At 47.0% G+C, this 72,089-nt stretch overlaps 1 pseudogene; it reads left to right on the top strand.

The window, feature by feature from the left end:
* Positions 1-12,408: 12,408 nt before the first annotated feature.
* LOC146187802 (uncharacterized) lies at positions 12,409-41,612 on the top strand (annotated as a pseudogene).
* The last annotated feature ends 30,477 nt before the right edge of the window (positions 41,613-72,089 follow it).

Raw genomic sequence — 72,089 nt, forward strand, 5'->3', positions numbered from 1 at the left:
CAGGAGGGAGCAACCGTTGCTGCGGTGCTGAGATCTCCCGGTCGTTCGGGGTAGGAGCTTCTTCGACGCGTGCAAGGACCCAGGGACCCTCAGCGGTTGACGTTCAGAGGCAGCGACGATCGGAAGGGCCCCACAGCGAGGAGCGACGCGGCGAGAAAGGCGGAACCGTTGCTCAGGTGAGCGGGATTTCTTGCGTCCGTTGGTGTGCGTGGCTCAGGCATTAGAAGTAGGAGGTGCGCGGTGTTGACGTGTAGTTAGCTCGATTAGTAAACATGAATACCAGAAAGTCAGTGTTTTCCGGATGGACCAGTGTGTCCTTTAGAGTCCCCGTAGCTGCACTGAGACGGAAGAATTGCGTAACAAAGACTAACAGTAAGGACCTAGCGAAGCGCCGAGAGACCGAGGTGAAAGCAGAGATTGAATTAGAAATTATAAAGATGGAGATAGAAGCCGAGATGAGAAAGATAGCAGCTAAGTTGGAAATCGCAAAGATGGAGGCAGAATTGTGAAAGTACGAACTGGAAACTCAAAAAGCGATAGCTGAAGCGCGAAAGGTACCAGCAGAGGTGCAGTTATTAGAAATAAGACAAATGCCCCTCGGACGCCAAATCGAAACAGGTATTCAAGCAGCAGAAACTAAAAAGAACCCTTCGAAAGAGCGGCCCCGAACAGCGCTTGCAGACCTTGCAGAGGGTGTGTCAGGTAACGCTGAAGCTTCAGCGTCAGACATTAGAGAGTTTTAGTTTCACGTACGTGGGAGCTTCACGTACGTGAAGCACCTACGTATGACCAGTGCGCATGCGCAGAACGTAAAGAGTCCGCGGGAGTTTTACGGACGTACGTGAGGTTCGGATTTTCACGTTGGCGGCTTCACGTTGCTGGCGTACGTAGAGTTGACAACATGGCGACGCCCTGCCCGCCCACTTCACAGCGATAACAGCTTCGCCGCTAATTCCTCGGCACGATATCGTGTTCTAAACTGTTGTATTCGCTTTAAGCTTACCCAATCTTACCCTCGCGTAAAGTTTCAAGTGACAAATAGCCTTTTCTTTTTAGATAGAAGGACGATTTTTCAGCTGCTAAGCCTGACGCAGAAGCGTTTGTCGTCGTCATAGCAACGATCTCGCGAGGTCACGCCAGACCAGAGTTGAGCGAGAAGTGGCTAGAGTGCCAGATGCAAGCCGGCAGCCAACCAGAGCCAATCCGTTGTAGGGGGAAGGTTGTGAAGTTGTAAGCATGAGTTCTGTTGGTTCTGTTGCCCAGCGAATTCGCTTTTCCAAAAGCGACGATCTGGATATGCTTCGCGACGTGAGAGAATGCAATCCATTCGAAGACTGCATGCGACACGCTGTGCGGTGGACGCATATAGGTATGCGTCTTGCTAATTGTTCACTGTAGAGCAATGACGTTGAGAACAGCAATTTCCAATTCGACCGACTCTTGGCTACGGCCGCAGCGTGGCTCGGCTCAAGGCAGCTCGACTAAACAAAATTAGTTTGGTTCATCTGTACTAGATGGCGCGGCATAACACGTACGCACAGTTTTTCGAGGCTTGTGTGAAAGGTCCATACGTTTTGCTTCACGTACACCACGTACGTGAAACTAAAAGTAGTCCTGGCGAAATGCGCGCAGCGCACGTAGACTTCTCACGTTTGCGTACGTAACTCTGTACGCACGTGAAACTAAAACTGTCTACTACCGCCAGCATAGATCCGGCGAAGACGACCTTCGCCAAGGAGAGCAATTCAGTCGCCATGAATGGCGCGTCGCTGGCTAAGGAAGTAAACAACGCCAAAAAAACTGCGGAAGCCGTAGCGATAGAAGTGCCCACGTGCGCTCAGATTGCCGAAGGCGTCAGCGTTCAGCCAGGTGCACGGGAAGACGCGCGACAGCAGGAGACCGAACTCAAACCTGCTGTAGACGAGCTAATTGAAGAGCGCAAAGCTACCGCATGTGTACAAAACTAATCCTGACGCGTTAAATGCTGCTGATGCGAGTGAAACAGCGGCACCGGGCGTGAGCGCTTATCAAGAACAGGGCGCCACAGTTGATTCAGTGACAGCGGTCGCGAGCCATGCTATCGGCGACATCAGCGATCATGCGTTGACCGCAACAGATGCTGTTCGCAGGGCAGAAGTATCAGCAGCTGTCGCAGGCATCAAAGTCAGCACCACGATAGGCGCGGAATTAATAACCGCTAGCAACTGTGAACCAAAGACACTCCAGGATGTAGCGAGCACCCCGCGCGAGAATGAGCTTACAGGGGGTAGCGTAAGCGAAAATCCAAGAGAATCACAGGATACGTCCCACCCCTCTGGCTCTAAAGAACAGGGCATCATCGCTGGAGGTTTATCGACAGCAACACCGCAAGGCGAGACCGCCGCGATGAGCCACGACGCGCCGGCTACGAACACGCTGACCGCAGAAGATGCGGTATGTAGGAGAGCGATCTCATCAGCGGCCGTAAATATTAAGGTCAGTGCCATGACAGGCGCTGAATTGGCCATCGCTTTCACTAGTGAACCTGAGACGCTCAGTGAAGCGACGAGTCCGCCATTCGAAGGCAAGTGTTTAACATGCTGCATTTTTGCAGACCTGCACGAGCCGCATGATGCCGCGCCCCTCCCTAGCTCTAACGAGCGTCGAGATGAAATAAATTCTCCAATTGTGCCTGAGCAGCGTAGCTCCGGCGGGCGTGAGCGGTCCTGCTCGCCTGTGCATGAAAGTGTGTGCTGTGCGCCCGCGAGCATGGAGTGACAACAGTGACAAGCGAAGCGCGCAAAGAACACTTGCCGGACTTGACCACATGTGGTGCGGGCAGACCTCCAGATTCTGGGACTTGCCGTGAACGTTTTGCATGCTGTGCAGTGACTGTGCGCGAGAAAAGTGCTTTTAAACTTTGTGCTCGTGAACTTTGCGCTCATGAACTTTGTGCGCCAGGAACTGCGACTGGCTTTGAACGTCATACATGCCGCGAAGTGACTATGAACCGAAAGTGTACATGTAGACTGCGTGCCAGCGAATAAAGGGCCGCGGCCTTTAGTATGTATTCGGCTGGGATGGGCAAAAAAGCCCAGCAATCCTCTTATGGTGGGCCGTGTAAGGCCACGGTGGCCCTTTCTTTAATGTTTCGGCGCACGCGCCGCAGAAAACGGCGATGGAATTTTCTACAAGCTGCGAGAAGTCGACGCGGCCGATTACGTAATCTCGGCCACCGCGCTGCACCTCCTCGCCCTCGTCGTCATGGGCAGAGTCACGCGTGCATTCCCCCGTACGGTCCCCGGCCCTCCTCCTCGCTTCGCGCGGGAAGGCCGAGCCTGCTGACCATGTTCGAGTAAATTCAAGCCATCGACGGTTCTGGTTCTTGTGAAGGCTAGTCATCGACGAAGACAGTGTAGCAGGCAGGCCCCGAGTGAGAAGTCGTAAAAAAAGCTATGCGCTCGTTTTGCCGTTAGTTATTCGCTCAGTCTTGTTTGTAAAGTGTGTCGCCGCTCTACCTCGTGTAAATAAGTTTTCTGTATCTTGTGTTTGTGTCTTATAAAGTTGATTTTCGTTTTGTTACTGCAAGTTCGTCATCCCACGTCTCATTGTGTGTTTGCGTGTGAACTACACGTCGCCTGCCGAATCGAGGAGCCCTTGCAGAGGTGCGGAAGATTGGAAGAAAAGGAGAAGAACCGTGACGTTTACTGGCTCCAATATTACCCCGGAAGGAGACTGCAGCCATAAAATTAGGAGACGCCTGCTTCTGGGAAAGAGAGCCATGGCTAGCCTTGTCCGCCTAGTAAAGAGCAGAAAGATTAGACTGCCAACCAAGATCCGTATAACTAGTGCTATGGTATTTCCAGTTGTGATATATGGATGTGAGAGTTGGACTGTGAAGAAGGCTGACCGCCGAAGAATTGACGCGGTTGAATTGTGGTGCTGGCGGAAACTCTTGAGAGTTCCTTGGACTGCCAGAAGATCAAATCAGTTGATAATGTCGACCATAAACCCCGACTGCTCATTGGAGGGTCAAATTCTAAAGTTAAAGCTCAGCTAAAAATAACGGCTTGAGGGGCTAGTTGGTGCTGGATCATATTCAGATATGATCCAGCACCAACCCAGTGCTGGATCATAAACACCAGTCCCCGCAGGGGGCACCTGTTAAAGCAGGTGTTTGTGTGTTTTGTGCGACACCACGGACCCCGAGCACCCACGCTTAGCCGTGCGTGGCATCGCCGTGTCTGGGGAAAAGGGGATCCTGGTGGTTGAGCCGATGCCGAGTGTTTTGGACCTTTAAGGCCCCTCGGCGGAGGCAACACACCACTTTGGCCCACGCTTCCCACAGACGGCACCTCCGGGCTGACCCACCCGGGGGAAATCGGCAGTCGCCTTTTCCTGTCCTCCCCTCCATCTTTCACTTTCCTATCCCCTCTCTTACAACTTTCCTGTCTTCTCTTACCTTTCTTCGTTTCGTCCTACTTCCAGGCGGCGAGGGTTAACCTTGTGTGGCTAACCACCCTGAGTTACGCCATATTGGGTTAGAGTTACGGTGTACAGCTGGCGTGGGCAGGACTTGATTGCCAATTCCTGTCCCGTCCCCTCGTTGGGCTCCATGGTGGGTGGCTGGCACCGCAGTCGAACAATATACATTTTTTATGGCTTCCTCTTCTTCTTCAACTGATCGCCCTCCTTCGAAACGAGGGCGCACCGACCAAACTGCCCAGTTCTTTTTGAAAACAAAGAGCACCTTCCCACACTTTCATGTAGTTCATAGTGAGCACTCAGAAAAGACAGCAAGACAAGCCTCACCGTTCATTGTTGCAAAGACACTGACTGAAGCTATAGGCAAGGGTTACAAAATCAAGAAGCTTGCAAATGGAGACCTGCTGTTGGAACTTTTATATCATCATCAGTATGAGAAGCTCTCAGGAGTCAGCACTTTTGGTGACATTCCTGTTGTGATTAGCCCACATCGTTCTTTGAATACTGTTCGCGGTGTTCTTTCTGACCAAGATTTAAAGTACATGACAGAGGAGGAATTGCTGGAAGGGCTGAAAGAGCAACACGTGACAAATGTATACCGAATAAAAATAAGACGTGACAACAAAGAAATCGAGACTAAACACTTTGTCCTTACCTTTGCACTGAGCGTACTCCCCGAGTCTGTGGAGGTGGGGTACACAAAACTCAACCTGAGGCCATACATTCCGAACCCACGACGTTGCTTTAACTGCCAGAAGTACGGTCACGGTGCTCAGAGCTGCCGAGGCCGACTCACTTGTGCAAAGTGTGCTGCACATGAGCACCAAACCGATGACTGCCAAGCTCAACCCCATCTCTGTGCAAACTGTCAGGGCAACCATCCTGCTTATTCGCGTAGCTGTCCGGTGTGGAAGACTGAAAAGAATATAATCACTCAAAGGTAACAGAAAACATCACGTTCACCGAAGCACGCAAACGATATTCAATCCAACACCCTTCCTATTCCTCTGTGGCGCAGCAGGGCGCGGCACCACAGGAGTCTTCAGCACCTACCCAGGCCACGAAAAATGAGTCTGGGGTGGTGCCATCCGCGCCCCTGGTGGAAGTAGCTGGTGCTGCTCCACTACCCCCAAAACAGGCTGCGCTGACCCCCAGGTCAGCGGGCCCGAAGGCCTTGTCCCAAGGGGCAAGGCCTAAAACAAGTGCACCCGTGCCTTCTGCACGAATGTCCAACACATCTGAGGATGTGATGGACACATCTCCCTCCTCGCCGCCGCGTCAGCGGCGGCAAAGCTCTCTCGAGCGAAAACGAAGGGACAAAGTCCCAATAACAGGTCCAAAGGACCCAACTGCCTAGGTTTTTAAACCATCCTCAACTAATATTTTACTATGGCATTTTTAGTTCACTGGAACTGTCGTGGACTTTTAAACAATTACACTGACATAACAGATATATTGGGTTCTTTCTCCCCAGTCGCATTGTGTCTCCAGGAGACAAACCTTGGACCACAGAATAAAAACATCCTTAAAAAGCATCAAGTCTTTCTTTGCGATCGACAGAACCCAAGCAGACTCTCAGGTGTCACTGCTATTGTGGTCCAAGGTGGTTTTCCAACCCGAAAAATCGACCTTAAAACCACATACGAAGCAGTTGCAGTCACAGTGCTCCATTTTAAAGCCATAACAATATGCTCCATTTACATTTATCCTCATCTATCCGTTACACTTCATGACTTAGAAACTCTTTTAATACAACTACCAGAGCCATATCTTTTAGTTGGGGATTTTAATGCTCACTCCTATTTTTGGGGAAGCAGACAAACCGACGTCAGAGGTCAGGTTTTAGAAAGTTTTATTCTGTGCAACAATGTCTGTTTGTTAAATACGGGGAAACACACATACTGCTCTCCAAGCACTGGCAAATTCAGCTGCCTAGATTTGTCTTTTTGTTCACCAAGTGTTTTTACCGATTTTAAATGGGACGTCCTTGACAACCCCTATGGAAGCGATCATCTTCCAGTCATTATCAGCCTAGCGTCATCACCATCAATCAGCCTAACAAAACCACGGCGCTGGAAGCTAAATTTGGCCGACTGGGCGCTCTTCCGCGAGGAAGCTGCCCTAGAAGAAATCTTTTCGGACAGTTCTGATGTGGATAAATTAAATGAAACTTTCACAGCACGTATTATTGCCGCCGCTTACCTAGCCATTCCACGGACTTCCGGTGTGGTGAGACAAAATCGTAAAGCATGGTATACGCAAGAATGTCGAAAGGGAAAAAAGGAACAAAACAAAGCATGGGGAATTTTACGCCGCTACCCAACACATGAAAACCTGATAAATTTCAAGAAGGCAAAATCTAAAGCTCGGTATATCCGCCGCACAGCTGAAAAGCAATCATGGCAGAGGTATGTATCTTCTATCAACAGCTCAGTTACATCCAAGGACATGTGGGAAAAAGTACATAAACTAGATGGAAAGTACTCCCCCTTCACAGTTCCATTTTTCACAACCTCTGGTGCACAAACCAGTATAGAGGAACAAGCAGACATATTGGGAGAATATTTTGCTGCAGTTTCAAGCTCTACGCACTATACACAATCTTTTTTAAAGTATAAATCAACAGTTGAAAAACAAAAACTCCCAATGACTGGTAGCATAAATGAACCTTTTAATGCTTTAATTACACTAGAAGAAATACATAGAGTACTGTCAGCTGGCAAACACACTGCACCAGGACCTGATGATGTGCACTACGAAATGTTAGCCCATTTATCAGAAACCTCTGTAGAAGCATTGTTAAAACTGTTTAACAAAATCTGGATATCCGGAAAAATTCCTGAGTCCTGGAAGAAGGCCATTGTAGTGCCACTGTTGAAGCCTGGAAAGTCTCCAAATTCTCCAGGTAGTTACAGGCCAATAGCCCTGACGAGCTGTCTTGCAAAGTGCTTTGAAAGTATTCTAAATATAAGATTGATGTTTGTCCTCGAATCCCAAAAACTGCTTGACACTCACCAGTGTGGCTTCAGGAAAACATGTTCCACTACTGACCACCTTGTCCGCGTCGAAAATACAGTTCGAGAAGCGTTTCTACATAAGCAACACTGCCTTGCCGTCTTTTTTGACCTTGAAAAAGCCTACGACACCACATGGAGGTTTGGGATCCTGCGAGATTTGGGAGAGCTTGGAATTCGCGGCAGGATGCTAAAATGTCTAGCTGACTTTCTACATAATCGATCCTTCCAAGTACGTCTTGGTTCCGTACTTTCTAAAAACTTCACACAAGAAACTGGAGTGCCCCAAGGGTGCATTTTAAGTACCACGCTTTTCATAGTAAAAATGAACTCTATAGCTAAAGTAATACCGAAATCCATTATGTATTCAGTTTACGTAGACGATTTGCAAATTGCATGCACATCATCAAACGTAACTACATGTGAGAGGCAGATTCAGCTAACTGTAAATAAGCTGGCATCATGGGCAGATAAAAATGGTTTCAAGTTTTCCACGCAAAAGTCTGTGGCTGTTCTCTTTTCTCTTAGACGAGGACTGCACACTGACCCCACCATCTACCTAAATGAAATCACACTACCAGTAAAACACGAACACAAATTTCTAGGTCTAACATTTGATAGGAAGCTCTCTTTTCTTCCTCACATAAACGTCCTGAAAAAGAAAGCTTCCAAATCTCTGAATATACTCAAAGCCCTCTCACGCAAACACTGGGGGTCTGACCGGACGTGCCTTTTGCACATCTACCGCACAGTCATTCGCTCTTGCCTAGACTGTGGCTGCATTGTATACGGATCAGCAAGACCTTCATATTTGAAGCGCTTGGACCCTGTACATAATTCAGGCTTGCGTTTTTCTACTGGTGCTTATAGGACATCACCTATCGCAAGCCTTTATGTAGACACCAACGAACCATCCCTAGAACTTAGAAGGACCATGCTCACATTTTCATATATCCTGAAAATACGCTCCCTACCAAAACATATATGCTACCCCATTGTCACTAAATGTGCCTCCAGGATATTGTCCAAAAATAGGCCTCAGTCAATCAAACCCTTGTTACTTCGATTTGAGGATAAATGCAAAGAATTAGGAATACTAAACGCCCTCCCCAATATTGCATCAAGACAAAATTCACTGCCACCATGGTACAGCCTTCCTGTTGTGTGCGATTTCACACTAACTCAGTTTTCTAAACATACAACACCACCTGAACACATCCTGCAAGAATTTCTAGCTCTTAAAGGAAAGTATGACAATTGCACACAATTTTACACGGATGGATCCAAGACAACAAAACACGTAGGAAGTGCAATAGTGCATGGAAAATGGGAAAAAACTGTGAGATTACCTCAGTGTGCAAGTATTTTTACAGCTGAATGTTATGCTCTGGCAGTGGCTGTAAGCAAAATAGTAAACGAGAACATTACAAACAGTATTATATACACAAACTCCTTAAGTGTTCTCACAGCCCTTCACCACAAAAATGCAGTTGTACCACTGCTCGGGGAAATCATACACAACATATCAACAGCCTCTGCTCGAGGACATAAAATAACGTTTTGTTGGTTCCCGAGTCATGTCGGCATTGGAGGCAATGAGAGAGCAGACTTTTGCGCTGCCCAGGCCCATGGAGAGAGCAGACTTTTGCGCTGCCCAGGCCCATGGAAAACGAATAAAGAACATAGACATGCCATACAGAGACTGTATGATGCTGGTGCACAACAGACTAAAGGACGAATGACAGTCATCATGGAGTAAGGAGGTAAATAATAAACTGCAGTTGGTGAAGCCCACTTTAGGGAAATTGAAATCATGTCGCAATCAAGAACGTTTTATAGAAGTGATTTTATGCCGTCTCCGCATTGGCCACACGCATATGACGCACAATTTTTTGTTGAGAAAAGAAAACAAACCTCTGTGTGAAGAATGCGGACAGCAACTCACCATAAACCACGTTTTACTTTCATGCACAAGATTTGAAATGCTAAGGAAAAAGTATTTTACTCGATTTTACGATGAACACATTCCTTTCCATCCAGCTTTGATTTTAGGTGAAAGCAGACTTGTCGATCTATCATGCGTTTTTAGCTTTTTAAAGGAAGCAAATGTTTTACGGAAACTGTAGAATAAATAGTGTACGCCAATTACAACCTTGTGCTTGGCGCATGATAGCCTGAGCTGCTTATGCGCCATTAAACCCAACACAACAACAACGTAAACACCAGTGTTTAGTGTATGACTATGTGACAATGTGGTGATATTTGCTTGTCCAGCGTGGTATGAGTTACTGGGCAAAGCAGAGGTGTCGGTAACAAGACAGTGAGAATTTGTGACTGTCATGTTTGGAAGAGGTATATGGTCTGTGAGGAAGAAAGTGCCACTATCCCCCTGATAAAGAAGAGGAAGAAGAGAAGAAGAGGAAGATGAGATTGGGCAATACCATGTTTGGACGATGTTAAGGTCTGCGAGGAAGAGAGTGCCATTATCCCCTTGGCAAAGCAGAGGAAGATGAGAAGAGGAGGAAGATGAAATGTGCCTGAGTGTAGAGAAGGAGGCGTGGTGAAGAGGAAGTGTTTTCAAATTCTAATTACAGTTGGTAGTGTGCGCGTGTGTTGTGTATCTTCTCCTGTGTTTGTGTTTTTTGCGCCACATATCTGAATATGATAAAGCTCAGCTACTTTGGTCATCTGATGTGAAAAGAGGAGTCGCTGGAGAAAGATTTGATGTTGGGAAAGGTTGAGGGTCACCGGAGAAGGGGTAGGCAGCGAACGCGGTGGTTAGATGACATCCTCGAGGCTCTAAAATTGAAGTTATGCGATATTAGGAAGATAGTGAGAGACCGGAAAGCGTGGCGTGATATGGTCCATATGGTCACGAAGAGTCGGACACGAATGAACGACTGAACTGAACTGAGTCTTCAAAGCAGTCGGCATCAGAACCAGTAGTTGGGAGCGGCAAGCGCGAGAGGCAGTCACCGTCGGCGTGTTGACGGCCGCTCTTGTGCATCACAGTGAATGTGAACTCTTGTAGGCGCCAGGCCCATCGCGCTAGACACCCACAGGGATCACGAAGGCTTGCAAGAAAACACAGCGAATGGTGTTCGGTGACGATAGTAAAATCATTGCACAGCAAAAACAGCTACAAGGCACTCTTGTTCAGCCATTTTATAACTGAGTTTCGACTTGCTCAGCGAACGACTGCCATATCCTATTACATGCAGTGCGTCACCGTGGAGCTGTACGAGCAGTGCGCCAATGTCGACACCACTAGCGTCGGTGTGAACTTCGATTAAAGCAGAAGGGCAGAAGTGGCTCAGCACAGGGCCCGACGTCAGAAGAAATTTCAGATGGCGGAAGGCAGAGTCACAGTGAGCAGTCCAGTTGAATGCCGTATCCTTTGCAAAATGCATGCACAAGGATAGGCGATGTCAGCGAACCTGGGGATAAAACGTCGAAAATAAGAGCATAGTCCTAAATAGCTCTGAAGTTCCTTCACTGATTCGGTGCTGTAAAGCTGGTTACAGAGTCAGTCTTTCTGACTCTGAAACAAGTACCAAGTTTTCTGAAACAAGTACCACGGACCATACAGGAATTTCCGAAATGAAAGCTCCGCGCGGTTTCATTTCGGTTCAACCTGTATCAGTTAACCAGAAACCGGACGAACGGGTCATTTCTGGAACTGATGCCGGACAGAGTATTCCCGCTTCTGAACAGAAGCCGGGCCGATCTATGAAGCTCAACCAGAATGACCATGCCGGACACGCCAGCGCACTAAATAAGCATGATACCCCACATATCATACGACTATTCTGTATATAAAGAGCACGCTTAGTTTCACAAATTCCTCGAAAATACGAAGCCGCTGAAGTGTGTGCTAGGAAGCATATACGCGCGTCGCGCCGCTTTTGGGCGTACAACAGTCGCTGCAGCTCGTAAGATCTTGCGGTGCGTCTTCATATGTGCTGCTGAAGATCTGCCGCCTTCAACGCGAAATTGGAAGCACGAACGTATCGTTTCGCTAGCGATGACAAAAGCTGCTCGAGAAAAAATAAACAAACATCGCTGACCATCGAAAGATGCGCAGATAGCCGCACACCGGGCAACGCGTTCTCGAATGTTTACATATTGAGACCGCTCAGTCGGAAGTGTATTCATTGACGTCGCGGCTCCGCTGGTAGCACGTGAAGCTAAAACGCCCAGTATTAAAAGTATTAGTACACCTGATATCTCTGTATGTAGGAAAACTTACAAGCGTTTGTAGACGATGAAAAACACATCAGCACTAGTAAGTTATAATATTGTGAGGTTTGCTTGCAAAAGCGACGCAATATAAAAATACAGGACCCTCGTGATAGCCTGGAAAAGGATTCAGCGTTTTTAAAGTGCGATCGGTGAATTACGGCCACATATTTTACAGCCAAGGAAAATATACAAAGTACGAAAGAGGAAAATTAGCTACATATTCTGAATAATAACCACCGAAACCATAAGCCGTAGTGGAGTAGTGCATTCTACTTCCGGTCACCACCAAGTGCGAACGCAGGTAGAATGGGCTCCAGCGGAGCGGCGCAAGCGGTCCTTGCCTGCCGCGGAAACAGGCTTGAAGTTTGGGAAGATAAGAATTACCATATCATTTTGCCAACATTGCCCATCGGACGTGTTGTTTTACACACCGTGTTTCTTCATGGCGACGTGCGAGCGAGGCCTTTTTGAGTTGGAGATTTCCGGGACGCCCTGGACGATCGAGATTGGAACGCTCCCAGACGTGGTCGCGTTAGGGGCATACCAAATCAACCATGTCTGGGCGGTTACGCTGAGAACTTCCGAAGCAGCCAAGAAGCTTCATGCAGTCAAGGAACTATAAGTAAAAAAACGCTGATGTCTTATTAGAGATCCCGAAAACCAGCAGGTGAAGCTGAGGCGGCACTGGATGCTTCACGGCGTGGCCGACGAGGACATCCGGACCGCCTTCGCCGCCTTTGGAAAGGTTACGGAAGTGACCCGTGAGCGCTGGCGTGTTCAGGGTGTCAACGACAAGGGTTCCACAACAAGAACTGTCCTCCTGAAGCTGAAGCCCGGATTCAAAGTTGATGGTCTGCCCCACCAGATACGCGTTGCCGGAGAGTTAGTCCTGGTTGTAATGCCTGGACGACCCATGCAATGCCTGCGTTGCCATGGCACAGGTCATGTATGACGTGAATGCAAGGTACCCCGCCGTTCAAGGTGCAGACTCTATGGCCATCTGGACAGTGACTGCGTCCACACTTACGCATCGGCTACGGGTCATGGGTCGAGTGACGAGTCAGCTCAACTTCTAATGGACGGGGTGGAGGCGGAAGAAGCGGCGAAAAGTACCGAGGGGTTCGGGAAGACGACAGAGGAGACACCTGTAGTGAGCAAGGACACCAGCGGAGGGAGGGCACTTGAAGCGGCACTACCTCTCCAGACAGACGGTAGAAAGACTAGCGAGCAAACCAGATGGGAAGTGCGGCAGACTAATACCGGCGGCCACAACACCAGCGTGACGGCTCCGGCTAAGCGACCATACGCCCAGACCGACACCGAGGTCAACCGAGGGCCTGCAGTGTTGGAGAGCCGCCAACAAAAACGCCCCAGGCCCGGCACTCAATGTCCAAGCCGCGGCGTTCGGAAAGGCGGGCCGTCGACAAGGTCCTACGGCAGCAGGCTGAGGCCCTCCCATCGGATGACTCCGGTGTCACAGATGACGTCTAGCAGAACGCTAGGCGCGAGGGGTAAGCACCATGCTCTCGGCCTCCTTACACTTCGCGAAAATGGCTCCTGCCCCACCCCCCCCCCCTCCCCGTTGAAGGTGGCCACACTTAATGTCAGAGGTCTGGCAGGAAAGAAAAAGCAGAGCCAAGTGCACAGACTTTTAACGGAAGAGGAGATCGATCTCTTGGCTGTGCAGGAAACGAAAATTGAGGGTGAAGAAGAGACCGGGAGCAGGGTGCGGCGTTTCACGTCTAGATTTTATGCTGTAGTGTGTCACGCAATAGGCACTTCTGCAGGATGCGTCCTTTTTGTTAAAAAGCTGCCAGGTCTAGCGGTGAAGGCCCATTTCTCATGTTTGTCGGGTAGGTGTGTTTTTGTAGATTTCACTCTCGGCAACGCTGAGAGTATGTTTGAGAGTACGCGCATTGTATGTTTGTATGCACCAAATCAAGCAGAGGAAAGGGCAGCGGTTTTTGAAAGCATTGAACAGCATCTCAGTTTGCAAAAACACCTCATTCTTATGGGCGACTTCAACTGCGTCCTTAGCAGTCGCGATAAGACCAGTGTGCGCGGATTCAGAGACGTAAGTACTGAGGTACTGTCCAAAATTGTGGGGGAGTGGAACCTTGAAGATGTGGCGGAATGCCTTGACGGCGCGATCGGTGTAAAATACACACATTTTCAGCGTGCGAGCCACGCTCGTCTTGACCGCATATATGTTTCGCTTGATGTGATTCCAAAATGTAGTAGCTACCATGTTGTTCCCGTCTCATTTTCTGACCACTGTTTAGTAATATGTGTGATAGGATCACAAAAACGGGGCAGTGAAAATTAAATGACAAGTTGATCAAAGACGAAATTTTCAGAGATGCAGTGACGAAAGAAACAGGCAAGATAGACCCTAATAGTACACTGAGAACATGGCAGAAATGGGAGCTTTGTAAGGAACAGCTTAAAATAATAACAATTAGTAGATCTAGTCTGCTTGCCCACGAACAGAAACTTATTGAACGCAACTTAAGGTCCCTGCTTGAAAAAATGCTTGAAAATAAATGTGCAGCGCCTGGCAAATGGACAGAAGATATAAGGAAGATTACACAAAAAATCGAACTGATAGAGCATGAGCGTTATCGCGGTGCGCTTGTACGTGCGACAGCGGAAGAGACAGCTGCAGAGGAGGCACCATCGAGACGAGTGCTAGGAATTGAAAAGGGGCACGCACAGAGAAATCACATCGGAAGTAAAGAATGGGGCAGCGTCTTATCGGATGACGATGAGCATATTCAGCGAGCATTCTTCCAATACTACCAGACACTGTTTGCATTGCACGACTTTGATATGAGAGCGTTCAAGGACAGGTATCTCGGGGCACTACCCAGACTAAATGAAGAAAACAAACAAAGATTAGAGCTTCCAATAACTGAATCAGAGGTCGAACCGGCGATAAATAATTTAAACCCGGGAAAATCACCCGGTCTAGACGGCTTAAATGCGGCATTTTACAAAGAAATTAAACTCGAAATAGCGCCAGTTCTGACTGTAGTATTTAACGAACTGCCCCCTTCTTATGGCAAATCTCACACAGTCCTCATACCCAAAACTGATGAAGCAGATAGGGTACTACTAGTAACATACCGGCCAATTGCGCTCACGAACGTTGACAACAAAATTTATATGAAGGTGTTAGCACGAAGGCTGCAGTCGGTTATCCAGGAAATCGTTGGGCCACATCAAGCGTGTGGGATAAAGGGACGGTCCATTGCTACAAATATACACAAAGCAAGAAGTTTATTAGAATGTTGTGAAGAGGGGGGGGGGTCATAAATGGCTGTGTGGCCATCCTGCAACTTAACCTTGAAAAGGCGTTCGACTGTGTTGCCCATGAAATTCTACTTTGTATAAAGGACCATATAATGTTGGTTTTAGTATTCGTGAGGGCGTGGCCCTGGCGTACCGAAATTGCACTACGAGATTAGTCGTGAATAAAAATCTGGGGGCCCCCATCAGCGTGCAGCATTCTGTGCGGCAGGGCTGTCCCCTCAGCCCTCTTTTATTCTGCATTTACATTGAAACCCTTTGCTTATACCTCTTGGACAACGAGAATATTGCTGGTTTTTGTTTGCAAGCCGTGGAAGTGAAGCTGGCGGCGTACGCCGATGATGTTGGGGTTTTTACGAATAACCAGGAGGGTATAACCGAAGTTGTTGGTTCTGTAAAAACCTTTAGCGAACTTACAGGCAGTAGGGTAAACTGGTCCAAGCCTGGGACTCTGGAACGGTAGATGGCAAAGTGCTCCTGATAATTTTGCAAACATGTCCTGGGTGACGACTCAGCCAAAGTACCTTGGCGTGCCACTAGAATGCTATCGTGATAGCGAGACATATTGGAGAGCATGCACAGATGACATGCGGGAAAGGGCAGATAAGTGGAAAGGAACTGGTTTATCAGTTTTTGCAAGAGCCACAGTAAGCAACATCTTCATTTCTAGGCTGTGGTATGTAATGCAAGTTTTACACTGTGCAAGATTCAGTGTGCAGAAGCTGCATAGGATATTAGCGGTTTTTTTTGTGGGCTTCAAAATGGGAAAGATGCAGACGCACGAATTTATTCAGAAGTGTCAAGGATGGAGGCGTGGGCTTAGGGCATTTTTTGCGGCAGATTGTCAGCAGATTGTCCTGCGTAACGTTCGTGATCCATTTTTGTTCACTGTCTGTCAAATTAGGCTTCGACGTGCACTGCCAGATTTTGTTGTGCCAGCCGAATGTTACAGGGGAGGTATTTTTGGTTACATTAGAGAAGTTGTTCAAAGTGTGCGATTTCTTTCTGCAAGATTTTCAAAAGAATATTAATCAACTGTGAAAAGGAAAAGTTGTACAAAGATTTGTGAGACGTTGTTCTTCCGGAGCCCATCTATAGGGCCATATACAGGGGAGGCCCTGGCAGAAATGTGCTGAACAGGGTAAAGAGAATGAAAGTGCCGGCAGCGGCTAAAACTTTCTTTTTTAAGTTGCATACTGGAACTTTGCCAGTAAAAGTATTTTTGCAAGAAAAAGGGTTATTTCTTCCGTGGGGTGCACATTGCTTAATTTGTAAACAACCAGAAACGATAGATTATGTATTTCTTCACTGTTGGGAAGGAGTTTATTTTTGGGACGTACTTCAAAGAACCATAAACAAAGATTTACCTGTTAATCCTTACGGCATACGGTACTTACCCACGTAAAATGAGGAGGGGGTTAGCCATTCAATCATGCCAATGGGTCTCCACAGTATATGGCGTGCACGCATGGCAGGATATCACTGTGATCCTGATGCGCGTCCTGCACGAATTTTTTTCCGCGAGGCTCTCCATTGGTTTACATGCCACGTATCGAGCCTTTTGCCCGGTTTAGGTATGAAAATAATTTTAGCGTGCTTCCATTCCTCAGGGACGCTGCCCTCTGTCCAGTACCTGTTGAAGAGGTCCGTAAGAGCCTCTACTGACTGGTCTTCTAAATTGCGCAACATTTTATTGGTGATGCAATCTTCCCCCGGTGCCGAGGTGGTGTTAATTTGGTTAAGAGCAGCCCTAATCTCTGCTACGGTAAAGACGGGATCCATGCGAGGATTATCCAATCCTGAGTACCCATCTGGCGTGGGTATATCCTGGGAGGTGTTAATGCATTTATCTTTTAAAGTGGTCATGAGCTCTTCGTCGGTGCTTTGGAAAGATTGCGAGATCCTATGTAGGTTCTTGTGGGAATCTGCCTTAGTTCTCGTAGAATCCAGTAAATGTGCAAGTAAAAACCACGTGTTCTTGTTGCCCAGTTGCCCATTAAGGCGGTCGCAAGTCTGATGCCACTGTTCTCGGCTAAGTTCCCACGAGTAAGCCTCGATTTCCTTTTCAAGCCGGGTTAGCCGAATTTTTAAACGTTGGGTGCGCTTATTTTTACGCCATCGAGCATGGATACTTCCTTGTTCTTCAATCATGTGCACTAGCTTAGCGTCCGCGCTGGGACTGCTGTCCTCCAGGGTAACAGTTTTTGAAGTGTTTGCGGCGTCTTGCAACAGACGCTCTGTCCATTGTCTTAAATCTACTATACTTTCCGCTGGCCTTTGCGAGCGGACAAGGCGTCCCAGTTCGTGTGCTTCACTTCCTGGCGACGCATTTTGTAATGCGTGGCTCGGAAAGTGGTACATAGTACATAGTGGTCGCTTCCTATATTTGTATTTAGGCTTTCCCATCACGCATCGGGGATATTTCTGACAAAGGTAAGGTCAGGGCACGTATCCCTGGTTACACTCTTACCAATGCGCGTAGGTTTATCAGGGTCGACGAGTAAGGTATGCCCTAGCGCCTGGGCTGTCTCCTATAATTTAATTCCCTTTCTACTGTTAACTGAGTAGCCCCATTCTGCATGGGGTGCGTTAAAGTCTCCAACAGTCGGCAACATTCCATTATGAGCGGCTACATGCGCCTTACGGAAGTGTGGCTATTTTCGTGCTGTTGTCTTTAGGTAGACTATATACGTTTAGAATGTAAAAGGGAGATTGTGTTCGTTTGTTCGGCAGGATTTGTATAAATGTATGAGAGACCTCCGGTGTTTCCAAATCTAGTTGGTTTGCAGTTATATTACGGTGTACAAGTGTAGCTGTGATCGGCCGGCACTCAGCCGACACTTTCTCATTGTATGCTGTATACCCTGCAAGATTTACTTCTGTATTCGTCTCTTGAAGTGCTATGACTACCGGCCTGTTTGTTTGGGCCAAAACTGCATATTCCAGAGCCTTGCGCTTGGCTCGGAATCCCCTGCAGTTCCATTGCCACACTATAACAGGTGTACTAGCCATCGCGTATCGGGTAAGGTTCCGCTCGCGCGGGTTGCAATACGCTGGGTCGGAGAATGCTGCTGGGGGACCGACGCGCCGAAGCACCGTCAGCTGGGCGTGAGAATGCTGTGTGGGCGGGAGGCAAAGAGCCTGCATTTGGCGTTGGAGATATCAGATTGCTAGGGGATGCTAGTGCGTTAACCCTGGTTGTAAGCGTGTCGAGTTTAGCTAGGACAGTTTCGAAAGTAGTCGGAAACTTTTCTATTGTGTCAGTTACTTTGTTAAGCTGTGGTATTAATTTCTGGATAGTTTCCTCCACCTTGGCTAGTCGTTGGTCTATTTTTGCAAATCTCTCTTCATAATTACTCTCTAAGTCATCTGTAACTGGCCGAGGTACCAAAGGTGCCTTTCGTTTGCTACGGCGGTTTGGATCTACTTCCATGTCCTCATTGCGGCTGACTTCAACGCGAGCGCAAGCCACAGACGACTGTTCATTTTTTGATTGCGCATTTGCAGTTTCTAGCTGTTTGATTTTTGCGTTAGACTGAGCTAACTGTTGTTGCAGTTGTCGGACTAACTCTGCCAGCTCCCTTACCTGTGGTTCAGGTGCTCGGCGTTGCTTGTCGTCTGTAAGTGGCATCTTCCATGCCAAATATTTGGCAGGTCTTCCTTCTTCTCCGGAGTTGGAGTTGATCCGCGAGCTGCGTCTCTGGGACGATGACCTGCTCCTATCTCTGCTCCCACTGCGTCCACGTAGAGGGGAAAAGAGTCATCGCTTGGTTCCTGCAGCGGAAGTGGTTGACTTGTGGCGAGGTCAGTCGGGGGACTGCTGCTTTGCAGTGGCGGGAAGGAATCATCCCTTGGGGGTGGTTGTTGGCGGCCGCGTTCTCGGGGACGGGACTGGCGGCCGCTTGGCGAACTGCCTGGGTCAGTGGCAGTGTCCGTGGGGGATTGTGAAGATTTGCGCCTGTGGCTAGACACGAAGCGGTATTTGCAGCTTCTGCTGCCTGTTGGATGTGAGCCTTTGCATACGATGCACATGGCTTGACAGGTAGGTGGTTGGCCGGCTGGTGGGGAGTCGTGAGCGACGCCGCAGCGGCGGCAAGTATGTATTCGTCGTTGACCGCATATATGTTTCGCTTGATGTGATTCCAAAATGTAGTAGCTACCATGTTGTTCCCGTCTCATTTTCTCACCACTGTATAGTAATATGTGTGATAGGATCACAAAAACGGGGCAGTGCATTTAATTGGGACCAGTGAAAATTAAATGACAAGTTGATCAAAGACGAAATTTTCAGAGATGCAGTAACGGAAGAAATAGGCAAGATAGACCCTAATAGTACACTGAGAACATGGCAGCAATGGGAGCTTTGTATGGAACAGCTTAAAATAATAGCAATTAGTAGATCTAGTGTGCTTGCCCACGAACAGAAACCTATTGAACGCAACTTAAGGCCCCTGCTTGAAAAAATGCTTAAAAATAATGTGCAGCGCCTGGCAAATGGACAAAAGATATAAGGAAGATTAAACAAAAAATCGAACTGATAGAGCAAGAGCGTTATCGCGGTGCGCTTGTACGTGCGAGAGCGGAAGAGACAGCTGCAGAGGAGGCACCATCGAGACGAGCGCTAGGAATTTAAAAGGGGCACGCACAGAGAAATCACATCGGAAATAAAGAATGGGGCGGCGTCTTATCGGATGACGATGAGCATATTCAGCGAGCATTCTTCCAATACTACCAGCCACTGTTTGCATTGCACGACTTTGATATAAGAGCGTTTAAGGACAGGTATCTCGGGGCACTACTGTTACGACCGTGCATCATCCGCACTTGCGCGCTCTATTGTTCGCCTGTGGGCATGGATAAGTGCTGTGGATATGTGGTGTTGGTACAATGGCTCTAAGTGAGCCTGTTTCCAGGAATCCTGTTTTGTAAGCCTGTTTTGCTTTGTGGACACCCTGCAAATGCCAAATTGACCCTGTCAAGAGAACGTCTAGAAAAACACAAAGAAATGTCCCCCTGCGGGAAATAGCCGGAAGTGCTTTCGTTCAATTGTTCACCCTTCCGTCGAGAAGCGCTATGGTCAAGTAAGGAATGCCTACTGTACAAAGGAGACGACAGAGTGACAAGTCCGCTGACGTGCAGGACAAGAAAGGAGCATGACGCATACGGCCATTAGAGGATTTCCTGGGAATGCAGGAAAGATTTGCAATTGTTGGAAAGGGACAATGCTGGGAGCCGTATGCGGCGCGCACGTGCACTTGGGTTTCTGAGAAGTAAATCCACTAGCCGGAACCAGCCTACCGATTCTTGGCTGAAGAATAGAAATGTACCTCCTCGCCGTTCCCAAGCTTTTCCCGCCAACTAGTGATCACGCCCAACGAATCAATGCCGGACCAGTCAGTGCTTCAGACCATCAGTGCAGTGATGTGTTCGATTGGATGCCGATATCTGGGGGGGCGTGCCCTGGATTTGGTTGGTCAGCATCTTCAGAGAGGGGCTGGACATAGGGGGTTTTAAGGACGCTGCAGCGCACGAAATGACGCTCTGAGCCCTGGGTAAACGGCTCATCCAGTCGCTTCTCGCTATGAACTCTTAACGCTTGTCATTTTGCTGATGTACCCTTCTTTTCTTGTAAATAATCTTGTAAATAAGTTTTCTCAAAGTGCCAATAAACCTGCTTGTACATATTTCACCAACTTCGAAGATTCAATCCTTATTCAACCCGGAGTCTCTGCACGCTACCAAGTGAAGGCGGGGTCGACATAGCCCCAGCGTCACGACAACTGGTGACCAGCGTTGGGATCTGGATCTACAAGCTACAACATCTGGTGATTCGAGGTGGATCAGAATCTACAAGCCACATCTTGTGATCGGAGGTGGCATCTCAAGCAACAAGCAGGCGAAACAATCGGCCAACAAGAAAGCAGCTCGGAACATCGATCGCATGTGTGGGTGAGTGCTTGGCTTTTCTTCTGATGTGGACCAGGTTCTAGAACAGGGTTAGATTTTAGAACTGGTAAAAAGTGTTGAAACGCCTTTAGGTTTGGTAGTTTGCACTGTTGTTTTGGAAGTAGCCGACACTCGGAGCGATCATGGACCTACAAAAGCTGCAGAAACCGGACCTGTTGCTATTGTGTGAGGAATTGGGAATTGATACAAGTGGTTTGGCACGAAAACCCTTGATTATAAAGGCAATCACTGATCTGGGAACCGATGATGAGGAGCTCAGTGAAGCATGGAACCTCATCGGTCAAAAAAAGGAGCAGCTCAGACAGCAGAAAGAGCGGGAAAAAGAGGAAAAGAAGCTAGACATTGAGCTCCGGAAATTAGAACTAGAGTTGAGCAAGAGGTCGGGCGATTGTCCCCAGCTAGCGGTACCTCGTCTCAACAAGGAGGCAGATTTCCAGATGTCAAAGTACATGCAGCCATATGTGATATCAGGGGATATCGGTCTGTATCTGGCTAACTTTGAGCGAACTTGCGAAAAACTGTCCTTCCAGCGAGACACGTGGTCTCAGAGATTATTGACGGTTCTGCCCTGCGAGGCAGCGGAGGTTGTCGCGCGGCTAAGCAAGGAGGACGAGGACAACTACGAGAAGATCAAAGCTTGCCTTCTGAGAAAGTATAGGCTTAGCGCCGAGGCGTTCAGACAACGTTTTCGGAACGCTACTAAGTCCAGGGACGAGAGTTACCCTGAATTCCCGTACAATTTAAGAGTTAATTTGGGCGAGTGGCTAAAGAGCACTGATTCCTACAGTGATAGGGACGCTGTAGCCGAGCGAATTCTTTTGGAGCAGTTTTATAACTGCCTCCCAGAAAAAGAAAGAAATTGGTTACAGGACCGAGGCGACATTAAGTCGGCAACTGAAGCTGCAGAACTTATTGAGGAGTATGCTTCGCGCCGACAATTCAGCAACCCAGCAGTGGATAGGCCCCGCAATCCCAAGTTGAGTGTGAATAACCGTCAGGAAAGGCACTTTGCTAGAGTTGGAAACGAAGAAATGAAGGTTTCTTCAGGCAAATTCCCTAGAAAGGACGGCAGTGAGAAAAGTGGGGAAGTGACCAACGCGCAGAACACAAAGAATAAGCTTGAGGCTAGGAAGCCGCTCACATGCTTTAGGTGTAATGAGCAGGGTCACATTGCCGTCAACTGCCGGAAAGAAAAGATTGCTTTCTCGTATGTCAGTGACTGCGATGAAAATATGCAGCTTTTAGAACCCTACCTGCATGACCTAGTAGTCAACGGGAAGCCTTGCAAGGTACTGCGCGATTCGGCCGCAACGATGGATGTTGTCCATCCGGCGTATGTGTCGCCTTCCGACTATACAGGACAGTGTGCGTGGATCCGCCAGGTAGTGGAAGAACAGAGTGTGTGCTTGCCAATCGCGAACGTGGTCATCGAGGGCCCTTTCGGCAAGTTGACAACCGAGGCTGCCGTTTCAGGAAAGCTTCCTAAGTGCTATCCGTATTTGTTCTCCAACAAATTGGACATGCTACTGCGAAAGAGGGGCATCCTTTTCGGAGACAGAGTTGTGCAAGCCTTAACACGTTCAAAGGCGCGAGAACTAGCTACACTGCTCATTCCAGAAGAATCCACAGCAGAGGAAACGGCAGTTAAAACAGCGGAAGATAGCGGGTCAGAAGACTTTGAGAGTGAGGCATCTCAGATAAGTCAACTTGAAAGTGAGCTTGATGAGACGCGGAATGAGGACGTTCTTGAGAGTAACCTCTTGCCGCCAGTGTCTAGTAATCTCACGAGACTTTTGAGTGGAACCCGAGAGGACTTAGCTATGGAGCAAGCCAATGATCCCAAGATACAGGAGATAAGGGAGAGCCACCGCGCCACTAAGACGGCAAAGAATATTTCTTTTGAGATGAGAAAGGGAGTGCTGTATCGCTTATTCAAGGATAAGCGCGGAGTAGAGCGGGACCAATTAGTCGTTCCCCAAAAGTACCGCGGAGACTTACTGCGACTTTCCCATGGCAGCTCGTGGTCATATCACCTTGGAATAAATAAAACAAAGCAGAGGCTGTTGCATGAATACTATTGGCCTGGATGTTTTAAGGACACGGAAAATTTTGTACGGTCATGCGACACGTGCCAGCGGGTTGGAAAGGCGCAAGATAAGTGGAAAGCTCCGATGGTGTTAGTACCAATCATTACCGAGCCGTTTCACCGGTTAGTAATAGATGTAGTTGGGCCACTTCCTGTGACAGAGTCAGGGTACCGTTATATCCTCACTATGTTATGCCCAGCCACAAAGTTTCCAGAGGCTGTTCCGCTGCGCGAGGTGACGTCCGAGAGTGTAGTGGATTCGCTGCTGTCAGTGCTTGCACGAGTTGGATTCCCTTCCGAGGTCCAAAGTGATCAGGGTAGCGTTTTCACGAGTGTCCTCACCACCTCATTTCTCGAGCGATGCGGCATTAAGGTAGTGCATAGCTCGATCCATCATCCGCAGAGCAACAGCGTAGAAAGATGGCACTCTGTTCTCAAACGAGTCCTGAGGGGACTGTGCTATGAAAACAAGCGCGAATGGGATACCTGCCTGCCTGCAGCGCTTTTCGCTTTGCGGTCAGTGCCGCACGAATCCACTGGATTTAGCCCAGCCGAGTTGGTGTACGGAAGGTCACTGCGCTCACCTTTGCGAATGGTGCGCGAAGCCTGGGAGGGGCGCGGAGAAGACCCAACAGTAGTAGAATTCATTCTGAACCTCTTGAATCGCTTACATGACACTAAGGAACTTGTTGAGGCCAGCATGAAGTCAGCCCAGGCTCGTTCCAAGGTGTACTATGATAAGTCAGCCCGTCAAAGGACGTTTAGTATCGGGGACCAGGTGATGTTGCTGAGAAGTTCAAGGCAGAATAAGCTCGAAGTACAGTGGGAAGGACCGGCTGAAGTCGTTGCAAAGCTTTCTAACACTAACTACGCAGTGAAAATTCCCGGTAGGCGTAAAGAAGTGCGCATTTATCATTGCAATCTTATGAAGCCTTATGTGCAGAGGGAAGCCGTGGTAAATCTAACGTTAAACCTTCCCGAGGAGATGGGGGACAACTTGATTTGCCTCAGCGGAAAAGGAAGCAACGCTCAGGAGCTTCTCAGAAAGACGGAGCAGAGAGGAGAACTAAAGAAATCCCAGCTGTCCGATCTGGGCGAAATAATAACAGAGTTTGAGGCCTGCTTCGTGGACAGGCCAGGCAGGACTGATTTGACTGAGCACGATATTGAGCTGACTTCAGACGTGCCAGTGCGATCAAGGTGCTACCGATTCTCTCCAAGGCAAAGAGAAATTCTGGATAGGGAAGTAACTCGCATGCTGGAATTGGGAGTAATAAAACCCTCGGAAAGCGATTATGCTTCGCCTATGATCTTAGTAGAAGCTCCAGGTAAAGACCCTAGGCCTGTGGTAGACTACCGAAAGCTAAATTCTCTCACCAGGGATCAAGTGTATCCTATTCCGAATATTGAGGAGAGAGTAGAACAGGTCAGTAGAGCGGCATATGTGACTACGCTGGACCTTACTCGAGGATACTGGCAAGTACCGCTCACTGAACGCGCCAGCAGATACGCGGCTTTCGTCACTCCGACGGGCAGCTACCAGCCAACAATGATGAGTTTCGGGCTCAAAAATGCTCCATTTTGTTTTTCCCGACTCATGGATAGGGTTTTAAAGGGGTGTGAAACATTCGCGGTGACTTATTTAGATGACATTGCGGTTTTTTCCGACTCATGGGCGGACCATATGGTACATCTAAGAGCTGTACTGAGCCTTTTGCGTCAAGCTGGACTAACCGTAAAGGCCGAGAAATGTTGCCTGGCAAGGGCGACCGTGGACTACTTGGGTCACAATGTAGGTCAAGGTTTCAGGAAACCCAGCGAGATTAAGATTTCTGCGGTAGCAGACTACCCGCGGCCGAGCACGAAGACGGAAATTCGAGCATTCCTGGGTCTGACTGGGTACTACAATCACTACATCCCTAACTATTCAGCTTTGGCTAGCCCTCTGACCGACGCTCTCCGCAGGACAGAACCGACAAATGTAGTCTGGGACGAACAAAAGGATAGGATAGGATAGGATAGGATAGGAAATACGTTAGTTTCTCTACGAGGGTCTTGTGCTAGTAGCGGAAGAGTTCCATCTTCCGTCTTAACAAAAGGAAGCCTCCTTCGTAAACCTGAAGGCTGTGCTGATTAGCCGTCCGGTATTGCGAGCTCCAGACTATGACCGAGAATTCACGGTCCAGTGTGATGCAAGTGATCGAGGTCTAGGTGCTGTTCTCTGCCAGAGAGATGACGACGGTAATGAGCACCCTGTGCTCTACCTGAGCAGAAAACTGAGTTCTAGAGAGAGGGCTTATTGCGCGTCAGAGAAAGAGTGCGCTTGCATTGTATGGGCCATTCAAAAATTGCAGTGCTATCTTGGAGGGGCCAAATTCACCGTAGAGACGGACCATTGTCCCCTGGCTTGGCTGCAAACTGCGACATCGAAAAACAGTCGCCTTCTGAGGTGGAGCTTGATTTTACAGCAGTACAATTTTGAAATAAGATACAAAAAGGGGAAGTTAAATGGGAATGCGGACGCGCTTAGCCGCTCTTTCTAAGCGGTCCGAGAGGTTCCTCACCATGTATCCAAATTGATAATCAGGTTTTTTTTTTTTGTGCGCTTGTATATGTGTGACTATGTAAAGCAGCACGTTTGGTTTTCTAGGAATACGTGGGTCCTGAACGTCTTGAGAGTGGGCTTTTCTCGAACAACAATGGCAGTTTTCTTTTAACCTGGTCTCTTCAGACGGGAGCCGAGTGCTTGCTTGGACATGTGGTTGAGTTTCAGACAGCTCGAGCAATTTGGCCTACGACAATCAAGACAACGCGACAAGCAACAGCGAGCTTCAAGCGTTCATGTGCAGGCCATTAAGTCGTCTCTTCATGCAGCAGCTGCGACTGATGCCCTCCGAGACTCTTCTGTCGGGGGAGGAGGCTGTTACGACCCTGCATCATCCGCACTTGCGCGCTCTATTGTTCGCCTGTGGGCATGTGGATATGTGGTGTTGGTACAATGGCTCTAAGTGAGCCTGTTTCCAGGAATCCTGTTTTGTAAGCCTGTTTTGCTTTGTGGACACCCTGCAAATGCAAAATTGACCCTGTCAAGAGAACGTCTAGAAAAACACAAAGAAATGTCCCCCTGCGGGAAATAGCCGGAAGTGCTTTCGTTCAATTGTTCACCCTTCCCGTCGAGAAGCGCTATGGTCAAGTAAGGAATGCCTACTGTACAAAGGAGACGACAGAGTGACAAGTCCGCTGACGTGCAGGACAAGAAAGGAGCATGACGCATACGACCATTAGAGGATTTCCTGGGAATGCAGGAAAGATTTGCAATTGTTGGAAAGGGACAATGCTGGGAGCCGTATGCGGCGCGCATGTGCACTTGGGTTTCTGAGAAGTAAATCCACTAGCCGGAACCAGCCTACCGATTCTTGGCTGAAGAATAGAAATGTACCTCCTCGCCGTTCCCAAGCTTTTCCCGCCAACTAGTGATCACGCCCAACGAATCAATGCCGGACCAGTCAGTGCTTCAGACCATCAGTGCAGTGATGTGTTCGATTGGGTGCCGATATCTGGGGGGGCGTGCCCTGGATTTGGTTGGTCAGCATCTTCAGAGAGGGGCTGGACATAGGGGGTTTTAAGGACGCTGCAGAGCACGAAATGACGCTCTGAGCCCTGGGTAAACGGCTCATCCAGTCGCTTCTCGCTATGAACTCTTAACGCTTGCCATTTTGCTGATGTAGCCTTCTTTTTCTTGTAAATAATCTTGTAAATAAGTTTTCTCAAAGTGCCATTAAACCTGCTTGTACATATTTCACCAACTTCGAAGATTCAATCCTTATTCAACCCGGAGTCTCTGCACGCTACCAAGTGAAGGCCGGGTCGACATAGCCCCAGCGTCACGACACTACCCAGACTAAATGAAGAAAACAAACAAAGATTAGAGCTTCCAATAACTGAATCAGAGGTCGAACTGGCGATAAACAATTTAAACCCGGGAAAATCACCCGGTCCAGACGGCTTAAGTGCGGCATTTTGCAAGGAATTTATACTCCAAATAGCGCCAGTCCTGACTTTATTGTTTAACGAAGCTTATTACGTAAACGAACTGCCCCCTTCTTATGGCAAATCTCACACAGTCCTCATACCCCAAACTGATGAAGCAGATAGGGTACTACTAGTAACATCATACAGGCCAATTGCGCTCACGAACGTTGACAACAAAATTTATATGAAGGTGTTAGCACGAAGGCTGCAGTCGGTTATCCAGGAAATCGTTGGGCCACATCAAACGTGTGGGATAAAGGCACGGTCCATTGTTACAAATATACACAAAGCAAGAAGTTTATTAGAATGTTGTGATGGGGGGAGGGTCATAAATAGACGTGTGGCCATCCTGCAGCTTGACCTTGAAAGGCGTTCGACTGTGTTGCCCATGAAATTCTACTTTGTATATTGGACCATATAAATGTTGGTTTTGTTATTCGTGAGGGCGTGGTCCTGGCGTACCGAAATTGCACTACGAGACTAGTCGTGAATAACAATCTGAAGGCGCCCATCAGCGTGCAGCGTTCTGTGCGGCAGGGCTGTCCCCTCAGCCCTCTTTTATTCTGCATTTACATTGAAACCCTTTGCTTATATATCTTGGACAATACGAATATTACTGGTTTTCGTTTGCAAGCCTTGGAAGTGAAGCTGAGGCGTACGCCGATGATGTTGCCGTTTTTACGGTTAACCAAGAGTTGTTGATTCTGTAAAAACCTTTAGCGAAGTTACAGGTAGTAGGGATAATAAATAAACAACTTTATTTAATAAAAATCAAAATGTCGTCCAGGGTGGTCCCCTACTATGCCAGGAGTCCACGGGCTTTTGCTTCACATAGAGCCCGATCTTCCAGCCATTTCTGACCGGCGGGTTGAGCTGTCCGCAAAGCAGCCTCCCAGGAAGAAAAGGTGGGATGGGGGATGGGGGGCACTGCCGACATTCCCACAGGTAATGGAAAAGTGAGGATTTGGGCTCGCCACAGGTGTCGCAGTGAGGGGGCAAGCCAGGGTGAAGGCATGAGAGACGGTAGGGGGAAATGAAACAATCCGTCTGCAATTGTAATGGCAGTAGGATAAACTGGTCCAAGCCTGGGACTCTGGCATGGTAGATGGCAAAGTGCTCCTGATAATTTTGCAAACGTGTCCTGGGTGACGACTCCGCCAAAGCACCTTGGCGTGCCACTAGAATACTATCGTGATAGCGAGACATATTGGAGAGCATGCACAGATGACTTGCGGGAAAGGGCAGATAAGTGGAAAGGAACTGGTTTATCAATTTTTTCAAGAGCCACAGTGTGCAACATCTTCATTTCTAGGCTGTGGTATGTAATGCAAGTTTTACACTGTGCAAGATTGAGTGTGCAGAAGCTGCATAGGATATTAGCGTTTTTTTTGTGGGCTTCAAAATGGGAAAGATGCAGACGCACGAATTTATTCAGAAGTGTCAAGGATGGAGGCGTGGACTTAGGGCATCTTTTTTTACGGCAGATTGTAAGCAGATTTCTGTTCCTGCGTGACGTTCATGATCCATTTTTGTTCACTGTCTGCCAAATTAGGCTTCGACGTGCACTGCAAGATTTTGTTGTGCCAACAGAATGTTACACGGGAGGTATTTTTGTTTACTTTAGAGAAGTTGTTCAAAGTGTGCGATTTCTTTCTGCAAGATTTTCAAAAGAATGTTTATCAACTGTGAAAAAGAAAAAGTTGTACAAAGATTTGTGCGACGTTGTTCTTCTGGAGTCCGTCTATAGGGCCATATACAGGGGAGGCCCTGGCAGAATGTACTGAACAGGGTAAAGAGAATGAAAGTGCCGGCAGCGATTAAAAGTTTCTTTTTTAGGTTGCATACTAGAACTTTACCAGTAAAAGTGTTTTTGCAAGAAAAAGGGTTATTTCTTCCGTGGGGTGCACATTGCTTAATTTGTAAACAACCATAAACGATAGATTATGTATTTATTTTCACTGTTGGGAAGCGGTTTATTTTTGGGACGCACTTCAAAGAACCTTAAACAAAGATTTACCAATTAATCCTTACGGAATACGGTACTTACCCACGCAAAATGAAAGGGGGGTTAGCCATTCAATCATGCCAATGGGCTTCCACAGAATATGGCCTTCACGCTTGGCAGGATACCAGTGTGGTCCTGATGCGCGTCCTGCACGAATTTTTTTTTCCGCGAGGGTCTCCATTGGTTTACCGAGATTGTGAAGTTTGCCGATGATAATCTTGAGTGGTTGCCAAAGGTAGAACCTTTGATGGATCTTAAGGAAGTTTAGAAAAGCCAGCCCTGGCACGCTTATTATATCAATGTCTTGTGTGTGTTTGTTTTGTCTTGCAAAAGTCAGGCAATAAAGAAGAAAAAAAAACAAAAAGCAGTGGAGTAGTGGTTAAGGAGCCCGTCTCAAGATCAAGAGGACCGAGGTTCAATTCCATACTTGGTGTTAAAAGTGTTATTTTATATTGTTGCATGCTTTTTCCAGCCTGGCGACGCGTTTCTTTCCGGAAACGAGGGCCATCAGCCATACAGGCCATTCCGGTAGCAGACCTCCACGCGGTTTCATTCCGGACTTTCCAGGGCAGTACAGGAATTTCCTGAAATAGCCCACAATCCTGTATCTCAGATCTTATACAGTAAACCTGTATACGATTTCCTCTACTCATTTTATACAGAATTTTTGAGTAGCAGAATTTTTCAGTAGCTAGTAGCAATTGACATCGCATGAAGATGAGCCTAACATACTGCACAAGGAATCGCGGTTTGTAATTATACTTCGAATGTTAGCTAGCAGAAATGATATATATATATATTGAAGTTTAATTATTACACAATAAATATCACAGTTATCGGCGCAAAGTCTGATGGATGATCGCTTTTTGCAGCGCGTAGCCGCGGATTAGGACAAATCACGGAGGAACAAGTAGGACACACAAGTGCTGAACTGCAACCTTATTTTATGGCCTCATGTGCGTTCCTCCGTGCTTTGTCCTCGTCCGGCTACACGAGGCAAAAAACGATGGAAACCCACTAGCCCGACAGCGTGTCCTCTTTGGAATAGAGGAGCGACATAGTCAGGATGGTGAATAATATATTGTTACGAGGTTTATTTACACAGATGTTAGTATGCGCTGGAGATTAGCACACCACAGCGGATAGACCCAGCTTCCTCGTTCTCTTCTGCTTATTCCGCCAAACCTCATCTTCCTTCAATAAGGACCGCGAGAAGTGCGTGACACTGCCCCCTTCGCAGACGATGCCCTCCGGGCGAGTCAAGGTTCGTCATGTTGATGGAAGGGCTTCATGCGGGCCACGTGGACTACATGAGTTTTCAGAGAACGACGTCCTTGGGTGGTAAGGCGAGAGACTACAAAGTTTACTGCGCTGAGCCGTTCCAGTACAACGAAAGGGCCAGTATAGCGGTGCAACAGTTTCTGGGACAAGCCGCGCTTACGCAACGGCGTCCAAAGCTACACCAAATCACCAGGGGCATAATTAACATCTTGATGGCGCTTGTCGTAGCGTTGCTTGTAGCGTTCCTGGAAGGCTAGAGTGCGAAGTATAGCTAGTCGACAAGCTTCTTCAGCCAAAGAAAGAGTATGCGCAAGTGAAGTTTCCGCAGGGAGTGAGAGAGGCAGAAACGTGTCCAACGTGCTTCGTGGAGGTCGTGCATATAGAAGAAAAAACGGACTGTAGCCTGTCGTTTCGTGCTTAGCAATGTTAAATGCGTATTTATAAACGGAAGGACTTCATCCCAATTTTTATGGCGGGAGTCGACATACATTGCGAGCATATTGCTAAGCGTCCGGTGGGTGCGTTCGGTAAGACCATTTGTTTGTGGGTGGTAAGGAGTTGAATGGCGAAAATGGGATGAGCAGAGGCGAAGAAGTTCTTCTACAACTTCTGCCGTAAACTGTCGGCCACGATCGCTTATTAACACACGAGGAGGCCCATGTCGAATATTGATGGACCGTAGCAGAAACGCCGAGACACCAGAAGCAGTGGCTGACGGTATAGCAGCGGTTTCACAGGTTTCAGAGTACCGCGTAAGGTAGTCTACGCACAGTATGACCCAGCGGTTTCCGTTGGAGGAACGGGGAAATGGTCCTAGAAGGTCAATTCCCACCAGTTCGAATGGGGTTCGTGGTGGCATTATAGGCTGAAGATGACCCGGCGGTGAGCAGGTTGGGTGCTTGAAACGCTGGCACTGGAGGCAGCTGGCCACATAACGTTGAGTAGTTTGACGCATCTTCGGCCAATGAAAACGTTCCTTAGTCCAGTGCAATGTCCTCGCGAAACCCAAGTGTCCAGCTGTGGCATCGTCGTGCATTACCCGAAGAACCTGACACCTAATACCTGTAGGAACTACAAGAAGAAGCCGCGCACCTACTGACGAGTAGTTCTTCCTGTATAGTACACAGTCATGAATGGAGAATGAGGTCGTAGGGTTCCGGGAACTTGCTGTATCAAAAAGCGGCGCCAACTCGTTGTCATTCCGCTGCGCAATCTTGAATTCACCAATATCGGCGAAACTTGTAGAGATAGCAGCTATATATTCATCCAAGACGTAATTGTCGCAATCAGTAGTTTCAAGGGGCAACCGTGACAGGCAGTCAGCATCACCGTGCTTACGACCACTCTTAAAAGACACAGTAAAATTGAATTCTTGAAGGCGCAAAGCCCACCGCGCGAGGCGTCCACAGGGGTCACGAAGTTTACAAGCCAACATAATTAATGATGGTTCGTCACAATTTTAAATGCACATTCATAAAGATATTACCTAAACCGTTGCACACCGAATACAACAGCTAAGCATTCCTGTTCAGTTACTGTGTAATTACGCTCAGCCTTGCTCAAAGAACGGCTTGCATATGCAATGACATGTTCATCGCCATTGTGGCGCTGTATGAGCGCAGCACCTACTCCAACTGCGCTGGCGTCAGTGTGAAGTTCTGTTGGAGCTGATGGACAGAAGTGGCGGAGTACTGGTCCTGATGTCAAAATGAATTTTAGCTGACGAAAAGCGGAGTCACAATCGGCAGTCCACTTGAAAGGCACATCATTTTGCAGAAGACAAGTAAGGGGATATGCTAGGCCAGCAAACTTCAGAACAAAACGCCGAAAATAGGAGCAAAGCCCCAAAAAACTCCTGAGCAGTTTTAACGATTTCGGCGGTTTAAAACAAGTGACAGCTTCGATCATTTTCGGATCAGGCTTGATTCCGTCCTTGTCTATGAGATGTCCAAGCACCACAGTCTGACGTTCTCCAAAACGACATTTCTTGGAATTGAGTACCAGACCAGCTTTCTCAATTCTCAATATATCCAAGACAATCCCTAATTGACTATTGTGTTCACGAAAAGTAGTTCCGAATATTATTACATCGTCCACATAACACATACAAATGTGCCACTTCAGTCCGCGCAAAACTGTATCCATAAATCTTTAGAACGTGGCTGGAGCATTACATAATCCAAACGGCATCACATTGAATTCATACAGCCCGTCTGGGATGATGAATGCCGTCTTTTCTTTATCTTCCGGGTGCATGGGGATCTGCCAATAGCCTGATCGCAGGTCAACTGAGGAAAATTAGGAGGCGCAATGTGAGCAATCAATGGCGTTGTTAATACGTTGCAGGGGATACACATCCATCTTGGTAACAGTATTCAGCCGTTGATAATCAACACAAAATCGCTATGTTCCATCTTTATTTTTGACTAGAATCACAGGGGCAGGCCACGGACTAGACGATTCCTGAATGATGCCCTTATGCAGCATATCACGAACTTGTTCTTCGATGGTGTGGCGCTCTGATGGGGATACCTGATAAGGCTTCTGACGGATTGGATCAGCAGTCCCAGTATTGATTCGGTGATGAGTGCGGGAAATGGGAATCCGTGGTGGCGAGTCCCGAGAGAAATCGAAAGCCGCAGTATGTTTCGCCAGAACTTCTAAACTGTAACACGATCTGTCGGGCTAGTTGGTAACGATCCATATGTATCAGCAGCGCAAACACAATCAGAGGAAAAGAAGACTAAGATAGGACAGAGCGCTCTGTCCTATCTTAGTCTTCTTTTCCTCTGATTGTGTTTGCGCTGCTGATACATATGGTTCTAAACTGTGACGGTAACTTGTTGGCAGGGATTTGTTAATCATGGGAAGACATTTTCTCTCATCTACTTCTGAGCATGCGGTATGCTGGGAATTGTCTGCGCTGAGTACGGCCACTGATTTAAAAGTGTCTTCGTCAAAGTTGGCAAGTTTTAGATCACGTGGTATTACAACAGGTTCGTTAGAGCAGTTAGTCGTCCACAAAGAAGACTGGCCATTCATGACTGAGATGATGCAGCGGGGAATAAGAATACTTTTCTTCGCGCAGTTAAGGGTGAGTGGTTCGACTACAGCGTCGAACGCATCACTGGCACAGCCTGAACTAACAACTTGTATAAACTCTGCTGACATTGCAGGAATGACTATTAGTGAAAAAACAGCGCAACAACAACGAGACACACGAGAGACAAGCGCTGACTTACAACTGAATTTATTGCGAAGAAACATGCCTTCTTATACATGTGCAACAGCCACGTGCGTCACAACCATATCGCTCAAGCATTGGAAAAAGTAACAGAATTTGTAATCATGCAGGCGCGTTCATTTACAACATGCCCAGTTCACTTTTTGTTAATGCAATAGACGGTGTGCTAATACACTATTCAGCTTCGCTATAGCAGCTGCCTCGATAATCTTGCGGACTAGCTGTTCTTTGTGCTTGGCAAACACTTTGCACCTGCTGAGTTCCAGAGCACACGTTTTTGAGGGGCAGTCTCTGCAGTGAACCCCTATATGTTGGCAAGCCTGCTCAAAATTCCTTTTATGCTCTAATAGTTTTTCATTCAAACATCTTCCCATCTGTCCAATGTACTGCTTTCTACAGGACACCGGTAAAGAATACACAAGGCCTTCAGTACATTCAACAAAAGGGTTTTTGTGCCTTGTCAGGCACACCTGTTTTTTACCACTTGAATTAGTGTTTACCTTTCTGCAGAGACTATTTAATTTGTCAGGGGCAGTTAAAACCACATTAACACCAGCTTTTCATCCAATTCTTTTAAGGCTATGAGCAACATTATGGATGTACGGCACAGCAACCACCTTTCTCTTATCCTTTATTTTCTCTTGCCCACATTGTTGTTCAAGCCTTGGCAATCTCAAGCGCGTATTCATCTTCTTGGCAACCGACACCAGCACATGCAAAGGATAACCAGCACAAACAAAACGTTCCGTCTGACGTAGGAAGCTAATTTCCATTTTGTGCACGCATGATTTTTTTAAAGCATTTGTCAAGCATAAGTTCACAATAGCTCTTTTTGTCAGCTTTGAGTGAGCCGATAGGAACGGAAGTGGCGCCTTCTCCTCCCTAGGCTCAAATGCCCAACAAGTATGCCCTCTGGTAAACTCAAGATTGAGATCTAAAAATCTCGAAGACACTTGAGATGGAAGCTGATGAGTAACAGCAAGTGGCTTTAACGCTTGAGAAAATTGACCAACAGCCCACAATACTGCTTCCTGGTTGTTCGAGCCTTGGCCTTCACACAGCACAATGTAGTCGTCGGCATACCTGAACACTTTTTGGACATTTGTGCCAGCGAGAATGTTTGAGATCCTGTCTTTTTGGGCCAGGTACAAATCACTAAGAAATGGCGCGATACATGACCCAATACACACCCCGCGTTTTTGTAGATACACTTTATCCTCCCAGAGGACGTATGTCGACCTTAGGTACACTGAAAGGAATTCCAGGAACCCTTGGATTGCCATTCCGCAGTCGTTTTGAAAAGCGACCGCACCAAACGTATCTATGCATTCTTCAAGACATATCGTCAATTCGTCCTGCGGAATGGAATAATATAAATCTTTCACATCTATGGCTGCAAATTCACTGCTAACGTTGTCACTTAAAAACATCACTACGTCGTCAGAGGATTTTACCTGAAAGCGGTCGTCAATAGTTAGTAGTTTTAGTTTTTCCTGCAAAAACTTGCCGAGCGTCTTTTGCCAAGCGCCGTCCTCAGAAACTATTACCCTTAAGGGCCAGTCAGGTTTATGCGTTTTTACATTGAAAGGCAAGATTTCTTGCAAGTTGTGATTCCTTGTAAGAGGCGGTCAAGTTTTAGTCTTTTACAATGCTGTTTATCTGATGACTTTGCCTTCCTCAAAACTGAAGTATTGTGCTCGTCAAAGACAGATGCGATGGTTTCTAAAGCCTTAGCCTTGTACAGGTGCTTGGGAATTACAGCAAAACCCCCCTCTTTGTCTGGAATGACTATGTCGTCCGAAACGAAAGCGTGCTAGGATTGGTGCACGAATTTTCACGCAAAGCAGATTCAATTCGAGTGCTCACAGAAATGTCTCCGTTGCGAAAGTCGAGAGTGGCCCCACATTGTTCCAAGAAATCGAGTCCAAGAATTACGTCATGCGTTGATCGAGCAAGTACAGCGAATTCAGTTCGGAATGTGTGGCCGGCGATAACAAGATTCACGGAACAGACTCCAAGTGGGTTAAGCGGTTCGCCACCAACACCACACAATGTTGTTGCAATATTCCAAGCAAACATAATTTTACGACCAAGGCAGTTTTTAAAAGCGAGACTTATAATAGAAATGGTTGCACTTGTGTCAAACAACGCCATAGCACGTACACCGTCCACAAACACTTCAATTCGGTTCTTTAACATCGAAACGGGCAGAGGCATGGGTAAGCTAGAATCATTTGCGACCTCACCTCCATCGGCCGCCCTCACTAGTTTCCCGGAGGTGGCGACCGTCGTCGGGGAGAAGGGGAGCGTCGTAGGCGCCGAGATGGTGGTGTCAGAGGCCGGTGATTCGCTTCGGCTTAGCGCCATTCTGCGTTCTTGTCGGCTAGCTGTTGCTTTGTACTCATTTCGGCCAGGTGTTCTATATGAATCATCATTGTCAGCAGGAAACCTTATACGGGAATTCACCCACTGTCGGCGATACTGCTGGTACGGACGGCGGTTGCGGCAAAAGCGCGAAATGTGGCCGATCATTCCACAGGCATAACACACTGGCGGCTCACGTTCATTCGATGAATAAGGCTCATCGTCGCTTGGACTAAACGCTTCATGTTCTGGATGTAGTCGACGAGGAGGCCCCTTCGATATTAAAATATCGAAGGGGCCTGAAGAGAGCCTTGTGGAACATGAGATCTTACAGTAGTAGTAGATGATGCGAAGTCATTGGCTGTTACGAATTGAGAGCGGTTAATGAGGAAACACTCGATTTATTGTATGACGCTGGGTTCAATTTCTAGGGTGCGTAATTGTAAAATGAGTGACGTAAAGGGGGACATATGGAAAGCTTTTGCAAAGTCGAGGAATATGCAGTGTGATGTATGCCATTTAGAAACAGCACTGCTAGCGTGAATGACCTGTGGCTGTCGTTTAAAAATATTGTCTACGACTGTATTGACCGTTTTGTTCCCAAAATTACAAAACAATCTGTTTACCGTAACCCATGGATCTCTCGGGAGACGTTACGTTTACAGCGAAGACTTAAAAGGTTAAAAAAGAAATCAAATAGAAACTTATCATTAAAACCAATCGTGGAAGATTTCCGAACAACTTAAGCAGAAAAAAATTTGCGACAAAGAAAAATATTACGGAAAGTTCCTGCCTTCGTTCATTAGAACGTCTCCTGAGAAGTTCTGGCGCCAAATCACGCCAAAGTCTTCCTCCACGAATGAATTTATTATGGACGGCAAATGTGTACGTGATGAGGCGGTGATTTGTTCTGCGTTCAACAAATTCTTCCAATCGGTATTCACACAAGACAATGGTTGTGTCCCCAACTTTTCGGTATCGCTCCCTGCCATAACTGATGTTCTCATTTCAGAGACCGGTGTTTTTAATTTGATCCTGGATCTTGACGTGAAAAAATCTTCAGGCCCCGATAAGATACCAAACGCATTTTTGAAACGCTATGCAGAGTGGTGCGCGAAATACTTGTCCATTGTATACACCAGGGCCGGCTTGCACGATAAAGTCCTAGCTAAGTCCAGACTTAAATGGTGTCTTTAGAAAGACCAAGCTTCTTTAAGACGGCTCGTGTTCCCAACGTCGAACGCTTCGGGTTCATGTTCACCAGAGTGGCTTCCCAGAATGGCCTCAGCAACCACTTGTGGCATTTTTCCTCGTAACTCAATCTTAAGCCGCAAAAAGCAATGGCACAGATTTTACACAACGCAAAATTGACCGAATGTGTACATCTTACAGCAGGGACAGTGCCAGCGCATCCCTGTATTTCCCTAATTTCTCTACTTAGACACCTGGCGTCCTTGTGTCTTAACCAAGACAGCACTAGAGTCGTAATCATACAAGCGACTTATTCAAGTCAGGGCTGAAGCACAGTCTTGACTCCAGTCTTAAGCGGCCATGCTAGTGGCCTATTCTTGAGACTCCAGTTAAGTCTGGACTTAGCTAAGACAGTCTTAAGATTGTTTTGTGCAAGCGGGCCCAGATCTTTACGTGATGGTTCTTTACCGGATGACTGGCGGACAGCCAGGATTAAACCTTTTCACAGAACCGGCAGAAAAGCACACATTGAGAATTATCGGCCTATATCCCTGACGTCCACATCATGTAAAATTTTAGAACACATAATTCATAAACATATATTAGGTTTCTTGGATGAGCACAAAGTAGTTAGAAATGTTCAACATGGTTTCAGGCGTGGGTTTTCTACAATTACACAATTAGTTGAAACAGTACACGATTTCGCTCAATCGATTAATCAGGGAAAACAAACTGATGCCATATCCATGGATTTTCGCAGAGCATTTGACAAGGTGTCGCATAACAAACTAATTCATAAACTAAGCTATTATATAAAAAACGACGAGATACTTACATGGATCACAGCCTACCTTTCAAACAGACGTCAATTTGTCACCCTAAACCATACTTCTTCCAACAGTGCCCAGGTTGTGTCCGGCGTCCCCCAGGGATCCGTTTTGGGACCACATTTATTTTTGTTATTTATTAATGATATTGTGTCTGGCCTTTCAGTCCGCGTGAAGCTTTACGCAGATGTTTGTATATTGTACTAAGATGTTTCTTCAGTTGATGACCAGGTGTGTTTGAATAATGATCTAGAAAAGGTGATTGCGTGGTGCAACGATTGGCAGATGTGTATTAATTGTGAGAAAACCGTTTTCATGAGATTTACAAACAAGAAAACTCCTCTTCATTTTGTGTACGGTACTAACAACACATCATTATAGGAGGTAACAGAATATAAATATTTGGGCTTATGGATTACTAACAACCTTTCATGGACAAAACACATAGATACGGTTGTAGCTAATTCACTGCGCAAACATTTTTTCTTGAGGCGCACGCTGAAGTCATCTCCGCCCAGTGTCCGCCTATTAGCTTACAACTCTCTCATCCGTCCACTGTTAGAATATGCCGTAATTATATGGGACCCTTTCACCTTAACTAACATTCATAAACTCTAACGCATACAGCATAAGGTCGTTAGGTTTGTATTTAATTCATATGGCCGTGCGTCTGTCAGCGAGCTTGTGAAGCGTAGTGGATTACCTCCTGTGACTGAGTGCAATCGTATCTGCCGATTAAAGTTTCTTTTCCAGCTCGTAAAAGGTCATTATAATATTAACACTTCCAATTATATTACTTACTCTTCAGGTTATAATACGAGACAAAGGCATGCACTAGCAATAAGCCCTGTGAACGCGCGAAATAACTGTTTTAAATATTCTTTCTTTCCGATGACAATTACGGAATGGAATAAACTTAATAGCGAGACTGTAACTCAGAGTTATTTACTAATGTTTGAAAAGTGCCTGCAAATTTTATGAATTTGAGCGCGTTTATATGCTTGTATTTCTTTTTGGTTTTCTCACCCTGCTATGATCTGTACCAGATCGCAGTATCTATAAATAAATAAAAAATCAAGGAATATGCAGAATACTGGACTCTTAAGGCTCACACGCCAACAGGAAGGTAGCCTGGGAAGGTATACGTGTTCGATAATGTGAACTATCTTCATAGTGTGCATGTATTTTCCGTAAGCGGCAGAAGACTGCAGTCGTCTGCAGCGGAACTCTTCGTCGTGGCGAGCGGTTAGCCGATTCGACAGGCTGCGCTATCTGGCCAGCTGAGAGGCCCGCCGCAACCTATGCAGAATATTGCCACGAAACCTTCAAACCTGTATATGTTGTTTTTTAACAGCCGTCAGAATGCCGCCTTATCACTCCGATTCTGGATGGCGTATCAGTTTTGTATCCCGTGTTTGTTCATGCTCGTTGTCGCGATACGACGCGTTATCATATTCTTTGTCGCGAACGATGCGCCGAGATCTGTCTCGAAGATTCCGATCACTCGCGTATGTTTCTACAATGTTCCAGGTTGTGCTACTAGCAGTTTGCGACGTTATCTAGATTGTTCTGAGCATCCTTTAAATTGAGCGTTGACGAATGGGACGGGCAATCTGTTCGACGATCGACCAGCACGTTTGTTGCTATCGCCGCCGCCGAGTTGGTGAGTTGTTTTTCGTGCGCAAGTCAGCCCAATAAATGGGTAATTTCCGTACCATCAAGCCTGTGTAATCTTTTGGTATCAACGGCCTTGTCACCACTATGTGACAATATCTATTGCCTCGTATATCGCTAGGTGGCGCTGCCTATCGAATTGGCTAATCTGCTCGCCACGACGAAACGTTCCGCTGCAGACGACTGCAGTCTTCAGCCGATTACGGAAAATACATGCACATTATTAAGTTAATAACATTATCGAAACACGTACACCATCACAGGATACCTTGCTGTTGGCATGTGAGCCCTAATAGTCCAGTTGACAGTTAAAACTTGACAGGTAACAGCCGTGTGGTACGGACGTGCGTTTCATCGCTCCTCCGATTGCATGTGGCTACCGGAAACGAACGGACTGGCGACAGCGGGAGGTTCCGAAAGCGTCAAATGATCAGTTCTTTCTTTTATTAACTTTATTTCGTTTCCAGCTAGTTAGGTTAGGTGCAGCCAAAAGAATAAATTTTAGATCTTTGTCCTAGAGGTCTGGTTTTTCGTGCCGGCAGCTAGGTTTTCTCGGCGTTCATTCTTTAACTGTTTTGTTTAGGTAATTATTCTTTTTTCTAGGCTATTGGCTTTCGCAGAATTTATTTTACCGTGTGTTTGCTAGCCGGTATTGTGTATTTCCTTTGCAGTTTGTATATTCTGAGAATTCGTAGCAGAAATAGTTCAGTTGATACATGCTTAAGATGTGCAATCAAATGAAGTAAAGTGTACTCAGTGTGAGGCGCCGGTTAATCTCAAAGAAACGCGTTTTGACTCTGTAGGTGAAGCGGAAGGCAGCGACTTTTTGTGTCAGTGTTGCGTGCTGAGTACGCGTCTAGATAGATTTGATCAAGAAAGGGGCAGTTTAGTGTCTCGTGTGGATGATTTAGAAAATGAAGTACGTTTGTAAGGGCAGAAAATCAGAAACTGCTGTGACAGCTTCCTCAAATGAAAAAAAAAATGGCCGACTTTCGCCTTGGAAACAACGAGAACGGACATTCAGTGCGGGCCACGTGGCTTGGAACAGCATTGGCATGGAAAGCATAAGCAAACTAGGTCAGGCGGAGTAGAAGCGACATAGTTATTTAGAAGCAGCTACTAAGAAGTCGGGAAAAAAGGAAGATGTAAGCAAGAATGAAATTCCAGAGAGAAGGACACAGATAACCGACATGAGCTATATGAACTGGAGGGCTAGTTGGTCTGACGTCTTCAACTGGTGCAGCATAACGGCACGAAGCCTAGACAAGGGAATAGGACAGACACAGCGCTGATAACACAGATAAACGAAAGCAGGAGAAACAAGTTGGGAGGTAGAGAGAGAATTCCCAGGTGCTTATCGCCGTGGATTCCAACATGAGCAGGTGCAAGCGAGATATCATGGAACGTGTAAAGGGTGATAAGCGAGTTTTAGTTGGAACCTTCCCAGGGATGACAATGAGCGCAGTGATGAAAGAGGGTAAAAATAGGCTGTTGAAAAATTCCGCAGAGCACAATATGGTGATAGAAGCCGCGGGGCTGAACGATGTCCTAGATGGTGACGCTGCTGGAGTGGGGGAAAGTTTAGCTAAGGGAGTTGACGACAACACGGCGATAACGCAGCAAGCGCAGATAGTTGTATGCACAGTACCGGAGGTGCTAGGATTGAACGGAAAGCTTCAGAAGGACATGGTGACAGCTAATCAGGACATAATAAAGTTAAGCCTAGAGAAGCGTTTTGAAGTGGTTGAGGTAAACAGGGAGGTGTATAGAGCAGGTTTTGGCTGAGGATTTTCAGCGAGATGACATCCATTTTAACTGAAGGGTGGGAGCAGAGGTCGGCTGGCGTCTGGCAGCCAGGGCTGCAACTTTTTTAGGTGGTCCGCTGGGGCTGCCTGTGCAGGAGCAGTTATAAGTGAAGCAGAAGAAAGCGTAATAACGGCGGCTGAGCCCCAAAAAATGGCAAGGATGAGGTCGAGAAAGAAAAGTAAAAAAATACAGATTTAACACTAGGGTCAGCTACATAAACATGCAAGGAGATAGAAAAAGAGCGAAATGGCTAGAGATAGAACATCAGTTGAAGGATGACAAAACAGATTTGTACGTTCTATCCGAGACTCATCTCAGAGATCTAGAAGATCCGCCGTTTATAGAAGACTACGTATGGGAAGGGTGCAACAGAATGAGATGAAAAAAAAAAAAGTGGGAGGGGTAGGTATGTTGATACACCAAGGAACAATTCGGCAAAGAATAAAATCATCTTGCAAAGAACATATCTGGGTATCAGGAACAATTGCCGGCATAAGCACAGGGCTAAGGGTAGTTTATTTAGAAACAGCATACCAATGCAGGCAACAAAACAAGGATCTCATTGAATGTCTCAGTGACGATATAAGCCAGTTTGGAGACGGGGCAGATATTATTCTGCTGGGGGACATGAACGGAAACATCGACGATCTGGGTGGATACACGGATTGTAACGGGAAGCTAATGCTAGATTTCACCGAGCGACCCAATCTAGTTATAGTAAATAGAGAAATAAAATGTGAAGGCAAAATCACGTGGGAATTTCGCAACAGGTAGGCGACCATTGACTACTGTCTAATGTCGCAGGAAATTTATAGCAAGGTCACAAAAATAGAAATAGACGAAGAAGGGGAGTGTAGACTGAGAAGTGATCGTAAACGTATTAGACTGTAGTTGGGGCCAATGATGAAAAGAGAAATGGAACTTAGACAAAAAGTAAACGCATAATTGAACGACGATCAAATAGCGCAGATAGCAGCAGACATAGAGGATGCAATAGAGAGAAGCCCCAAGGAAAACTGGGATTATGAACAGGTAGAACTACTCATAAGGAGAAACATTAAGGAACTTAAAGTAGAAAACCACTGGAATGGAAAGAGGAAATCACGGAGCTGGTGGAATGAGGAAATCAGGGAAGCCATTGAACAACGACGGGCAGCTTCAAGGGAACACCCATAGGCAAAGAAAGCACAGGTATCTCAGAAGGAAAGAGACCAAAAATGGAAATCATATCGACAAAAGAAACTTGAGGTACAGGCCCTCGTCCAAAGTAAAATAAAGCAGTCCACCGATCGCTGGATGGCTGACATACACGATGCCTCTAGAGGCGGAGCAAGAAAATTCTGGAACCATATAAGCTGGCTAGGGAAGAAGAATCAAAGAAAGCAGGATCGGATTCAAGATAACGAGGGAAATTGTTTAACGGGAGACAACGCAGTGAACTACGTTACATCAGTTGCAGCCGAGTCATTTAAGAGCGGTGATAGGGTAATCTCCGCAAAATCAGGAAGCAACACAAGATAGCGGAATACAAAGCAGCTTAGAACTGACCAACCTAAACTAGAAAAAGGCAGAAAAAAATATTCCTAAAAAACATCTACAGGAATAGATGGAATTTCGATCAAGCTGATTAATGAACTTGGTCCAAGAAGTAAGGAAACGTTGCTATAAGCTTTAGAAACAGTCATAACGAATGAGAAAATTCCGGACAGCTGGTGGCTGAGTAAAATGAATTTGATTTTTAAAGGGAAAGGAGAAAGGATGCACATAAAATCCTACAGGCCGATTACCATAACATCTTTTATAATCAGGTTGGCCATGCAGGCGGTGAAATTAAAGAGGCAAGCATGGGTAGAAAATGACAAGATACTCGGAGAACTTCAGAACGGCTTTAGAAATGGTAGGTGCTTAGATGATAGCCTGTTCGTGTTTACCCAATGCATCAAAATATCTAGAGTGCAAAATAGACCTTTGTATTTGGCCTTCCTGGACATAAACGGGGCGTACGACCACCTAAACATGAAACTCGTGTGGAACTTAATAAAAGAAGAAGGTATCGGTTATGAGATAACAGAGTTCCTACAGGAAATATTCCGGGATAACAAAGTAGAAATAACATGGGAAGGGATAAGAAGTACGGAAGCTGTCAAGGTATGCTAAGGCTTAAGACAAGGTTGCCCTCTATCACCGCTGTCTTCATGCCTTATATAATAAATATGGAACTGAGGATACAAGAAAGTTACTTAGGTTTTAACCTCTCATAGATTAGGTGGAACGGTGGTAGAGCAGCGCCTCCCTGGTTTAATGTTTGCAGACGAAACAGCAGAAGACGAATGTGCTGCTAGCAGAAAGTCAGGAAGAATTGAAAACTCTGGTTAAATATTGCGGAAACGAAGAGGACGATCTAGGCTTCAGTTTTGGCGCAGTTAAGTGGGGCCTGTAGATTTTCAACAGCTCAACTGATCAGGGTCCTAAAATACAAGGCCATGAAATACCCAAAGTGGCAGAATATAAATATCTAGGGGTATGGGTAAGCGAATAATTGGCATACATTGAAAAGCATGAGCAATCACTTAAGGCAAAAGGGCGAAGAAATGCCGGGATAATGAATCATAGGGCATATTGGGGATACAACAGGTATCAGGTTTCGAGGGGTACTTGGAAAGTAACTATGGTGCCCGGGCTTTCGGAAATTCGGCTTTGTGCGTAAAGTCAGAAATAAATCAGAGAGCCGTTGGATGATTAGCACTGGGTGCCCACGGCAAAACCACAAATGAGGCGGTGCAGGGAGATATGGGCAGGGCATCTTTCGAAGTACGGGAAGCTCAGATTAAAATATTGCCAGGGGGCGCTCGGAGCGAAAGACGTTGAAGTGGCAACTGGGGCTAGGTTAACAGAGTACCCCTACCGCGTCTCTTCGACCGAGCGCGAAGTTAAGTCACAAAGTTAAACAAATGCTCGAAGATGATGCTATCCAGCCTTCAAATAGCCCATGGTCCTCCCCAGTCGTTCTAGTTAAAAAGAAAGACGGCACGTCACGTTTTTGCGTCGATTACCGCAAGCTGAACGCCGTAACCAAGAAGGATGTTTACCCCTTGCCGCGGATTGACGACTCTCTCGACCGCCTTCGGCGTGCGAAGTACTTTTCGTCAATCGATCTAAAACGTGACTACTGGGAGATTGAGGTAGATGAGCGAGATTGTGAAAAGACGGCCTTTGTCACACCCGACGGACTTTACGAATTTAAAGTTCTACCTTTCGGACTTTGTTCCGCGCCGGCCACATTTCAGCGGATGATGGACACTGTCCTCGCCGGGCTTAAATGGCAGTGTTGCCTATAGTCTACCTAGATGACGTCGTGGTCTTCGCAGAATCGTTTGCACAACATCTTAAGCGCCTGCGGTCAGTACTCGAAGCCCTTCGATCCGCTAACTTGACACTTAAGCCACAGAAATGTCACTTTGGCTACCGAGAGCTTAAATTCCTCGGTCATGTTGTAAGCGCTGCCGGCGTAAAGCCCGACCCTGACAAGCTTACTTCTGTTGCGGAATTTCCGATTCCACGTGACAAGAAAGCTGTTCGCAGATGTCTCGGCTTGTGCAGTTATTACCGGCGTTTTATCGATAACTTTGCTGATCTTGCTGAACCGCTCACTCGGCTCACCCGGGGAGACACCCCTTTTGTTTGGAGTCACGAGCAAGAAGCTGCTTTTACCGAGTTGCGTCTCCGTCTCCAATCGCCGCATATTCTAGCCCATTTCGATGAGCACGGTGAGACAGAAATCCAAACTGACGCCAGTAACATTGGCCTTGGGGCGGTTCTCGTGCAACGTCAAGAGGGTGTGGAACGAGTCGTCGCCTATGCCAGCCGTACTTTATCCCGCGCCGAGATGAACTATTCAACTACTGAGAAGGAATGCCTTGACATTATTTGGGCTGCTGCAAAATTTCGCCCCTACCTTTATGTTCGCCCATTTAAAGTGGTCACTGACCACCATTCCTTGTGTTGGCTTGCCAACCTGCGTGACCCATGCGGCCGCCTGGCGCGATGGAGCCTTCGCCTACTGGAGTTTGACCTCACTATAGTCTATAAGTCCGGACATAAGCATGAAGATGCTGACTCGCTCTCTCGTGCGCCCGTCGAGCTCGCTTCACCACGCACGGGGGACTCTGGCAGTTTTCTTGGAGCTGTTGATGCTTCAGATATCTCTCATCAGCAGCGTGCTGATCCAGAGTTACGAGCCCTAATCGATTATTTAGAAGGTAAGCCAGCCACAATACCTAAGTGCTTTTCTCGGAGCCTCTCAACTTTCTGCCTGATAAGTGGTGTACTCTATAAGCACAGCTCTAGATCCGAGTCGAGAACCTACCTCCTCGTGGTACCCGCAGCTCTGCGAGAGGAAATCCTTTCCGCGTGCCACGATGAACCAACTTCTGGCCACTAAGGCTATACTCGCACACTTGCTAGAATACGAAAGACATTCTACTGGCCCAACCTTGCCACTGTTGTTAAGCGCTATGTCAAGAGCTGTCGGCAATGTCAGCGTCGGACGGTTCCGCAATCAAATCCTGCAGGCCTTCTCGTGCCCATAATACCACCACGCGCACCGTTTGATCAAGTCGGCATGGACCTTCTCGGTCCTTTCCGTCGATCCTCCGGTGGCAACCGTTGAATAATCATCGCCACAGACTATCTGACTCGATATGCCGAGACCAAAGCGTTACCTAATGGTACAGCATCTGATGTTGCCCATTTCTTTGTACACCAGATTATGCTGCGGCGCGGTGCTCCGACCTGTATTATTACTGACAGAGGGACTGCCTTTATTTCACGATTGATGGCCGAAGGTTTTCATCTCAGCGGTACGGCTCATCGCAAAACCACTGCTTACCATCCGCAGACCAACGGGCTGACGGAAAGGCCTAATAAGACCATTGCGGACATGCTGGTGATGTATGTCGACGCCCAGCACAAGACTTGGGATGCTATCCTACCATATGTGACATTCGCGTACAATACGGCAGTCCAAGAGACGACACGCTTCACGCCGTTTCGCCTAGTTTACGGCAGGGAGGTTCGGACGATGCTGGACGCAATGCTCCTTTGCGAAACAGATACCGAGCTTTCTACCGACGCCGAGCACTTTGCCCAAGATGCTGAGCAAGCACGCCAACTAGCACGCGTCCACATCGCCCAGCAACACGACAAGGATTCACGCCGGTACAACCTCCGCCACAAACAAGCTTCCTACGACACCGGGGACCAGGTGTGGGTGTGGACTCCTGTTCGACGCCGTGGCCTATCAGAAAAGCTGATTTGCCTTTACTTCGGACCATATAAAATAGTGCGGCGCCTCAGCGACGTTAACTATGAGGTGCTCCCAGATGGCCCAGAGCAGAGAGGCCGTCGGCTACCTCGTTCAGAGACAGTTCATGTCCTACGCATGAAGCCGTATTTTACGCGGTAACTGAAAGACGGCATCTGCAAACTTTTTTTTTTCGTTTGCTTTTGTCCACCTGTGTGCACGTGTGCCGTGTGCGCCACGCTTAAGGAGGGAGGAATGCCATGGGGCGCTCGGAGCGAAAGACGTTGAAGTGGCGCTCGGAGAAAAAGACGAAGTGAATCGGCTCCGGACTCGCAGGACGTACTTAAAAGCGTGTAATTCCACCTGCACCGGCTCTGTTAACCTAGCCCCAGTCGCCAATACCGTGACAATATTATATGAGGAAAGCCTGAGGAAATTGGACAGTAAAAGGTGGGCAGCTAAAGTATTTAAATACCTATACCTAAAAAGCGTCGACTTAAAATGAGGGAAAAGAATTAAGAAACTAACCGGTAAGTATGCTGGTCACAAAGAACGAAGAAATAAAGAGCGTTAAACAACAGGTGAGAAACACAGAAGGTAAAAATTAGATAAATTCGATGGAAAAGCAACAGAGTGTGGAATTATACCGAAAGTGGAAAAGGCAGATCAAGAAGGGAGCTTTTTTTGATAACTCAAGAGGCAGTGCCCTACTTTTTGAAGCTAGATCAGGGTGCCTTAGAACACACAGCTACAAAAAGAAATTTAACAATGAAGATGACGCATGTGCTGTATGTGGTGACTCCAGTGAAACAATTGACCATATTATACTCGAATGTAATGGTATTCATCCGGAAGTCGTTGTGGGCGCAGTCACTTTTCCTGGAGCTCTAGGGTTTATAGATACCAGTGGCCAGGTGAAAGAATCTGCGGTGGAGGCTAGCGAAACACTATTGGAAGATTGGTGCCTTAAAAGCAGAAAAGTGACATAATATGTGTAATGCAGAAAGAAAAATTCAATAAATGGAATGAAGGTATAGTTAACCAATTTGAAATAATAACCAAGATATAGGGGGGAAATGAGCATGATAGCAACTGCTACCACACCTTTTCAAAGGGGACGCTCCTATATTCCATCCATCCATCCATCCATCCATCCATCCATCCATCCATCCATCCATCCATCCATCCATCCATCCATCCATCCATCCATCCATCCATCCATCCATCCATCCATCCATCCATCCATCTATCCATCCATCCATCCATCCATTCATCCATCCATCCATCCGTCCGTCCGTCCGTCCGTCCGTCCGTCCGTCCGTCCGTCCGTCCGTCCGTCCATCCATCCATCCATCCATCCATCCATCCATCCATCCATCCATCCATCCATCCATCCGTCCATCCGTCCATCCATCCATCCGTCCGTCCGTCCGTCCGTCCGTCCGTCCGTCCGTCCGTCCGTCCGTCCGTCCGTCCGTCCGTCCGTCCGTCCATCCGTCCGTCCATCCGTCCGTCCGTCGTTGAACTGCTCGTCACGATGAAACTTTCCGCCGCAGACGACTGCAGGTTTACGTCGATTTCGAAAAATGCTGGCAAGTTGCGACGTTAAAAACATTACCGAAAAACGCAGATCATCAGAAGTTGCCGCGTGGACGTTGTTTCAGCCCGAACAGTCTAGTAGTCGGCGCAGGAGAATATTAAGGTTTTTTCTTATGGAATTTTGAGCCTTTATAGGCTCATGAGTGTGCATCCGTGCGTCTATCCGTGCACAGAAACTTTTACACTGAACCTTTCAATCACATCATTTCACATGACGCAAGGCTTCTGTTTATTCATTACGAAAAAACGTTATCTCCATCGTGAATCGAGCTCCTACCCCTCCGATCACCATACGTGTGCGTTAGCCGAATAAGTCATGATAGGTTTTTTTAGTTATTTATAGGCAGCCTTTAACAGACCTCGAAATACAGACATAAAATACATTACAAAAACACCCCGCCAATTTCTACGATTATGGTTTTGACACACTAAAAATCCCCGAGCGCAACCAAGGGCTCTAACCATGGTAACGAGTTCTAAGCACATGTTTGAGGTTTCAAAACCTCAATAAACCTGCAAATACTTTGGCTAAAGTACATTCGGGCCGGCCAGTCATCAGTATCACAGCGATACCCGGCCATTCGGGAGCGCGATATACAATGGAGGCTCACGAGGGGCCGATGGGGCAAATGTGGGCAAGCCCCATTTGGGCTTGCCCCTGTTCCTTCTGCATGGGTCCCATAGCGGCTTGCTCGGGCTAATGCAGAGCACATTCCTGCATCCAGACCGCAAGGGTCCTTTGTCGGATATTTAAGGGCAATTCAACCTAAATGTGGGCTTTTTATGGGAAAGCCCTCATAGATCCGAAATGAGGCCGGTCCCATAAAATCTTTCTGGGACCTACATCGGCCGTTGTGGGGCAAAAAAAAAAAAACGGACATGCCCACATGCTGCCCCATTCGGCCCCTAGTAGGTTACCTGGTTAGGTGGGGAGTGAAGAAATATCCGGAATTACAGGAAAGTTCGGTCTTGGTTAGCGCAATGAAGCTGGGTAGAGGCTTGTAGAGTTTTGTGAAAAAAAAATAACCTGACCGTAGCGAATACTCATTTTCAACAGCACAAGAGGCGCCTGTACACATGGACTTCACCGGACGGTCTGTACAGGAATCAGATTGATTATACTCTTTGCCGACAGAGATGTAGAAGCGCTATTCAAGCAGTAAAAACAAGGCCTGGAGCCGATTGTGGCACCAATAATCAGGTTCTTGTTGCCAAATTTAAGCTTCGATTGAGCAAAAAGCAGAAACCTACAAGGCCTTTCAGGTATGATCTGTATCAAATTCCATCAGAATATGCTGTGGAAGTGAGGAATCGATTCCAGGAATTAGATCTAGAAGACAGAGAGCCTGATGAGATGTGGACTGATGTTCGTGATATATTACAAGAAGTTGCTACTAAGGTAGTTCCAAAGCAAAATAAATGCAAGAAAGAAAACTGGTTATCTGAAGAGGCTTTGCAAATAACTTAGGAAATGAGGATGGCAAAAGTTATGGGGGAAAGAGAAATATACAATGTTCTCAATGCGGATTTTCAGAAAATAGCAAGTAGAGATAAGAATGCCTTCCTGAACATACAGTGACAAGCCAATTGAGGAACACAGTGACAAGGTTGAAGTGGATTATCAAGACGGCGCGAAAGCGACGAGGACAAGGAAGGAACACCAAAATAACAGGACAGGCGCCAACTTTCAACTGATGTTTATTCGCTCAAACCCTTTCATGTTTATGAAGCACCCAAACCGTATCACAAAGGCCTATCACATAGTCATCCACGTGGAGCACTCGGATCACCAGCGGTATTGGTCACAGACGAGAAAACCTCACAGTATAATCAGCCAGTAAACAAATAATAGCAATTCATCAGGCTATCCAAAAATATATAAAAGCAACCTGTTCGAAAGAGTCCTAAGATTATCGGAGTGCACAAACACACAAAATAAACATATCAACCACAAATTGAAATCAACCACACAATGCAAATACGCTCGTGCCCCAGACAAACACGGCACGTGTTTGTAATCCTCCCTTCGACCGCAATAACAAAAACAGGTGACAAAGATTATTGTGCGTATTTGCGTATTTGCATTGTGTGGTTGATTTCAATTTGTGGTTGATATGTTTATTTTGTGTGTTTGTGCACTCCGATAATCTTAGGACTCTTTCGAACAGGTTGCTTTTATATATTTTTGGATAGCCTGACGAATTGCTATTATTTGTTTACTGGCTGATTATACTGTGAGGTTTTCTCGTCTGTGACCAATACCGCTGGTGATCTGAGTGCTCCACGTGGATGACTTTGTGATAGGCCTTTGTGATACGGTTTGGGTGCTTCATAAATATGAAAGGGTTTGAGCGAATAAACATCAGTTGAAAGTTGGCGCCTGTCCTGTTATTTTGGTGTTAATTCCTTGTCCTCGTCGCTTTCGCGCCGTCTTCATAATTCACTTCAACTAAGAACCAACTAGCCCAAAGCAAAGTACTTCTTACAGTGACAATACAACAGCCAATTGAGGAACACAACAGCTCTGTATAAGACACTCAAATATATCAAAGGAAGCGTGTGTGCTAAGCTGGGTGTGATAAAGGACAAACGAGGCAGGGACCTCACTGAAGCCTCAGAGATTAAGAAGAGGTGGCAGGAATACACAGAATAACTGTACAAGAAGGACCCGGAAGTGCAAACCTAAAATAAGACGGTTGTGATTACTGATCTCGAGCGGGGCATCTTGAAGAGTGACGTTGAATGGGCCTTAGCCAGCCTTGCTAAGAACAAAGATAGCGGAATTGATGACATTCCAGCTGAGTTGCTTCAAAGCGTCAACCATGACGCTGTTAACGTTCTGTATACATTATGTGAGCAAATTTGGACAACCCTGCAGTGACCACAGGATTGGAGGAGGTCAGTTTACATCCCCATTCCAAAGAAAGGCAGTGCCAAAGATTGTTCCAACCGCAGGATTGCGCTTATATTTAGCATGCTAGCAAGGTGATGTTGAAAATCCTCCAAGGTAGGCCGCCGCAGTATGTGGATCGGGAGCTTCCGGACGTGCAAGCGGGGTTTCGCAAGGGCAGAGGAACTAGAGACCAGATTGCCAACCTTCGCTGGATCATGGAAAAAGTAAAAGAGTTCCAGAAACCCATTTACTTCTGCTTTATTGATTATGCGAAAGCGTTTGACTGCGTAGACCACAGCAGATTGTGGCGAGCTCTCCAAGAGATGGGAGTTCCAATTCACCTCATCTGTCTCCTCAGGAACCTCTATGAAGGGCAAGAGGCCATAGTCAGTACTGGGCATGGTCTTACTGATTGGTTTCCGATTGAGAAAGGAGTAAGACAAGGCTGTATACTGTCGCCCTGCCTATTTAACCTATATACTGAGTGCATCATGAGGAAGGCCGGTATGGACAAGTCTTCAGCTGGAGTGAAGATTGCTGGAAAACGTATCAACAACCTTAGATATGCGGATACCACTTTAATGGCAGAAAATGAAGTGGAACTCAATATACTTCTGATGCACGTAAACGAAGAGAGTGAGAAGTTAGGGCTTATACTAAACATTAAAAAGACAAAGATCATGGCGCCTTGCCCTATCATGTCCTGGAGCATCAATGGACAAGAAGTGGAAGCTGTGACAGTTTCTCTTTTTAGGCTCCAATATTACTCCGGAAGTAGACTGCACTCATGAAATTAGGAGACGCCTGCTTCTGGGAAAGGAAGCCACGGCTAGCCTTGACCGCCTAGTAAAGATCAGAGACATTAGACTGCCAACCAAGATCCGTATAACTCGTGCTATGGTATTTCCAGTTGTGATGTATGGATGCGAGAGTTGGATTGTGAAGAAGGCTGACCACCGAAGAATTGACGCGTTTGAATTGTGGTGCTGGCGGAGGCTCTTGAGAGTTCCTTGGAATGCCAGAAGATCAAATCAGATGATATTGTTGATCATAAATCCTTACTGCTCATTGGAGGGTCAAATTCTGAAGTTAAAGCTCAGCTGATTTGGTCATCTGATAATACAACATTTTGGGCGAGTTGGTTACATACATTCATTATTACAGTGTCCGCCTTTTGTTCTGTGCCGTCTTTGCGTTGTAATAATGAAGGTCATCTGATGTGAAGAGAGGAGTCGCTGGAGAAAGATTTGATGTTGGGAAAGGTTGGGGGTCACCGGAGAAGGGGTAGGCAGCGAACACGATGGTTAGATGGCATCCTCGAGGCGCTGCAGATGAAGTTATGTGATGTTAGGAAGATAGTGAGAGACCGGAAAGCGTGGCGTGATATGGTCCATAGGGTCATGAAAAGTCGTACACGACTGAATGACTGAACTGATCTGAACTGATCCCCGAGAACTTGCTGCTATCACATGTCCATCTTTATTTCTTGAACGAATCACACGTGTACTCGCGCAGTGAAAATCTTGTATTTGTATAACTCACTTACACATATATGTTACCTATTCTGTTTTTCATTTCTGGGCGCCCCACCCCTTATGTAATACCCTCTAATGAGGGTCGTTAAGGTATTAAAGTGAAGTGAACTGAAGGTTACTTGAGGGCAGGTGAAATATGAATAAGAGCTCAATTTGGGCAAGCCCTCGTGAATCCAAAATGAGGCAGCGTTAACTAAACCGCGAGTACGCTTTTGCAGGCTAGTTGGTGCCTAAGCATTCTGTTTTTTTTGCGCAAAAAACACGACACAAAAGAAATGAGGTAGACAAAGGAAGCGCTTGTCCTGTCTACCTCGTTTCTTTTGTGTCGTGTCTTTTGCGCAAAAAAAAAAACACAATGCTTAACTAAACAGCTTTAGGTCCCACGTAGGCTGAAATGTTGCTGGAAGGCGGGCAGGCCCGCATGATACCAAAATTGGTTCCTTTTGGGAAATTTGAAGGAACGTGCAACCGCAGGTGGGCTGTAGGTACAAAACCAACACCCAGCCCAATTGGGGCTGCCCGCACAAACCTGCTTTATATCCCACATGGGCCGTAATGGGGCTGGAAGGGGGGCAGGCCTGCATGATACCAAAATCGGTCCCTTGTGGGGAATCTGAAGGCACATGCAACAGCAATTGGGATTTAGGTTCAAAAACAACACCCAGAACAATTGGGGCTGCCACACAAAACAGCTGTAGGTCCCACATCGGCCGCAATGGGGCTAGAAGGCGTGCGTGAAATTGCGTGATGATTCTTTCCAACCTTTATTTGTATTAGGTGTTGCCCTATATTACAATTATAGATGATTTGTATGATAATTGTTGACATGTTTAGTCGGTTTTAAACTTGGCTTTAGTTCTCGCGCTCATGTAAATTGCGCTAAAAATAATAAAACATACTGATTGCTAACTGTTTCTCCTAATGTGGTTGCTGTAGATAGCCTGTAACACTCAGTAAAATATTACGGTTCAGAACACACATCTCCATAGCCTGAACAAGATGTACGCGAAGCCATTTTTTGTAGATTAATGTTACGAATTATTGCAAAATTTAGTATTGTGGCTATTTAAAAAGGGCAGACATGCATAAAATATATACTTAATTATGTGCATAAATAATGACTGAGAAAACTTAGGCAAGGGCTTCCAATCAATTTCCTGCGTCGGACCTCTATAAGAATAATGGGGGCAAGCCCAAGTGCGGCTTGCGCTATAGAACCCGCATCGGTCCTATGTCATTATCTGAGGGGCTAACCGAAATAAAAAAAAAAAAGTAAATGTTCATCCAGAGCGGCTGCCCGAATCTGTCCAAAGTAGGACCATCGTGGGGAGGTGGCGAGATGTGCCCTTTCGGCAATGCGGGAAAAATGTGGGCAGCCCCGCAAGGGCTGCTGCATCGGTCCCTAGTGGGGTCTATCGAGGCTTTGTCGACAGCCCCCTTCAGGCCTACGTCGGCCCCTCTTGCAGCGCCCACATTTAGCCCACCGGGGATGTCCTGCATTGCCTACATCGGACCCACCAGGGGTCCCTCTTCAGAGCCCACTTTGTGCTACCTGGGATCAAGATGGACGCTCATTCACGGAAATTAAGATTTTAGGTAAGGAAAATAAAACCGCAGCAGACACAGGACGGAGGCTAGAGACAACACAGGGCGGTACTGGCAACTGAAACGTTCATTGAAAAAACAGGGGCTTTTCCTTATGTCTCACCAACTGGCCTACACATCTACCCTGCTAAGATTTTATGCCCCTGGCCACGGCGATCGTCTGCGGTGAAGGCCTCCCAGGCACTGTTCCGCCTTATGAAAAGCACAGGCCTAATCGAAAGAGTATGAGTTTGCTGTTATGTTACGTGATATGACTGTGACGTGATGTGATGTGGCATGTCCGTGACTGTACTAACTTCACCCCTCCCTCTTTCACAACGTTTACATCCACTCACCCCTTTCTCCCCGTACAGGGTAACAAACCGGTTTTTTTTACGGGTTAACCTCCCTGCCTTTCCTCCTCATCTTCCTCCTCCTCCTTGTCGCTTAACTTTGCGTAGGCAATCCATTGAAAACCTGGCAGTCAGAAATCTACTGGCAACCACTTCTTTAGGGAAGTCGTAAATGTGCCTCCTGTCATATGCACCGTTCCGATGAAAAAAAAAGGATCTTCAACGCTGTGGAGAAAGGAACTCGAACAAGTACGCATGCCCTTTCACCTTGACGAGCCTGAACTAATTCGTAGGACTAGATTGCTCTTACGTGGAGACCCAAATGAAGACTAAGACTGCAAAATCACGATGGAGCTTCTGCGTGCTTTTCCACGAGCAGTGCAGCATTTGCAGCACATACAAGAGCTTGCTTATAAAAAAATATTACAGAATGTTGCTTTGAAAAACATACACAGTTGCGCTGGTTGCCATTTATCAGCTTTTCCTTTGTTTCTTGGGCGTGGAAAACACTTCTTATTTCTTGTCTATTGTCATGCCATGTGGATCCCATAAAGAATGCCGCCGCTGACCTCAAAGTGCATCCAAGCTACTACGTGACGCTACTACGTGACTACGGCTGGCCTCAGAGGCGGAACCTTCCGACGTTGGCAGTCACGGCAAGTTCGAACATAATGCGTTACATCGCTTGACAAACGAGGCCAGTAACACCGTTCTTTAATTCTGGATATCGTCCGAGTGACTACCAGGTGGCCGGATGTGGGTTCGTCGTGGCAGGCTTGAAAAATCTCATCCCTTAAGCTTGCTGGTACAACGAGGAGGTATTGGCGACTGTTGGCTGTAAAATTCTTCTTGACGAGAACGCCATCACGGAGACACAGAGAAGACAAAGTACGACGGAAAGGGCTAGGGACCATGCTGCCGGCACCTTGAAGAAAGTCGATTACCTGGCGAAGTTTGGCATCATTCCGTTGGTCATCGGCAAAATTGTCTGAACTAATTGCACTCAGAAATGCGTCGTCGTCACCTGAGGCGTCCGAAGCTGGTTGTACAGGAGCACGAGACAGGCAGTCAGCGTCTAAATGCTTACGACCTGACTTGTAGGTTACAGTGATGTCGTATTCTTGAAGTCGTAGGCTCCACCTGGCGAGACGCGCAGAAGGGTCTTTAAGGCTTGTCAGCCAACAAAGCGCGTGATGGTCGGTCACCACATTGAAGGGTCTGCCGTACAGGTATGGTCGAAACTTCGAAATAGACCACACGATGGCCAGGCATTCCTTTTCAGTGGCTGAGTAGTTTGTCTCAGCCCTAGACAAAGCCCGACTAGCGTAGGCGATCACACGTTGTTCACTGTTCCGTATCTGTACTAGGACAGCGCCCAAACCAACGTTGCTTGCATCTGTGTGGAGTTCGGTGTCTGCGGTTTCATCGAAATGTGCTAGAACTGGAGGTGACTGCAGGCGACGTTGAAGCTCCTGAAATGCGTCCATTTGCTGGTCACCCCATGTGAACGGCATATCAGCCTTAGTAAGAAGTGTAAGGGGGGCGGCAATTTTAGAAAAGGTTTTCACGAAACGTCGATAATATGCACATAGCCCAAGAAAGCGTCGCACCTCTTTCTGGTCCCGTGGCGTCGAAAAATTGGCGATGGCAACTGTTGTTTCAGGATCCGGCAGAACTCCCGCTTGGTTCACGACATGGCCCAAAAACTTCAGCTCTTCATAAGCAAAATGGCATTTTTCGGCTTTCAGAGTGAGGCCCGACGTTTGGATGGCGTCTAGTACTGCGTCTAGACGACGGAGGTGCTCCTCGAAATTCGGGGCAAATACAATTACGTCGTCCAAGTATACAAGACATGTCGTCCACTTCAGATCTCCAAGAACGCTGTCCATGAGTCTCTGAAAGGTTGCGGGCGCGGAGCAAAGGCCGAAGGGCATGACCTGGAATTTGTATAGCCCGTCAGGTGTAATGAAAGCAGTCTTTTCGCGGTCCCTCTCATCGACCTCTATCTGCCAGTATCCAGACTTGAGATCCATGGAGGAGAAGTATCTTGTGTTGCACAGACGATCTAAGGCGTCATCTATTCTGGGCAAAGGGTAAACATCTTTTTTCCTAACGTTGTTCAGTCGGCGATAGTCTACGCAGAAATGAAGTGTGCCATCTGTTTTCTTCACAAGTACCACAGGTGCAGCCCAGGGGCTGCGGGAAGGGCGAATGACATCGTTATCGAGCATTTCCTTCACTTGGTCTCGGATGGCAGTACGTTCTTTAGGGGAAACTCGATAAGGCGACTGACGGAGTGGTCGAACAGCTTCGTCTGTAATGACGCGTTGCTTTGCAAGGTGGGTTCGACCGATGCGTGATGATCTGGCAAATGCATTAGAGTAGCGACGGAGCAGGTGCCGTAGTTTCTCTTGATACTTTCGAGGTAAGGCCGGGTTTATATCGTACAGAGGTTCAGTGTTGTCGGAGGGTTCTGTTGCTGAAGCGCTGGTGAAATTGCATTCATAACTAGTGTCAGTTATGGCGTCGAGATATGCGACAGTTGTCCCTCTGTTCAGATGTTGATATTCATTGCTGAAGTTCGTGAGAAGAACATGAACTTTGCCATTTTCAACAAAAACAACTGCCCTGGCAACGGCGATGCTTCTTTCAATAAGCAGTTTCTGTTTTGTCTCGACGACACCTTCTGTATCTTGCATTGGGAGGGAACCCACGGAAACCATGATGCTTGAACGTGGGGGCACACTAACATGGTCATCAATAATGTGGAGTGCAGCGGGGAGCATGCTGTTGGATTCGATAGCATTCTCAACTGAAAATCTTAGAGACTTATTCTGCAGATCGATAATGGCGCCATTTTCGGTTAAAAAGTCCATACCGAGGATGACGTCACGGGAACACTGAGCCAATACGATGAACGTCGCCAGAAACGTTTGCCCTTGTACAGTGATCCTCGACGTGCACACTCCAGTGGGCATAATTAAATGTCCGCCAGCTGTGCGTATTTGCGGGCCACCCCATGATGTTGTGACCTTTCTGAGAGCTTTGGCGAAGTGTGCACTTAGAATCGAATAATCAGCGCCAGTGTCGACTAGAGCAGTGACGTCTACGCCATCAACGGAGATCTGCAGGTCGGCAGTTTGTTGTGTCGGGCGGCGACAGCTTCGTGGGGTTCGGTCTCGACTTCGATGCTCTGAAGGAGTGGTGGGGCAAATGTCGGCGTCGTGGTTACGTTCAGGATCAGCGGAATTTCGTAGCGGCGTTGATTGTGCTGGTGGTCGTATGTAACGAATTGTAGTTTGCAGTGAAGAACTGTCGTGGGTCTGTGGAGGATCTCGAAATTTTCGCACTGTAGCAGCCGCACCTCCAGAGGCTGCTGCATCTAGTTTCCCCTATGGGGACTTTGGAGTTGCTCCTGGCGTCTAGGAGAGCTGTAACGGCGAGGCGACGGCGATCGGAGGCGGCTTGGGCCTGTGTTGGAACGCGAAATGTATTCTGCGATTTCGCGTGGCTGCTGGCCAGGCAACGGACGACGGGCATCAAAAGAAAACCCACGAAGGCCGAGTTCCCTGCAGGGGCAGCGGCGACACAGGTGTCCAGCTTCGCCGCAATGGTAGCACAACGGTTGGTGATCGGGCGTTCGCCAGATATCGGTCCTTCGGCAGCGTACGCTCGGCCGTGAAGATACATGGGCGACCGGTGCGCGAGGCTCGTAGGATGCTGTCGAAGGCGGCAGGTAGCGGCTGGTGACCGCGGCGTAGCTCAGGGTCTGGGGCAGCGGTGTAGCTACGACGGGTTCAGGCGCGGCGACGGGTGCGGGCCTGGTGACGGGTGCGGGCCCGGTGACGGGTGCGGGAACACCCAGCGCCTGTTGTACTTCCTCCCGGATGATATCGGAAACTGTGGCAACCTGTGGCTGTGGAGGAATCCGCAGGTATTTGGCCACCTCTTCCCGGACTATCGCCCGGATCGTATCACGCAACGATTCTGACGAAAACTGTATGGCTTCACCTGCACTCGCGGCGTTCATAGACACTGTAGTGCGCTGGTATTGCTGGGCGCGCATGTCAAGTGCCTTCTCGATGGTAGACGCCTCACGTATGAATTCGGCCGCAGTTGTTGGTGGACTTCGCACCAGGCCTGCAAATAACTGCTCTTTAACACCTTGCATCAAAAGGCGCACTTTTTTCTCTTCCGACATGGTTGGGTCCGCGCGTCGAAAGAGTCGCTTCATCTCTTCGGCGTAGGCCCTAACAGTTTCATTCGGATGTTGTATACGGCTATTTAAAAGCAGTTGCGCTTTTTCCTTGCGAAGCGTGTTGGTAAACATACGCAAGAATTCTGCCTTGAATGTGTCCCACGTTCGGAGTCCGGCTTCTTGATTTTCGAAGCATGTCCTCGCTTCATGTCTTCATGTTTGTTTTTCTGGGCCTTGGAGTAAACGGCTTAGGCTTAGTTGTGAGTCAGCGCATGTACTGTGGCTTTCTGTTTCTTGTCCCTTGTTTTCGTTTTCGCGCTGTTTATATCAATAATGTCCTCGCAGAATCCTCCAGTGCGAAGTAGACATGGCGAAGCTTCGAGTCAGCGTTCCAGACGTTGAAGGCAGCCACCCGGTCGAACTGCTCCAGCCAGTCTTCAGCGTCCTCACGGGGCAGGCCGTGGAAATGTGGTGGATTCCGCTGGTGGTGGAGCAGGACAGGAGTTGTCGATACCGGGGATTCATCGCGCTGACAGAAGCGCTCCTTGTTGGTCTGTGGTCAGGGAGAGGACCACACTCGGGAGGCAGACCTTGCAGTCGGCGGCTGCTCTGGTGTACTGGGGTCTCCACCTTAGGGGTGCGTCCTGGGCTTGTAGGGGGCGTCCGGCTCATGAAAATCGTACCCGGCACCTCCACCAGATGTCGCGTAAACAGCGACCCTTACAGTTGCGTCTGAAGTCCAAGGCGTGGCAAAGGTTCTACGAACAGCGTCAGAGTTCAGGCTCGAGGTTAGCACACTTCTTCCCCTCCCTCTTATGCGCTTCTTTGTCGTCAACGCATGCTACAATATCATGGGAGAGAGCGGCGGTGGAGAATTGTCGTGGGGGGATAACGGTGGCGACATGGAAAAGCTTAGATGGTTTGTGCGCGTCGCCTGCGCTTCAAGCGCTTTTGGCTTGTGTCAGAATGTCACGTGGCTATGCCGCGCGATAGGGGCGACGGCGTTGCGCCCATCCCACATTTGAATGAGCACTGCAACAAAAGCACGCCAACGAACGCCACGCGACAAGAGCGACAGTCCAATGTCACACTTTCCGGAGATAGGGTGACAGCTACTGCGCCTTCCCTTTCCTGTACCTGGCCTTGCTAGCAAAAGCTCTAATAGGGGCGCGTAATATACAGTGGGCAGCAGCGATGGTCAGGCTTTCGCATTTCTCCACTACGTGCCCTCACAATTTTTTCACAACTCGTACAGACAAGTATGGAACAGTACACTGTACATTCAGGCATCAAAACACTACGTAAACGTTATATGAACCGCAAAATGGCTCTTATTTAACATCCCACTTTCTTGCATAATCGAAACAAATCGTACACAATTTTGAAACACTGTAGACAGCTCCAATGATCTGAGAGGTTGATGAACCTGCAACCAGGTTCCTTAGCACCAATATGCTGCCTCTATAAATAGCACCTCCTTTCTCCCGTCCTCCAGATTAACATGCGCTGAATACCCGCCTTTTTTTGACGCTCACTTTCTCCCAATGCAGCCCATTGCATTTGATCCAATCGAAATCAGAGCCACCATTAGTCAAATGAAATAATAAATATCATGCGCTGTTGATGAAACCCCATGCGAGTTATTTCCTAAAACTATAGAGTATACTGTTACATAAGCTTCATTTTGACTAGATCATAAAAAAGAACTCTTAACAGAAATGTCGGAAATCATAGATATTGGTTCCTGGTTTCGAGAATGGCAGCTAACAAAAACCATCCAACTATAGTCCCATTTCCTAGATGTCAATAACATGAAAATTTCTTGAGCCCGTGATCTTTAACGTGATCTTGGTGCGAGACGCAGCAACTTGTGTTCACTAGTGATGCGTGTTCATTTGGGACAGTGAGTTCGTTACCAATTCAAAATTATTCCGAGGCATTCTATGCGGATAATCATAAGCTTCTTATTTTAAAACTCATCGTCTTAACCCTTTCGTATTTAACATGATAGCTACATTTCTCTCTAACCGCATGCAATAAGTCACTGCTAATGAATTCGACTCCCCTCAAGTACCTGTTAAGTCAGGAGGGCCTTGTCAATCGACGGCACTACCTTTATTATATTTATTGAAGGCTTACCCAACTGTATTGCCACCTCTATCTTCTCTTCGCCGATGATTGTGTTCTCTACTGTAGAATGAGCAATGCTTCGGAAGTGACATTACTTCGGACTGATTTAAATAATGCATCTTCCCGATACCTTCTTCGATAATATGGAACCGAACGCTGCGAAAAGAAAACAAGTGGGAATTTCTTGCAGCTAGCCGTCCTGCCGCAGCCACTGTACTTAACCCTGTTTCCCCTTATAATGCATCGCTGTGCTTATTACCATGGACTTTTCCCGAGGAAGGCATATTAAATATATATGTTTTAGAAGCAATCACTTGATTGAGTACCTAGACGGAGACTTTTTGCTGGAACCGCCTTCAATAAAAAAAAAGGAACAAATGTGTACAACATATGTCCGAGGTGATTTTGAGTTCGTTTCCTCTATATTGGGCCCTGGCCTTGCATCATTAAATACGAGCTCTCGGAGTGCACAAACTCGCTCAGTTTGTGTTATCGTCGATAATTACCATCGTACCACAAGCTTCACGAACATGAAACAATGTCTAAACTTCCAGCTTTTTGCTCTGCGTTGCAGGACTTCCTGTATTTGTCTGTTTTATATAAGATTTCTTATCATAAGGACCAACTCAGATCGAGTCTGATCACCAACGCCGCCTGTGTTACTACACCTCCGGACCATCGCGACAAAGTTGCCATATCTCGACAAAACACGATGATGTATCCGCAGTCATTCCAACCAAGAATATCCCATGAGTGGGACCTGCTACCTGGTTGCAATCCCCTACAGCCACCGTTCTCGTCTTTCGCTTGCTAACCTAGTTCGCTTGCTCTTCCCGTTCGTTCGGTTGTGTATGCCTAGACTTCCTTCTCTAACTACGTTTGATACGTTTGTATAAAACCAATTGACCTTATACTCAGTGACCTTATCCAGTCAATGTACCCGATATTTTGCGAGCTAGACCGGTGTTTCAAATAAGTATAGTTTTTCTCTTTTCTTTTTTTGCTGTTGCCTGCAATTTTCACTACAATAAAAATACGCTGTATAATTTTTGATATCAATCCAACCCCTCTGCAATGGTTATGAGCTCTGAGGGTAATAGATAGATAAACTTCGGGCCTCCATTTGTACTGAAATATTTCTATAGCACTTAGGACAACATCCGAACAGGAACTAGGGCACGACGGCGGCTTTTCGACCCCTCGAGCTGCATTGAATCTGGCGTAAAAAAGGAGGAAGTGTATAAACTGCAGGGCGTTCAACAGGGAGAAGAAACCGGTTTTGCAAATGAGCACTTGTAAAATGGAATGAGGTTAATCCCGGGCGAAGAAGAAACGGCATATATTGAGTCAGTCGGGCTCCTAAAATCGCGCATGTATGAAAGGCCTAGGGGAGGAAAATCTGAACAGCGAGTCAGGACGACCTTACATGACTGCCGTGCAGGCGCATGCTACTTCATATGAAGACTCGCAGGCTCCTAGATTTTGTACTATGCGAAGAGTATACAGTTTTTAGCTACGCCGCTAGACGCTGATCTTTTTCGTTGGTTTCCTTTCTACGCTATATGAACCACCTAGCCGAGAAGTTTAATCTCCTGAAGCTGATCACATTCAGGTGCGCGTCTTTGCATGCCGGCGCCACCCGACTATCTGCTTTCTGTCCCTTCCCACACGCGCGCGTCTGCGGGGAAAGCCGACCCGACCGCCGTCGCCGGCTTTGTGGGACCCTCATACACCGGAGACCACCTTCTGAGAGAGGCACATCTCACCGAGCCGCCGGGTGGTCCCAAATAAGACGCCCTTCGAGGTCGCCTGTAACGAGCCTCCAAATTATACTCATGCCTTTTTACAACACTGCGACTTTGTGCTTATCTTTTCCGCTGCTGCGATAAAGAGCACTCGTGGAGGAACTTAGAATTTTCTCGGGCATAGTCAGAAGCTTCCCTTTCCTCCGGGTCTTCGGCATAGCAGCTGTGTGGTTTTTCCCTTTCCATGTCGTTGCTGCTAGAAGTCAAGCATGGTTGGCGCGTGGTAGTGAGTCTGTGGAAAGCATTTAACATACAGCGTGAGTGCTGCTGGGGTGGCGGTGTGCGGGAAAGAGTTGGGAAGACAGCCTCCCGACGGTAGAGTGTTCGATAATCCGATCGGAAAAAGAGTGTTGCCGTACTCTTTGTGTGGTGCATTTTGTATTGCTAGCGGGGCCCCGGAGAACCCACGGGGCTGCATTAATATACAGCATCGACCATAGTATACCTTCATTGGATAATTCGTGCGTGGGGTAGGTCGCTGAAAATTACCGCCAAGATTTAATTGTCGTTTCAGTGTGTAAAAGGTGATTTGATCGAAGAGTATTAGGTCTCGTCTGAGCTGGGGCTCCATGCGTAGTCATGTAACGCGATTCTACTTGGGCTCTATGTGATGAGTAAAGTAGCGTAATGTTGTTCCTTTTGTAAATTATTTTTTGTTATCAGATTTACTCTCTGTATATAGGTAATACCTTAGATATATGCTCTACTGTCATGATCACCTTCAAGTACATCTCCCGGTCTTCTTCCACGCCGAACCCATGACAGGGTTTACGAGCCTTCCGACAAGGGAGATGAACTTCACAAATTCAACTCAGCTCATAAGCTTCAAAAGGCATCGCTGTCACCGCAACTAAACATCAAGAAAAACGTTGTCGCAGAAAGCACGCACCTTACTTCGCACCAGAACTGCGACGCAAATATTCATTTTGCAGCATTGAGGGGCTTATGTCATGCCATATCTCTTCTCAATAATATCCATATCCTAGTCAAGTCGAAGGCTACTTTGTGATGCGGTATAGAGCCGACGACATATGCGTCTAAGCCATGCAAGTGCAAGTATCCACCGACAACTGAGACAGACCCCGCGGCTTCCTTTTCACAAAAACCAACCCAAAAATTAGTTGTAATTTAGGTCTGGTTAAGCTGAATTGAATTGCGAAAACAACGGCGGAAGCTTCCTTTGCCTGCTACATGAGTCCTCTATCACGTCCCATCATTGTAAGGTGTTACATTATTGGGGAGACCTAAGCTCATCCTTTTTGACGCGGGAGCGCACTTTACCAGCCCACATATAAAGTCACGCTTCAACCAAGCCGCATGGATGTGCCTGCGTGTCGTAGGGGTAACGAAAATGCAAACAGTTCTAGCATGCTGATTCTGATATCACCCTCCCATATGAAAGGATCGACCCGGATTGGCAGCTCCTGCCCGTGGTATAGGGGTAACGTGATTTCAGGCAGGCTGATTTTTTATGAGAATACCGTAGCTACGTCTACGTAGGTGCTGCCACCCGAGGTATTGAAAACCTACCGCAGTGTAGCTTTCGCTATAAATATAAAATTACTGACGGTATAAAAATCAGTGTTGAAGGAGCTATCGCATAAATTACCAAACTTCAGCTCCCTCGTTTTTTGTATTGGTGTTCAGCCCTTAGGGTACTGTTCAAACAAGGCAATGAAAATACTCCTCAATAAACAACCGTCCTGCCTTGAGGGAAATATTTCCCTTAATGTCGAAGCGAACAATAGTGAGTATATTGCCGCGCACCATTGAGACCTGTATTTGTGATAGCCACTGGCATGCGGCCTTAAAGTGTTATTGCATGTGCACATATCACCTGTGTAATTTTTGTTTGTTCATGATCGTTGTCGAGAGACGCAGCTTTATCATTTTCTTCGTCGCGCAAGGTGCGCAGAGATGTATCTCGAAGATTCCAGACACTCGCCTGTGTTTGTACAATGTTGCAGGTTATGCTAGTCACTGTTAGCGGCTTTATCTAGATGTCTCTTCGCCGCCTTTAAGTTAAGCTTTGACGGGTGCAGCAGGCATTCTTAGATCCACGACTGCACGCTTGCTTTTATTGGCGCCGCTGAATCCCTTCGTCCTTGTGCGGGCGCAAGTCAGCCCAAATAAAGAGGTGAGTTCAGTGCTGCTACGCGTCTTCTGTTTTGGTGCCTACAGCCTTGTAACTACCACGTGACATCTGGTGAAGGTGCTGCCCTGTAAGCAACGATATGCCCTTTCAAGCAAGGACCTCAACCTTATTCTTGTCACCCTGGAGGACCACCCTACAGGTAACCGAAACAGACACCGAATTTGAGGGCTCCAACCCGGATACGGTCTGCTGCCAGACCCCGTTCGGCTATGGCACTGGTAATACCCCGCAGCCCTGAGACCGGCCCAGTTTCAGCGGCATTATGGGTGAAGGTTCTGTGGCTAGACCAGTACGCAAGAGGTGCCTCATTTCACAGTTGGGACAAAGTTTTGAAGCTTCAAAACGTGGTAATGTAATAAGCGATCACCACGCGCTCTGCTGGTAGGATAGTTTGAAAGACCCCTCTGGCCGCCTTGCACGATGGAGCTTACGCCTCCAAGAATTCGATATTACTGTAGTCTACAAGTCCGGACGCAAGCATTCTGACGTAGGCTGCTTGTCACGGGCTCTTGTTTACGCACCTCCGAAAGAATATGACGACGACGCCTTCTTGGGACTAGTGAGCACCAGCAGTTTTGCAGAGCAGCAGAGCTGTGACCCTGTGATGAGAGACCTATTGGATTTATTTATTTATTCATTCGATACTGCCAGCCTTAGTAGGCCCAGGCAGGAGGGGCAATACAGTTCAGTTCAGTCGTTTAGTCGTGTCCGACTCTTCGTGACCCTATGAACCACGTCACGCCACGCTTTCCGGTCTCTCACTATCTTCCTAACATCACATAACTTCATCTGCAGTGCCTCGAGGATGCCATCTAACCATCGCGTTCGCTGCCTACCCCTTCTCCGGCGACCCTCAACCTTTCTCAACATCAAATCTTTCTCCAGCGACTCCTCTCTTCTCATCAGATGACCAAAGTAGCTAAGCTTTAACTTTAGAATTTGACCCTCCAATGAGCAGTCAGGGTTTATGGTCGACAATATCGACTGATTTGATCTTCTGGCAGTCCAAGGAACTCTCAAGAGTCTTCGCCAGCACCACAATTCAAACGCGTCAATTCTTCGGCGGTCAGCCTTTTTCACAGTCCAACTCTCGCATCCATACATCACAACTGGAAAGACCATAACACGAGTTATACGGATCTTGGATGGCAGACTAATGTCTCTGCTCTTTACTAGGCGGTCAGGGCTAACCATTGCTCTCTTTCCCAGAAGGAGGCGTCTCCTAATTTAATGGCTGCAGTCTCCATCCGAGGTAATCTTGGAGCCCAAGAAGAAGAAATCTGTCACAGCTTCCACTTCTTGTCCCTTGATGCTCCAGGACTTGATAGGGCAAGACGCCATGATCTTTGTCTTTTTTTAATGTTCAGTTTAAGCCCAAACTTTTCACTCTCTTCTTGTACGCGCATCAGAAGTCTCTTGAGTTCCACTTCACTTTCTGCTATTAAAGTGGTATCATCCGCATATCTAAGGTTGTTGATACGTTTTCCAGCAATCTTCACTCCAGCTGAAGACTCGTCCAGACCGGCCTTCCTCATGATGCACTCTGCATATAGGTTAAATAGGCAGGGCGACAGTATGCAGCCTTGCCTCACTCCTTTCTCAATTGGAAACTAACCAGTAAGAGCCTGCCCAGTTCTAACTGTGGCCTCTTGCCCTTCATACAGGTTCCTGAGGAGACAGATGAGGTGAATTGGAACTCCCATCTCTTGAGAGCTTGCCATAATCTGCTATGATCTACGCAGTCAAACGCTTTCGCATAATCAATAAAGCAGAAGTAGGTGAATTTCTGGAACTCTCTTGCTTTTTCCATGATCCAGCGAAGGTTGGCAATTTGGTCTCTAGTTCCTCTCCCCTTGCGAAACCCAGCTTGCACGTCCGGAAGCTCCCGATCCACATACTGCTGCAGCCTACCTTGGAGGATTTTCAACATCACCTTGCTAGCATGCGAAATAAGCGCGATCGTGCGGTAGTTGGAACAATCTTTGGCACTGCATGCCTTTCTTTGGAATGAGGATGCAAACTGACATCCTCCAATCCTGTGGCCACTGCAGGGTTGTCAAAATCTTCTGACATAATGTATGCAGAATGTTAACAGCGTCATGGTTGAGGTTTTGAAGCAACTCAGCTGGAATGCCATCAATTCCGCTAGCTTTGTTCTTAGGCTGGCTAAGGCCCATTCAACTTCACTCTTCAGGATGCCCGGCTCGAGATCAGTAATCACAACCGTCTTATGTTGGGTTTGCACATTCGGCTAACATTCAGCACACAAGTTAAAAGATTAACAAACCAAAGACAACGCGGGCATGATTCGAACACACACACGCACACGCACGCACGCATTCACGCACGCACACACACACACACACACACACACACACACACACACACACACACACACACACACACACACACACACACACACACACACACACACACACACACACACACACACACACACACACACACACACACACACACACACACACACACACACACACACACACACACACACACACACACACACACACACACACACACACACACACACACACACACAGCAAATTTACCACAGTTTATCACCAGAACTGAACATCCAAAATTGAAAAGTGTTTATAAATAACTGGCAATGCTTTCAGTGGTCAACAGTGCACTCAAAGGAAGGAAAATAAGAATATTTCAACAAGTTCGTTCTAGCAAAATAACGTGTTAAGGACTGGGCGGGACGATGTCTCGTTGGTCGCGTCACTAGTGGTTTATGTAAGGGTCCGGGCTCATTGATAACTTGTTATTTTTCAACAAAAAGAGAAATTTTAATCGCAAAAGCTTTCTTCGAGTTTCTAGTGTTTGTATGCCATTAAAATTCATTAAAGTTGTAGTGGAATCGGTAGTGCGGAATTTAGAAAAAATAAAACAAACTGCTTTCCGCTGGATCATTTCTAATGCACGGATATTAGTTTTAGTGAAAGGATCCCACACTGTACAGGCATATTCCAGTTTCGGTCTGATTATTGATGTATAAGCTAGGAGCTTGGTTGCGGAAGGAGCACGCTTTAATTTATATCGAAGAAAACACAATTTACGGAAGGATGATGCTAAAATGTTAGAAATGTGAGCATTCCAACACCAAGGTACTTCTGATAGGCACCGTGATAGTAGGCAGTACTGATAAGATGTGTTTATTCCTAGTTATTCTCATGTGAACTATTTTTTCAGCACTTAGTTTCATATCGTGTCTGCGTCACCAATCGATAATGCTGTTGATGTTAGAGTTAAGCACTACTTTGTCCTCCGAAGTTTTAATTTCTGTGATTAAAACGCAGTCATCCGCGAAAAGCCTAATTTCAAGTTGATCAGTGGTAACGTTAACAATGCCTTTATATAGATAAGAAATAATAAAGGGCCAAGGACGCTTACCTGAGGGTCTCCAGATGTTACCGGGAGGGAGAGTGAAGAGTGAACACCAACACAAACAAACTGGGTTTTGTTAGTGAGGTATGCGGTGATCCATTAGATTAAGAAATGCGGTAGACCTGTGGATTTGAGTTTGCAAATTAGTTTGTTATATGAAACGAGGTCAAACGCTTTGGTAAAGTTTAAAAAAAAATTACATCTATTTGGCCCGATGTATCGAGGATTTCTCTCGCTTCTCCTACTCTTTTCAGACGTCAGCTGTCGTCCTATGCGTTGCATAACGACATCCTTGTGAATGCTTTCACACCCAACAGGACCACATACTTCCGAATAGAAAGAACTCCGAATAGAAACTTTGCAGGCTTTCCACAATTAACCGACAGCAGGACATCTCAGGATGGTACGCACGTTGAATCGAATGCTTGGGAAGTATTGTTGGCCTCGGTTGCCTGCCGACGTTGCACATCACGTGAAGACGTGCCGTGAGTTTCAGCGACGCTAGGCCCCACCGATCAGACCTGCTCGACTACCAAACATCATGCCAGCCCCGACCAAGGTGTTTCAGCCCTTGCCGACTTTATCGGTGGGTAACAATTGGGTCATCGTGGCCACCGATTTCCTCACCCATAAGCTAAAGCGCTTCCTAATGGTACCGCAAGAAAAATCGCCATGTTTTTCGTCGAGCGCATTCTCCTGCGACCCGGTGCCCCCGAAGTGTTCATCACGGGCAGGTGAACCGCATTTACGGCCGAGCTCACTCAAGCTATCTTGAAATACAGCCAGACAAGCCACCGGAGGACGTTTACACGTAGGCAAGGGCACTTACACAGCCCCTGAATGAAACTATCGCTGACGTGCTCGCCATGTATGTCGATGTGGAACACAAAACATGGGGATCCATCCTGTCTTACGCACTTGTTGCGTACAACACGGCCGTTCAGGAGATTACCAGAGCGACCCCGTTCAGGCTTGTGCACGGCAGGAAGCCTACGACAACGCTCGACGCACGTGACCGACGAAGACAACCTCAACGTCGCCGCCTACCTGCAACGTGCACAGGAAGAACGACGACTCACCCGGCTCCGTATTAAAGGCCAGTAACACTGACGCCAAACAATACAACTTGCAACGAAGCGACGCAGAGTACAGGCCGGGAGAGCAAGTCTGGGTATGGACGCCGATTCGCTGTTGTGGACTAAGTGAAAAGTTATAAAGTCGATACTTTGGGCCCCGTCGGACACCTGGACCCATGAAGCGATTCCCTTCGGTACGACAGCATGCCAACGGTGACGTACCCACCCACAAGTCTTACATATTGTAGGTCTGAAGCCGTATTACGTGTGCTAAAGAACCCGTGATGTCTAAAGCTTCTAATGGTAATGCTTACTTTTCTCTCTTTCTTTTTGGAACATCGAGGCGATGTTTTCGTAGCGAAAGCTACGCTGCGATAGGTTTTAAAGACCTCGGGCGGCCGCAGCTACGTCGAGAAGAGGCGTAGCTACGGTTTTCTCATAAACAAAATAGCCTACCATGACATTTGAATTCACGTTGCTCCTATGCCACGGGCAGGAGTTGCCAACTCGGGTCGCTCCTTTCATATGGGAGTGTTATATCGAATCAGCCTGCCAGAACCCTACGATACGCAGACACGTCTATGCGGCTTGATTAAAGCGTGACTTTATATGTGGGCTCATAGCTTACGCTCTCGCATCATAAAGGATGAGGTTAAGTGTCCCCAATAGTATAGCACCTTACACTGATAGGGCGTGATAGGGGAATAATGTAGCAGGCAAAAGAAGCTTCCGCTGTTGCTTTCGCAATTCAACTATTGTTAACCCACAACTACTTTTTTTAGGGGGGCACAATGTCGCCCACCATTCAAATCTCTATTTGTGACAGACGGTGGCATGTGGCCTTATGAATGTGATTGTAGCGCAGAGATCGATTCTGTAATCTTTCTTTCTTCATGATGGTTATCTCGAGACATTGTACTGTCATGGTACTGCCAGTGCCGCTGGGTCCTAGCGTTCCAGCGCCATACCTTATATGGACCCAGCATGACGCTGGAGACTGGGCGTACAGGGACGCGGCATACTGGTACGCTCCGCACTGGCGGCACTGGTCGCTGGAGAAGAAAACAAAGCCTCGTATAAAATGTAAAAGCTAAATATTAACAAAACACCTCAAGTACACTAAAAAAATCTAGAAAATAAAAAAAAGAATTAAAACGAAAAAAAAAAGAAAACGGCAGCACGAGCGCGCTTCGAACTCGGTGCCTCTTACACCGTAAATGCCAACGCTAACCACTCCGCCAAGCCTAGATATTTTTTTTCTTTATTTCCTGTTTACAATGCAATTTACAGTGCGGTAAAGTCAAATATTATCCTGGTTTATGTTCTTACGGAACCAAACTGTCCCTTTTACGCATACGGTTTTTCAAGTTTTTTTTTTCGAAAACTTTGCCACAAGGCATAAGTGTAGAAAGGGGGAATGGGATGCAGGAGATAGTTAAAAGAACGAGTGAAGTCCAGTTGCACTTAGGTATTAGCAGAGGTTGGCGGTGTAGTGGTTTTTCAAGTTAGACTGAGCCAAGGCTTAACAGAATTTTTTGGTGTCCTCTAGCAACTTTAATCACAGAAGACAATGTTTTATTTGTGCGAGGTTGGGGCTTCCTTTAACGTTTTAAAAGTGCGACTCTCAATGAAATACCTAGGCGCTTTAACATAAAAGAAACTGTATAAGGACCTGCTTGATGTAATGATGCCAGTGCCGTTGTATCGATCATTACACTGTGAAGGGGGAAGGTAAGGATGTCCTAAAAATAGTTAAAAAGATACGAGTGCGAATGTCAGTAAAACGTTTTTCTTCCTATTACACAGTGGTACATTATCTTTTAAACCGTAGGGGAAAAATGTGTCCTTTCCCTGTGATCGGTGAACTGCTTGATTTGCCATAAGCCGAAAGCCATAGACTATATATTTTTTTTACTGCTGGGATGCAGTCTTTTTGTGCGATATTCTGCAGAGGACCGACCTTAAAAAAGGTCTTGCTAATTACACCATATAGTATACGTTTCCTGCCGGTCCACAATAAAGGGGATGTGCCATACGACTTATTCATGTTGCTTTGCCTCCACAGTGTAAGGAAAACGAGAATGGCTTTGAGACACGCGGACGTGGATGCTCGCTCCGCGAGGGAGTATTTCACTGAAAGTGTCAACAACATGACCGCCATTTATAATACCCAAAGTGAGAAACCTGAATGAATGCCACTTTTGAGTAAACTGGCTAACCTAAAGTGTTTTTCAAACTTTGTGAAACCTTACTTTTGCTAGAGCTCTTCGTGGTATTATATTTTGACTTCGCTCCGCCGCACCGAGAACTGCGAACCTGTGAAACATTTTTGCACGTTATGTCATGACCGCATTTATAAGGTCGGGACTTCATGTTTGAAGATGTACAGGCCGCAGCTGCCACTCTAACCATTAAAACTTCTTGACCATTGGAGCTTGCAAGCTGCCTGCTCTCACGACTTGCAACTAATGTTCTGAATGCCTATCCGCACTATTTTGTGTATAGGAATCATTTCAACATGTGAAGTTTGACATCGCTGGCAAAT

The sequence above is a fragment of the Amblyomma maculatum genome, chromosome 5 (genome assembly GCF_055883805.1).
Source record: "Amblyomma maculatum isolate TAMU_Amacu chromosome 5, ASM5588380v1, whole genome shotgun sequence".
In the NCBI taxonomy this organism is placed as follows: domain Eukaryota; kingdom Metazoa; phylum Arthropoda; class Arachnida; order Ixodida; family Ixodidae; genus Amblyomma; species Amblyomma maculatum.